Raw genomic sequence first — 70626 nt, forward strand, 5'->3', positions numbered from 1 at the left:
ATACATCAGAGTGACTGGTAATTTGTAGCCTGTAGTGGATGGAATGTAAAACACCTACCTCAGGCTTATGTTTCAAATGGTTGGCCACCAGTTGGCAGGGTTCTTTCAGATGGTTGTGAAGACTTTATTGAGTCGGGCCCAGACAGAAGAAGTAGGTCATAGGGGCAGGTTTTTGAGGGACTATCATTCCTGACCATTTTCTGCCTGAACTTTGCTCTCTGTTCCACATGAAGCTAATAGCTCTCTGACACATTCGCTTGCTACAGCAATGTTCTGCACAAACACGTGGGGTCACTTGGCCAAGACCAAGTGATGCCATCTAGGATGGCATCTCTGAAATGGTAAGCCATGATAGCCATCCTCTTTTAAGTTGCTTCAGTCAGGTATTTGTCACCAAAATGCAAAAGTAACTAAGACACACAGCAAAGCCTTAAAATTGCCCCCATAAAGGCCCCACATACAATAACATTCTGGGGACTGGGGATTGGAATTGGGACTTCAGCATCTGAATTTTAGGGGTATGCACAACACAACCCATGAAACCAGGTTTCTTCACCTAGATACTTTTAATTTATATTAAAGACTATAATCGAGTGTTACTTATGTGGTAGCTAACCTCCAAGATGACTGCCAGGAAGCCACACTTCCTGGTTTTCACATCACTTCATAGACTAATACAACAAACACAATGTTGTCTCAGTGATACTGTGACTCCAGGGCTACACAATGAAAGATATGTCTGCCTGTGACATCTTTCTTTCTTTCTTTCTTTCTTTCTTTCTTTCTTCCTTCCTTCCTTCCTTCCTTCCTTTCTTTCTCTTTTATTTAAATTAGAAACAAGCTTGTTTTACATGTCAATCTCAGTTCTTTCTCCCCTCCTCCCCTGCTCCCCACCGACCCCCTATCCCATCCCCTTTATGCTCCCCAGGGAGGGTGAGGCCTTCCCCGGGGAATTTTCAAAGTCTGTCATATCATTTGGAACAGGGCCTAGACCCTCCCCCATGTGTCTAGGCTGAGAGAGTATCCTTCTATGTGGAGTGGGTTCCCAAAGTCCATTCATGTACTAGGGATACATACTGATCCACTACCAGAGGCCGAATAGATCGCCCAGACCTCCAAACTGACATTCACGTTCAGGGGGTCTGGAAGAGTCCTATGCTGGTTTCCCAGCTATCATTCTGGGGTCCATGATCTCCACCTTGTTCAGATCAGCTGTTTCTGTGGGTCTCTCCATCCTGGTCTTGACCCCTTTGCTCATCACTTCTCCCTCTCTGCAACTGGATTCCAGGAGCTCCTCAGCTCAGTGTTTAGCTGTAGGTGTCTCTTTCTGCTTCCATCATCTACTGGATGAAGGCTCTAGGATGGCATCTAAGGTAGTCATCAATTTCATTATCGGAGAAGGGCATTTAAGGTAGCCTCTCCATTATTGCTTAGATTGTTAGTTGGGGTCATCCATGACATCTCTTAAATCATTTACCCTGAGGTAAGCTAACCAACATATTGGAAAGACATGCAAACAGCTCTGTGTAAAGAGAGGCACCTACCAATGCACACATGTCTATGAGCTGTGCTGGATTGGATTTTCCCCTACCCAGAGTCCCAATCCCAATGTTGTAGCCTTGATTGGTAACCCTGACTAATATTATGGCTGGCCATCCTGGAGCTCGCTCTGTAGTCCAGGCTGGCCTTGAACTCAGAGATTTGTCTGCCTCTGCCTCCCAAGTGCTGGGATTAAAGGCATATGCCACCACCGCCTGGCATTCTGGTGGAAGTTTTTTTTTATTTTTATTTAATATTTTTCAAGTCAGGGTTTCTCTGGGTAGCTTTGTAGACCAGGCTGGCCTGGAACTCACAAAGATCTACCTGCCTCTGCCTCTGCCTCTGCCTCTGCCTCCCAAGTACTGGATCAAATGTATGCACCAACTACCGCCCAGCTTCTGGCAGAAGTGTAACAACCAATTCCATTATGAATGTATCCCACCAAAAGGGATTATGTATGGAGAGCTTGGTTCTCAATGCAAGACACAGTCTCATCTGGAACTTTGGATAATTGACTAGATCTAAGGGTGCTGACTTAATCAATGAATTAACCACTTCTTTGTTTTGCACGTGAGAACATTCATACATGTGAATGTGGGTATACATGTGTCACAATTCATCTGTGGAGGTCACAGGACTACTCCAGGTTTTGGTCCTCACCTTCTATCTTAATTTGAGACAGGATTGCTCTGTTGTTTTTCTACTGAGTATTCCAGACTAGCTGGGCTAAGAACCCTCCCATCCACACCTCCCATCTTACCACGGGAGTGCTGGGATTACAGATGCTTGTTCTGTCCATCTGGCTTTTACATGGGTCCAAAGGATTCCAACTCAGGGCCTCATGCTTGCACAGTGCTTTTACCCACTGAACCATCTCTCCATCCAATGGATTCATTATGGAGTCATAATATGATAGGATCATCAGGAGGTAGCAGACAGTGGCAGGTGGGGTCCAGCTGGAGGAAGTAGGTCACTGGGGACATGGGACGCAGTTTGAGTAAGGAAATTTGCTTAATAAAAAAGTAAAGCAGGTTGGGTGTAATGGTGCACACCTTTAACCCCATCCCTTGGTAGGCAGAGGCCAGTCTGTCTACATAGAAAGTTCCAGGCTACACAGTCAGACCCTGAAGAAGGGAGTCAGCCTGGGTCACATAGTGAGACCCTGTCTCAAAAAAGAAGTAAAAGTTTAGAGTCTCACCTTCCTCTTTCTGCCATCTTGGTGACTGTGGAAGCCTTCAGAAGCCTGCTGGGAACAAGACTTCTAAAAGGCAAATATGTCTAGAAGGCTGTGGAAACCAAAGACAACGCATGGCTCTTCTTAACATTGAAGATGTTTATGCCCAAGATAAAACTGAAATTTACTTAGGCAAGAGATATGCTCGTGTGTATAAAGCAAAATAACAATACAGTTAAAGTGGGGCACAATTAATGCATACCTCAAAGGAGTCAGACCAAGTTTGACGAACAGATGTTTTAATAGGAAAGTACTCGGGCAACAAGTCAGTCCTCTAAACCAGGCAAACCATGGAACCAAGAGAGCCTCCTGCCTGCGACCCTCATATGTAAGGTCTTGCTATGTCACTGACCATGCCCTAGTGTGCATGGTATGCATCACCTGTGCCAGCCCCCAAGAGGGCATAGCTAACATTTCCCCTACAATTCCCTTTTTAGTCTAAAAGAGGATTAAAACTTAACAGTGTAAATTATCTATCACTAACAATCATAAGGGTGAATTACACAAGTGACTCCTGAAGTCAAACAAACAAAATGAGAGTGATCTAGGGAAAGGCTACTTGGGCCCATGGAAACAGTAGCATGGTTTACACCAAATTCTAAGCAACCTTCCTGCACATGCCATTGGACACACAGCATCCATGTGACGCTGTACCCTTCCCAGACTTTGAAGGGACCAGCTCCCCATTTCAGCAGCCATAACAGCCTAACACGTGCTTTTCTGACCTTGTCTTGGTCACTAGGAGGTCAGATGCCTGCCTCGTGGCAAGGAACCAATCAGAAGTTAGCTGGTGGTGCTATGCTTTACGGCTCTGGGTATGCTTTACGGACAAGTGCACAGCAATGACTCACAGAGCATAGCAACCACCCTGGGAGGGCCTATGGGCCATAACAACCAGTTGGCCAGTCAATACAGGGCAAGTCCTCCAAGCCTGGAGGCACACCAATCCTGAGCCTGTGCGTACCCCTAGACATTCCCCTTATGCTGCCCTATAAGATCTCCGTCCTGTGGCTTCTCAGGGCCTTTTCCCAGCCATCCGCCATGGTGGATGGATGAAAGGCCCAAGCTAACATGGGGTTAGCTCATTAAACAACTGCAATAAAGCCTCTTGCTGTTTGCATCAAGCTTTCGCCTCTGCCTGGTGATTGGGGTGGCTGCGGTCCTGGGCCGAGATCCTGGGGGCATGAGCCACCGGGGTCTTTCAACTTAAACTAATGAAATGTAAATCAGTCAAAGTGGATTTGTGCCCTGGAAAAATAATTAATGAAAACAAACAAATAAATAAATAGAAAGAATTTAAGAATTTAATTTTTAAAATAAAATTTAAAAACAAGATAGCAATTGAGGAAGATACCTGGTGTTGACCTCTGACCTCCACTCACAAACAAGTGCCTGTGCACCTGCACACATATGTGTGCATTCACCTAAGAACATGTACATCACATACACATATACACACATGCACACATATACACACAGGCACCATACACATACACACAGGAAGTGGAGTTTGAGATGCCATCTTTGGCCAGTAGGTGGAGGCAGATTCCTGGGACTGTCAGGCAAAGGATTTACTGAGCCCAAAGATAAGTATCAGGTTAGGCTCTGTCCCCAAAGGATGGACTTTGCAGAAATGAAGAGAATGGGCTCCTGGTTAGAACAGTGATAATGGAGAACAGGTGTCAGCAGGCACGTTTCAATTAATAATCAGGTGCTTCCTGTCACCGGCAACCCTTAGGGCAGCACAGTTACAAAGATGAGCAAGGCAACCTCTGCAGCTAAGGTGGTGGCTCTCCAGACAAGGGCACCTGCTGCACCAATGTGAGAACCAGAGTTCAAATCCCCATGTAAAAAGCCAGGCATGGACACACATACACCAGTAACCCCAGCAAAGTGGGGACCAGAGACAGAAGAATCAGTAGGATTTATTAGCTTCTAGCCTAGCTCCAGGCTCATTGACAGGCCTTGTCTCAAAGGAATAATAAGGAAAGTGACAGAATAGGACACCTGGCATCCTCCTCTGTCCCCTGCATGCACACATAGGCACATGCACTCACACATACATATACAATCCACATATATAAATTGTGTAACTGTCAGCTAATGCTGTAATAATGTAACAAGCATTCAGAGACCTACACTAAAGAATTGTTATTGCCTGCATGTTGGCAGGTGATCTGACTGGGAGGGGTTGGATTCAAATCTGCTCTACCTGCCTCCACATTCCCAGAAATACTCTTACCAGGAACCTGATTTTCTCTTGAAAGATAAGGGAAGTGCAGGAGTTCAGACCATACCACAGGAGCTGACATAAAGAATCTGTCGCCAGCTCCAACAATACATACCTATGACACCTGCTGCACTCGGGAGGCTGAAGAAGGGACTGACTCAGCCTGGGCCACAGCGTGAGACCCTGTCTCAAAAAAATAAATAACAATGCTGTATGAGATTGGCCCATCCATGTTCCATTCACAGACAGGGGAGTAGTTCATGAGGTCACACCCCTTCCTGAGAAGCTATCAGGGTAGGAGAGCACTGTCACGGGTAAATTGCCTATGCACCTTAATTGACACCTGACTGGAGAGAGGGTTGAAAGAGGACAATGGTAATGAATACCATCAAAATACCCCTTATACATGTATTAATTTGTCAAAAATCAAATAATATTTTTAGCCAAGCATGGTGGTGTACACCTTTAATCCAGCAGAGGAAGATAGACCCTGTGGATTCAAGTCAGCCTGGTCTACACAGTGAGTTCCAGTCCATCCAGAGCTATGCAGTGAGACCCTGCCTATATTTGTGTATATACATACATACATACATACATACATACATACATACGAATATATATGTATATATATGTAGAAAGGGGTGGGGATGCAGAGAAATTGGGACCTTTACATGTAGCTGGTGGGAACACAGGGTGACATGACGTATTCATCCTTGTTTGATTGTTGTGACAAAGTATTTGGAAAAAACAACTTGAGAAAGGCAGGGTTCATTTCAGCTCACAGTTTGAGGGTACAGTCATCATGACAGGGAAGGCTTGGTGTCAGTAGTGTGAGGCAGCTGGTCACATTGTGTTCCCATACAGGAAGCAGAGAGAGATGGATGCCGGTGCTCAGCTCACTTTCTCCTTTGTATTCAGTCCAGGACCACAGATACCATGGGATGGTATCACCTATGTTCTAATTAACCTATTCTAGAAATGCCCTTGAAGACACCCCAGAGGCTTATCTCCTAGGTGAGTCTAGATCTAGTGATGTCAACTATCAATAGTAACTATCCAGAGACTTAGGAAAATTCATAGTGTCTCAAATTATAATAGCTGTCCCCAATGCTCTAGGAACTCTCAGGAGAAACAGAGATACAGTTCTACACAAAAACTTTCTTACGGGGTCTGGAGAGAAGACTTAGCACTTAAGAGCACTTGCTGCTCTTGCAGAAGACCCAAGTTTGGTTCCCAGCATCCACATCTAGAGCCTCATAATCTTTTTTTTTTAAGATTTATTTATTTATTATGTGTACAATGTTCGGCACCAAATCTCATTACAGATGGTTGTGAGCCACCATGTGGTTGCTGGGAATTGAACTCAGATCCTTTGGAAGAGCAGGCAGTGCTCTTAACCGCTAAGCCATCTCTCCAGCCCGAGCCTCACAATCTTCTGTAACTTCAGCACCAAGCAACCCGGCAGCCTCTTCTGGCCACTTTGGGCATCGGGATACATGTGCCTCCCCGTGTGGGGTGTGTGTGTGTGTGAGAGAGAGAGAGAGAGAGACAGAAAGACAGAGAGACAGAGACAGAGACAGAGACAGAGACAGAGAGACAGAGACAGAGAGACAGACAGAGACAGAGACAGAGATAGATAAATAAAGTGAATCCAAAAAATGTGTGTGCAAATGTTTGCGGTAGTAAAAGGCTTATTATATTTACCACATATTCACACAATTGATATGTCTATCACTTAGCAAATGGACAGATACAAATGCTATTGGGGAATACTCAGCCGTAAAAAAATAGTGAAGATCTGGTAGGATGGCTTGAGGAGTGAAAGTGCTTGACTCACAATCCTGATAACCTAAATTCAATCCCAGAATCCACTGTGGGAGGTGAGAACTGATTCCCACAACTTGTCCTCTGACCTCCACACAGTGCTGTGCCATTCACATGTCTGAACTCACAGACACATAGTAATAATAATAATAGCCATCATTATTTTTATTTTTATCAATGTAGCAACAAAGTACATGCTACAATAGAGATGAACCCTGGAAGTATTATATTGATATAAGCCAGGTGCAAAGGGACAAATATATGATTCCTCTTAGGTGACACTAGTGTCATGATTTAGCTATGAAGTGCCCCCCACCAAAGGTTCATGTGATCCCTGATCAGGAGAGTTCAGAGTTGGAGGGCTTGAACGGTGACTACATTGTGAGGGTGCTGATTTCATCAGTTAAGTAATCCTCGGGTCAATTCACAGCTGAATGGGATGTTAAGTGGTGGAGGCTGCCTGGAGGAAGAGTTACCATGGATAACAGGAAGATAGATCACTTGTTCTCTCGCTCTCCATTCCCCAACATCCACCACCCCATGACGCTCTGCTTCGTCAAAAGCCATGAGCCAAGTGACCATGGATGATACCTCTGAGACAATGAGCCCAAATAAATCTCGCCTTCTTTAACTCGACTTTGACAAGTGTTCTGTAACATCAATGGAAAGCTAACATGTTTAAAAAGGATGAGTCTACAAATTAGAGCAGAGGCAGGCTAAAGAGGGTGATATGCCACAAAGCTTGGTGATCCGAGTTCCAAATCTGAGGATCCACATGTGTGTCATCACACACACACACACACACACACACACACACACACACACACACACACACACACACACACACACACTACAAAGAGAAAATTGCCTGGACAAGGGGAGGGGCTCATGTGGAGAGAGCTGCCACAGCCAATGGTGGCACACCTGATCTCTCCCCATTTGCCCCTGAATAAACACCTCCCTGTGTCCAAACCCACATCTTCTGTTCTTCTTTTTAAATTATTGTTATTTATTCATTTGGGGGGGTATGTATATGTTCATGTGTGTGCACACAGGTGAGCACATGTGAGGGCAAGGCAGAGGTCAATGTCAGGCACCTTCTCCAACAACTCCCCAGCTTATCTTTTTCAATCACATTTTTATTCATATTGGGGGTGGGAGATTGAGCCAAGACTCATATATGAGGACAGGAGACAAATTTTCAGATATCTTGGGGAAAGGGGTAGGTTCTTCCATTCTGTAGGTCCCAGGGATCAAACTCAGATCATCTTTGGCATTAAGAGCCTTGACAGGTCTATCTTGTAGCCTCCCCACATTTTTTTGTTTGCTTGTTTGTTTTTTTGTTTTTGAGACAAGGTCTCTCACTGAAGCTGGAACTCACCAGTTTAGCCAGACTGGCCAGCCAGTGAGCTCCAAGGATTCACCTGTCTCTGTTTCCCCATCACTAGGCTCGTGTGAAGCTCTAAAGGAAAGCCTGCACTGTTTGTCTGCAGACTTAGAAAGAGAGCTGGGAAATGAGGCTGTGTCTGAGCTGGTAGAGGGCTTGCTTGGCAAGCACAGAACCCTGGGTTGCCACCCCAGCACAGAATAAATGGTTTATAATCCCAGCCCCTGGATGTAGAGGCAGGAGGATCAGGAGTTCGAGGTTATTCTTGGCTCTGTGAGAAGAAAACAAAAAGCTGGGTGTGGTGGAGCATTCCTGTTACACGAAAAGTAAAAGATCCAGAGACTGATATTGGGATTCAAGCTTCATGCTGAAGATCAGAAAAGCAAAGCAGATGGTCACTGGCTCTTACCTCTACCTCAGACTGAAAGGCGAACCTGGATCCACCAAACCTCAGACTGAAGCCTCTCCTCAGCATGGCTGGAGAATCCTGAGACATCAATGTCTTCCTCCCCTCAATGTGGCTGGAGAATGAATGCCTGATACTGACTGCTGAAGACTCTGCTCCTATCTTTTATACCCACTAGTGCTGGGATTAAAGGTGTGTGTGATCCCAGGTGCTGAGATCACCTTTGTGTGAGCTGTTTCTCCTTTAGACTGATTCACTCTTGTGTAGATCTGGGTGGCCTTAGACTCACAGAGATCCATCTACTTCTGAATCCTGAGTCCTAGGATTAAAGGTATGTATCACCACTGTCTGATCTCCATAGTTTGAGACTGACTTTGCTTTCTGAATCCTCAGACAAGCTTTAATAAATCATAAATAATATATTACCACACATTCCTTTAATCCCGAAGGTGGATCTCTGTGAGTTCAAAGCCAATCTTGGCTATATAGTGAGTTCCAGGACAGTATTACACAGAGAAACCCTGTCTTGGGGGAGGAGGTAGGAAAAAAGGAATGAAGGAAGGAAAAGAAAAAAACAAAAGGAAAAGGAAAAGAAAGGGGATAAAGAGAGAAATGGGGAGGGGAGAACAGCACAGAACTGGGCAGGCAGGAAAGGCAGGGCTGAGGGTTCCCTGCAAGTTCCTACCCTCACTCATCACACCGTGCACAGGGCCCAGCCTCAACGAAGGCAGCTTTAGACAAGGAGACCCAGGTCTGCTTGCGGTTCCAAGCACTGCTTCTTCTTTCTGTCACCCAGGGCTCCCCTCCTACGCTTCCTCACAAGAGAGCCACCCAGTCTTGCTCACACTTCCATTCCAGCTCCGGTCTGGGAGTGACACAAATCCCTCCAGTCCTGGACTGTTCCAAGGCCTCCAAGGAAGCTTCCCAGCTGTGCACAGCTGGGAGACCCAGTGCTATTGTCTCCATGACGCTTTGGGGCAGGACAATAGCAAAGTGCTGGCATCTTAGGTTCCAGCATACTCTCTGCCCCCAGACTCCTGGCACATCACCCAGGATGCTCTTGGGACAGAACCGGAGGCACTGACCCATGGGAATATCTTTTCCTGCTCTGTTGCTCTGGTGATAGATGGAATGGATCCTGCGAGGCCCTCTTTCCTGAATGATGTTAAATGCTGGGCAGTGTGTCTTGAATTGAAGCAAGGGAAGGAAGAGTGGCCAAGGCCTTTCAGGATGCTCCCGAGTGTTATCTATAGTTGAAATTACACCATTAGTGTTCCATTCCTTGGGCTAGAACTCCAGCACAGGCACCGTCTTTATCACAGCTCACTTTCCACATGGACATTAACATAACTTATCAGGACACAGGCTGGTGCTGCATTTTAAATGATCTCTCTCTCTCTCTCTCTCTCTCTCTCTCTCTCTCTCTCTCTCTCTCTCTCTGTGTGTGTGTGTGTGTGTGTGTGTGTGTGTGTGTGTGTGTAGGACAGAGGACAGCTTACAGAAGTCCAGTCTCTCCTACCTATGGTCCCTGGGAACTGAACTCAGGTCATCAGGATTAGCAGCAAGCACCTTTACCTTCTGAGCCATCTCACCGGTCCCATTGGTTATCTATTATCCTATCCCATTCTTCATGCAGCCCTTTTTATATTTAAGTTTTGCCTACTTGTATGTCTGTGTACCACATGCATACCTGGTAACTGTAGGGTCCAGAAGAGGGCATCAGATCTCCTGAAGTGGGAATTAGAGATGGTTGTGAGCTGCCATGTGGGTGCTGGGAATCAAACCCAGGTCCTCTAGAAGAGCAGCCAGTGCTCTTAACTGACGAGCCATCTTTCCAACCCCCTATAAGGTGCTGTCATACTTACTTTGTTTTATAGCTGGGGACACCTGCCACAGAGAGCATGGGATTGACATAAGCCCTTGCCAATGGGGAAAGCCAGATTTGATGACAAGCCCAGCAAGACAGTCCTGCCTTCCAGGAGCAGCTTAAATAACTGAGTGCAGATAGACAGGTCTCTGAACTGGGGTGCAGAGGATAGCCCCAGAGTCACACAAAACCTGCAAGCTCCTCAATGTGTATTTGGGCTTTGAAGGATGAGTTGGAGTTGGGTAGAAGAGAACAGCATGTGGGGTAGCTGTCTAGGGCCAATTCAAATCAAATTCTCAGCCGAGAGGCTCAAAGGGATGGAGCTGTTCAACTCAAGAGCTCAGCAGGGGGCATGTGGTCATTTTGAAGTGCCAAGTCGGTGTTCTAGGCATCCATCACTGTTCCTGGGAACCCCCTGGTTCCCATTAGCATCCTAGTGACATATTTTTCTCTACACCTGGGAAGTTCCCACACAGCATTCCCTATGCCCCACTCCTGTACCCACAGCCTCAGGCCCCGGGGACGCCAGTCATGAGGATCCCAGTCCCAATTTGCAGTCAGCTCTCTGCATTGTGGTCCTCTTTTCTCAACCCTGACCTCCAGTGGGAGGAAACATGGGGGAGAACCATGGGACAGGGTTATCTGAGATGGTTTCCAGGGGCTGGAAGTCCTGTTCTCTCTCTCTCTCTCTCTCTCTCTCTCTCTCTCTCTCTCTCTCTCTCTCTCTCTCTCTCTCTCTCTCTCACACACACACACACACACACACACACACACACACACACTCACACACACATGTTCATACATGCATATGGCACTCATACGCACAGGAAGGCTAGACAAAACCAATCCGAAAGCTCACGGGCTCCAAAACCATCTTTCTGAGGAATGCATAAACTTGATTTAATACTGGCTTTGACATATGGGATTCCAGGTGCTGAAGCCCTGAAATACCTTGGAATGTGCTAGAACAAAGTATAAGGCACCCTGTCTTGGCCCACCCTCGCCCACACCCATTTGGCTGGCAGCCATTGAATAAGACCTTGGATTTCCAGTAGCTTCTTTCAGAGAGTCTGAGGTGTCAGTTCCAGTCAGGAGCCAGGCCCGCAGCTCCAACACTCAGCCAGTGTCCAGGTGGGGTCTTATGATGAGGCTAGCCCAGGAGTAGAAGTGGTTGAGGACAGGCCCCTGGCAGCCGTGTTCTTAGCTGACATGTCACTTCAGAGGTTTGGGATGCAGACTTCCATACACTCTGATAGATGAAGACCCTACCCTGGGCCCACCAGAGGGGCCTCGGAGAGCCATCTTAGGATACCAAGAAAAAACTGGTGAACGCAGCTTCATAGTTTCCCTGGATTCTGTGAGATGAGAAGAAATGGCCAAGTAGCAGCATCCTCATTCCAGCTCTCAGCTCCTCTAACACCATGGACCAGCCATGGTGGAGCAGAGGGTGAGCAGCTGCTGGGAATGTATGCCTTAGTTTTCCCACACTGCCTCCAAACATCCCACACCATGAACTTCATTGAAAGTGAACAAGAGGGAATAGAAGGTAATGGTGTCTGGAGATAAGCATGCTCCTCCATACAATGACTTCTAATGGCTCAGCTGTGATCTTGTCTCTCAACACTCCAGGACAGCCAAGAAGTTCCATCATGAGCACAGAATCAATTAGTAATGTCTGCATGTGGCACTTTGTTGAATTCTACCACTATGCAAATGCTGCAATTGATTGGTGATGTCTGCAATGGTCAGGGATAGTCCCCATCCATCATCTACAATGCTAGGCAGCTTTCCCCTGCAGCAGAAAGGGAAGTTCTCAGGACCTTAAAAATTACCTCTTGGATGATCATTCCCTATTTTGCCCTTTTCTGAGGATGTTAATATTGGTTATAGTAAAAAAAAAAAGTCATTTGTCTAAAGTAAAAACACAGTACTGAATTAATTTCTTCTCCATGGAGATGACTAAATGTTTTCTTCCTTGCTGGAGACTCAAAAGGTGGCCTGACTGTCACTGAAAAGGACCTTAGACCCTTTAAGAATCCCATCCAGGAAAAGGCAGATAGACCTTGGCACTATGCTCTGGGTTAGAGTTCACAGTTCACTTCCCATGATGTTTTGATCCCAAAGTCTAAATGACCCATGGAGTCTGGGTCACTTCATTTGGACACCTTGGTCTGCAGTGTGCTGGGCAGGTAGAGGTACCTCCAGATGGCATAGTAGTGGGTACCAGCACCAAATGCCACAAAGAGGTGCCAGATGGCATGGGCAAAGGGAATCCTCCCGTCGCTCTTGAAGAACACCATGCCCAAGCAGTAGAAGACCCCTCCTGTCATCAGCTCCCAGATGCCCTCCGTGTTGGGCTGTTGGAAGAAAAGGATTGGACACAAGTCAGAGGAAGAGCTAGTCATTCCCTGCCACCCAAACGAAAAGTACAAGTGATGAACAAGCCCGGAGTCCCCTAGGAAGTCTCAACTCTGTAACATCAAATTTTCCTATATTAATTTTCCAGATCTATAATTGGTTGATGACAGTGAACTCAAACCTCAGAGGTCCAGCAATTGGGAGAAGGCAATTGCAGCAGGATTAGAAATACAAGGTCATGCCAGGTTATACAAGGCTCTGCCTCAACAAAGCAAAACCAAAATAAAATTTAAAAAAAGAATGCAAGCTAAATACTGAGACCTGAAAGAAAGAGGGGGACTGGAGATGGAGATGTGTCTGAATAGCAGAGCACTGGCCTAAAATGTTCAACGCCCTGGGTTCAATCCTCAGCACTGCACACATGCACACAGAGTCAGGTAGTACACCCATATCACGGAATGTTATTTGTTACTTAGCCTTTAAAAACTGACTATTCTGACACAAGCCGCAGTGTGGAGGAGCTCCAAGGACACAACGCTAAGTGAAATAAGCCAGGCACGAAAGGACAGCTACCATAAAACGTGATTGTCCCAAAGTAGCCAAATCCACAGAGACAGACAGTAGAAGGGGAATGCCATGGCCTGGATGGAGGGATGTTGCACAGAGCTATCCTCCAAGCCAAATTGCTGCCATCTTCAGGAGTTTGATCTGGACCTGCTTGCCAAAGATCATCACAGCTGGGCTTGTTGAATGCTGACATTCTCTCTTGGAAAGAGGGGGCAAAGAGGGTCATGGTAGCCTCCTTGAGTAGCCAGCCATTCCTCCCAATCTGTCCCTAATTGTACATGGTCTTGGAGTCTCTGAGAAGGGTTAGAGGATATAGGTGAGAATGTGGGAGGGGACCCCATCTACATAGCCATGGGGAGTCATCAAGCATGATGGATGCAAACTTTCCAGTGTGACTGCTTTAAAGACACCCGTGCTTCTGCCCATAACCCCTCACACAGTGCCCTGCAGGTGAGCCTAGACTTGACTTTGGTGGACTCAAGGAGGGGTAATGTTGTTTACATCTTCTCGGGGGAAGGAATTTTAGTAATGGGGAGAAAAGGGATTCTCTCTCTCTCTCCCTCTCTCTCTCTCTCTCTCTCTCTCTCTCTCTCTCTCTCTCTCTCTCTCTCTCCCGTGTGTGTGTGTGTGTGTGTGTGTTGTGTGTGTGTGTGTGTGTGTGTGTGTTGATGTGTGCATGCATGTGGAAGTCAGAAGTCCACCTCGGACATTGCTCCTCAGGACACCATCCACCTTGGGTTTTGTTTTTTTTGTTGTTTGTTTTTTTTTTTTTTTTTTTTTGTTTTTTGTTTTTTGTTTTTTTTTTCCGAGACAGGGTTTCTCTATGTAGCCCTAGCTGTCCTGGAACTCACTTTGTAGACCAAGTTGGCATCAAACTTGAAGATCTGCCTGCCTCTGTCTCTAGAATGCTGGGATTAAAGCATATGCCACCAACACCTGGCCATCCATCTTGTTTTTATGAGACAGGGTCTCTCACTAGCCTGGAGCTTACCAGTAAGGCTATACTGGCTGGCCAGCAAGCTCAGAAATCCTTCCCAGTGCTGGGATTACAAGTGCATGCATGCCCAACTTTTTTTTTTTTAAAAAAAGTTTCTTTATTTTTAAAAGTTATTTATTTTTGTATATACCATATGTGTGTGGATGCCCAAGGAGGCCAGAAGAGGGTACTAGATTCCCTGAGCTGGAGTTACAGGTGTTTGTGGGCCACCGAATGTGGCTTGTGGCCTTCATCTGAAACTGTACTGACACACAGGATCATCTTTAGGTCAGTCGGGTTCCACCATCCTGTCTTTCAACAACTTGAACAGCCATAAAATAAAGTCTCTTGGAGACTGAGAAGGTGGCACCTGCCTGCAACTCTAGCACTCAGCAGACAGAGGAAGAAGGGGTTTGAGGCCAGCCTGAGCTACAGAGCAAACAACACAGATCAAAACAGAAAAAAAAAAAGAATTGGACATGAGAAATGTTATTCAGCCTTTTAAAAGCAACACTACATAATGAGTTTGATTCTGGCCTGGGCTACAGAAGACCCTCTCTCTCAAAAAAAAAAATCTCAGAGATCTTAAAGCACCTATGTGGTGCTTGGTTTAACTGCCAACTCAACACAGTCTAGAATTGCCTTAGAAGAATAGAGTCATGGGGAAATGTCTAGATCAGGTTGTTGGGTGGGTTATGTCTGTAGGGGATTTATAACGGATATGTGAAGACTCAGCCTAAAAAAGAGCAGCACAATTGTCTAGATTTGAGTCCTGGACTGTCTGACAGTAGAGGCAGTAAGCTGAACAGGAGGCATGCATTCATTTCTGTCTGCTCTTGATTATAAAAGTCACTAGTTGCTTCAAGTTCCTGCCGTGGCTTCCCCTCAAGGATGGACTGGAACTTGGAATCATGATCCAAATTAACCCTTTATTTTCTAAACTGCTTTCATTTTTAGTTTCATGTATGTATATGGGAGGGGGTATATGCACCATTTGTGTGCAGTGAGTATAGAGGCCAGAAGGGGCATCAGATCACCTGGATTGGAGTTAAAAGTGTTTGTGAGCCACCTGATGTGGGTGCTGGGAACCAAACTCGGGTCCTCTGCAAGAGCAACAAGTGCTCTTGACCACCAAGCCATCTCTCCAGCCCAGTCCTCTAAGTTGCTTTTTTTTTTTTTTTGTCACAGAAACAAAAGTGAATCTAAAACATTTTGGGTGGTATTGTGAATATCTCTAAGGTATCTCAACACACACACACACACACACACACACACACACACACACACACACACACACACACACACGTATTCCCCAGGCCTCAAGAGTATTGTTGCTGAACATGAACCACACAGTAGTCAAAACACCCAGTGTTTCTTAGCAGCACTATGTGCCAGGCACCATGGTCAGTGCCTTGCCTGCACTGCGCGGTCACCTTCATAGTATATGGAGACCCAACCTCATACTCAGGCACAAGGAATGCCTCACCTCCCAGGTGAGATAGCCATGTTTTCTGTCCCTTTAGGCAAGCGCACAGATCCACTCAGCCTCTGTTTCCCCTGCTGACAGGGGGAGGGATTGATTGATAGTCTCAAGAGGCAGGTCCAGCTCAGGTATGAGTTCCCTCCAGAAGATTGGAGTCCTCACTCTGGGCAAGTGGGACTTACCATAGAGAGGATGACCAGGGCGGGGAAAAAGCCCATCACCACATAGCAGAGCAGTTCCACAAGCTTGTACCTGGGGAAACAGATCATGTGATCTCAGGACAAGCTTCCAATGAGGGACAAAGAACACAACTCCCTGATGCTGAAGACCAGCACAGTGAGAAGAGAATTTATCTGTATGGAACTCTTCGGCTCCTATGCTGGCCAGCAACCTCAACGGGTAATCGGAGTTGTGTGACCTTGGGAAAATCGTATGACAAGCCCCCTTTCTTCTCTGAGCCTACTTCTGAGCTTCTAACATGTATACTGTAGGTAAAACATGGGTTGCAAGTTTAAGCATAGCAAGCACATTCGTATTGCCAATGTGCGGCCTATGGCAGACATTACTAATTAATCCCACCATCTTCTCCCACAGGACCCAAGCAGCCATTCCTAATTGTGCTGACTTGCTAGATGAACCAAACCCTATGGCATTCTGGATTGTTTGTCTCCTGGAGGACCTGTGGGCTCTGCAGTTGCAGGATTTTGTTATTTTCTGTTGCTTTTCTGGCTTCTCTCTCCTCCACGCTTAATGACTATCATTCCAGTCCCATATCAGCAGGAAAAAAGAGTTTTCCTGTGGGAGCTGGAGAAATGGCTCAGAGGTTAAGAGCACTGGCTGCTCTTCCAGAGGTCCTGAGTTCAATTCCCAGCAACCACATGGTGGCTCACAACCATCTGTAATGAGATCTGGTGCCCTCTTCTGGCATGCAGGCATACATGCAGACAGAACATTGTATACACAATAAATAAATAAATCTAAAAAAAAAAAAAGTTTTCCAGGTACATGACCCCTTAAAGACTTTCCCCATTATGTGATAATACAGTTTAGGGAAGGCAGGTGGCAGGTGACAAGTGACCTAGTTCACTGAGTGGCTCAAGTAACCTATGATGTCATAAAAAAAGAATCAGGAGAGGAAGGTGTGCTGGATCAATGGCTCAGCAGTTAGGAGCACATGTAGTTCAAATCTCAGCGCCCACAATGAGTAGCTCATGACTACCCACAGCTCTAGGGGATTTGACACCCTCTTCTGGCCTCCTTGGGCATCTACATACAAGTGGGTATCTACATACATGCACACAGACACACATAAATGAAGTACAACTTTTTGATATGTGTGTGTTCATGAGTGTACAGATGCACATATTGTGAGGTGTGAGCACAAATGTGTGGAAGAAAAACAGTAGCATCAAGTGTCATTCCCCAGGTACCGTCCACCTTGAGAAAGGGTCTCTCACTGATGTGGACCTTGCCAAGTAGAGTAAAGGGTCTGAGCAGCAAGCCCCAGGGATCCTCCTATTTCTGCTTCCTCAGCAATGGGATGATGGGTACAATACTGTGCCCAGACAATAAAGTGTGTTCCGGGGGTCAAATTCAATATTTCATGCTTGAACAACAGGAACTTCACCACCAGAGTCATCTCCATAACACCCACTATGATTTTTTTTTTTTTTTGAAAACACTCAGGGTCCAGTGAGATGGTTTCATTGGCAAGGAATTTTCTGTGCAAGCATGAGGACCTATATCCCTGCACCCACATAAAAGCCAGGCATGATCACACACATCTGTAACCTCATCTCTGAGGGGGGAGAGACATGAGAGTCTCTAGGGCTCACTGGCCAGCATTAAACTCTGGCACACACACACACACACACACACACACACACACACACACACAGCTTTAGATCTGTCCCTCTGGGCCATGGGACCTGATATACAACCATGAGCCTCAGAGGGTAGGATTTAGGCAAGGCCTTTTCCTCACATTTTGGGGGTCATCCTGGGGGCTCACCTGCTTGAGGCTGCTGAGAGGTGGTGCTGGAGAATGAAGGGACACCTCACCAATATGAGATCCCCCAGCCCTGACTTACCGTTCATGGAAGAAAAAGACATAGATAGTACCAGTGGAGGCCATGACCCAGACCAGCCAGCGCATGTGGGAGGCCCAGGGGCCCAGCTCCCGAAGGTTCAGCCTGGGAGAGAGAAAGCCAAGGGCAGAGCCTCAGGGGGCCACCAAGGCCAAGCACTACATAGCCAGTCTGTCACAGGAAACTGACCCCAGAGCAGCCCAGTCCCCAGTGGCTACCCAGGCAGGACAAGGACTCTCACCATGGAGGGGCAGAATGCTGTACAAACTGAACTGGCAACACTGGAGTGGTAGCGCACGTCTGTCATCCCAGCACTCAGGAGGCTGAGGCAGGAGAGTAACCAGTTCCAGGCCAATATGAGCTACACACATGACAAAAGACCCAGACAAAAGCTCGCCTCACAGCTAGGAGTCGGTAAAGTGCCAGTCACTCGAGTGTGAGAACATGAGTTCAAGTCCCCACAACCCACATAACTCCCAGTGACGGGGAGGCAGAGACAGGAGGATCCCTGTGGTTCAGTCAGCCATTAGCCTAGCTGAATAGTGAGTGACAGGTTCAATAAGGAACCCTGTCTCAAAAAATAAGGTGGAGATCAAACAAAAGAGATGTCTGACTGTCACAAGATCCCTGAGTGTATGTACACGTGTTCACACACGTTCACAAGAACATGTATATACATATACACCACACACACACTCACACGCAAGCATACCCTTTTTATAATATACATATTTTCCACTGGTTCTTTCTCTAATGAACCCTAATGTACACTGCCATGTCCAACTCTTGTAATTGTATACAATATTTTGAGTAAATTTGAATTTTTTAACGTGTGTGTGTGTGTGTGTGTGTGTGTGTGTGTGTGTGTGTGTGTGTGTGTGCTCATGTGCCATAGTGCATGTGTGGAAGTCAGAAGACAATTGTTTCTCTTCTTCTTCTATGTGGTTTCCAGGACAAGAACTCAGATTTGTCTACACAAATCAGGGCTGTCTGCAGGCACATTGTTTTTTAAGTCTGCTAAGTCATCTCTTTTGGTTTTTTTGATTTTTGTTTGTTTGTTTGTTTGAGACAGGGTCTTTCTAGGTAACTCTGGCTATCCTAGAACTCATTCTGTAGACAAGGCTGGCATCGAACTCAGAGATCTACCTGCCTCTGCCTTCTAAGTGCTGGGATTAAAGACATGAGCTCCTGCTCCAGACTAAGTCATCTTAAAGGCCCTGATCACAGTCATTTTAAAAATAGGCAGATAGACTGGATCAACATGGTGAAATCCCCGGAAACTATTAGCAGATGTCAGAGCGGGGAGATCAGTCAAGAATAGCTTGAGTGTGGACAGTTACAAGTATTTGCTGTGCCAGGCATGGTGGCAACACCTTTAATCCCAACATTGGTGAGGCAGACACAGAGAGAATCCAGCCTGGTCTACATAGAGAGTTCCAGGCCATCCAGGGCTGCATAGTGAGACCCATCTTCAGAGGTGGGGGAGGAGAGACAGAGACAGAGAGATTTGTTGTTCTTGGAGAGAACCTAGGTGCGATTCCAAGCCCCCACATCAGCCACCTGTAACTCCAGTTCCAAGGAACCTGACTTTCCTCTGGCCTCCGCAGGTCCCTGCATGCATGTGGTGCACATGCACGCAATGTCTCACACAGGCTCATAATTGAGAATAAGTAAATGCCTGTGCAACCATGTGCATGTGTCTGTGAGCAAACGTGCATGTGGGTGCAGCTCCGCATGGTGAGAAGAACACAGCTGAAAATCAGGAGAGGAGAAAGAACCGGGTGCAGTTGTGAGGTATAAAAGAGGAGAGGACAACCTCCTGAGCAAATTGGGAGCTTGGAGGAAGAGGAGGGGGAGCTGGGAGAATGAGAAGGGGAGAAGAGGAGGGGTGAGGAGGACGTAAGGGTGCAGGAAGGTTGTGTAGGGGGAAGAATAGAGGAGAGCAAGATAAGAGGTACCATCAGAGAGGGAGTCAGTATAGGTTTAAAGAGAAATCAGGCACTAGGGAAATGTCCAGAGATCTACATGGACGACACCAACTAATCATCTAAGCAACAGTGAAGAGGCTACCTTAAATGCCCTCCCTTGATAATGAGCTTGATGACTAACTTATATGCCACCCTAGAGCCTTCGTTCAGCAGCTGATGGAAGTAGAAGCAGAAACCCACAGCTAAACACTGAACTGAACTGGAATCCAGTTTCAGAGAAGGAGGAGTGATGAGCAAAGGGGTTAAGACCACGCTGGTGAAACCCACAGAAACAGCTGACCTGAACAAGAAGGAGTTCTTGGACCCCAGACTGATAGCTGGGATACCAGGATGGGACTGATCCAGATCCCATAAATGTGGGTGTCAGTGAGGAGGCCTCGGAAATCTATGGGGCCTCTTTTAGTAGATCAGTATTTATCCCTAGCGTAGGAATGGACTTTGGGATCCCATTTCACATAGAGGGATACTCCCTCAGCCTAGACACACGGGGGAAGGCCTAGGCCCTATCACAAAAGATATGACAGCCTCTGAAGACCCCCATGGAAGACCTCACTCTCCCTGGGAAGCAGAATTGGTATTGGATAGGTTAGGGTGTTACTGGGGGGCAGGGGAGGAGGAGAGGGAGAGGGAACGGGGATTGACATGTAAAACAATCTTGTTTCTAATTTAAATAAAAAATTAAAAAATAAAATAAAATAAAAGAGGAGAGAAAGCTGATAGGTTTCCTGGTTCTAATTCTATCATAGATTTTTTGTTTGGGGTGATGCATACATGCATAAAAATATATTTGATAATTAAAGTGTGAACTCCAAATGAAGCGCCAAAGCTTCCATTCCAAGATGGCTACTCTAACTGTCCAAGTCATTGAGATAAATAGACTTGGGATGCGGCTAATTCTGACATGAGCTTTTATTTTTGCAAGTTTCCATAATAAAGCTTATAAAATTTAAAATAAAAATAAATAAGTATTTTTAAAAAGAGAATAGTAGGGCCGGAGAGATGGCTCAGCAGTTACCCATTGCCTACCCTTCCAGAGGACCTGAGTTCAGTTCCCAGCACCCACATGGTGGCTTAGAGCTGCCTACGACTCTAGTTCTAGGGGATTTGACACACTAACAGACATGTGAGGGTGTCTTGCATGCAAAACACCAATGCACACAAAATAAAAATAAATAAATTTTTAGAAAGAATAACAAATGTGGTAGTTAGTGCTGTCAACTTGATGAGTTCTAAGAATCACCTAGAAGGGCCTCCGGGGACAGCTGTGAGTGGTGATCTATCTTAATTATGTTCAACGATGTATGGAGACCCTTCCAGTATGGGTGGCACCAGTGTTCTTCCAGTTCCTGCCATGAAGGGCTGCACTCCTGAGCTTTCTCCCCTAAGCTGTTTAATCAGGGTATCTTATCACAGTCTGAGGTGGGGGCAAGACAGCAGGATCATATACTTTGCACACAAGATGAATTACATGTAGGAGCAGGGAGAGAACTGAGCCCCTTCCCAAGCAGTTTAGAAAAGACAATAAGGTGCTAAAAGCCAGGCTGTGGAGGCACACGCCCTTAATCCCAGCACTCTGGAGGCAGAAGCTGGTGGATCTCTGTGAGTTCAAGGCCAGCCTAGTCTACAAAGCTACACAGAGAAACCCTGTCTGGAAAAAAAAAAAAAAGGAGCTGAGGATGAAGATCCCTTAACTCTTCTCTGGAATTAATTTCTTAGGTGAGAAAGCTTTTCAATTTTTAAAAAATTTATATGAGATGTGCACTTGAGTGCAGGTGCCAATGGAGGTCATAAAAGGGCTTCGGATTCCTTAGAACTGGAGTTAGAAGTGGTTGTGAGCTTTCCAGCATTGGTGCTGAACTCCAGTTCTCTCCAAGAGTAGCCAGTGCTCTCAGCCACTGAAAGAAAAGAGGGGGAAAAGAAGAAAGAGCAGGAGGACGAGGGGGAGTGGGGAGCCCTCTATTCAGTATCTACTTGCCATGATAGGAGGCAGAGGAAGATGGATCTCTATGAGTTCAAGGCCAGCCAGGTCTACAGCATAATTTCCAGTACAGCAAGGGCTGTTACACCGGGAAACCCTGTCTTTGGCGGGGGAAGACCTTTAGTAGCTAAGCATGCTGGCACGAATCGCCATCTCAGGAAAAGTGTGGGAGGGAGAATGTTGCCTAGCACCTGTGGAAGAAAGCCTGAGCTCTGCCCACATTACAGTAGCTCTGCTTTCTGTGTGAGAGAACTGTGGTCATCCAAATTCCGTATCTGTCTCAATGAACAAGGTGAAGAATGATGGAGGATGATTCCAGACATCGACACACATACAATACGTACACACACATGTACACCACACACACGTACACCAAACACACACATTCACACAGGAAAAGGAAATAGGCAGAAGGTAAAACTAGATAGTGGGGTTTTATTTTGTTTTCAAGACAGGGGCTCACTGTATGGCCAGAGCTGGCCTCAAACTCTGCCTCAGCCTCCCAAAGTCTGGGGTTGTAAGTACATGCCACACACTTGTCTAAACATACACTTTATAATGTACAATATACACACGAAATATAGAGGGAAGTGTGGCTCAGTGATAGAGGACTGGTTTGATTCCCAGAACCACAGGGGAAAAAGATTTTTAAAATGTCTTAAAAATGAGTAATTTTTGGGCTGGAGAGATGGCTCAGAGGTTAAGAGCACTGGCTGCTCTTCCAGAGGTCCTGAGTTCAATTCCCAGCAACCATGTGATGGCTCATAACCATCTGTAATAAGATGCGGTACCCTCTTCTGTCATGCAAGCAAGCATACAGACAGAACACTATGTACATACATAATAAATAAACATTTTTTAAAAAATTAGTAATTTTTTTTATACGGGACCTCACTATGTAGCCCTGCTAACCTCAAACTCTACCTGCCTCTGCTTCCCAAGTGCTGGGATTAAAGGCATGCACCACCACACCCAGTAAAAAGCAATGCTTTTAACACACACACACATAAACCAGACACCATGGTACACACTTGTAATCTCAGCACTGGAAAAGTGGAGGCAGAAGGATCAGGAATCCAAGGCCAGCCACAGCTACATAGAGAGTTCAAGTCTAGCCTGGGTAACGTGAGACTGTGTCTCACACACACACACACACACACACACACACACACACACACACACACACACACGTAAAAAAATAATGACCAAAAAACCCCAAAACACATGCATACAAGTGTGTCTATACATCTATATATACAGCCATTGGCATCTATTTATATCTGTAAATATATGTTAAAATATGTTAATGTATACACAAGTATTTTCAGACACACAGACATACACATTTGCTCTTTTTTGCCTACAACAACCCTGGTTGTTGTATCAGGACACTGGTCATAGTAGGTATTTCTTGGCACAAGGATAAGGATAAGCATGTCTTCTCACCTACTTCCCCATCTGTGTGGTCACCAATCACCCACCCAAAGGTAGACAGAAATTCAAGCAGAAGAAAGGAAGCAGAGGTGGGTACTGGCACTCACCAAGGAGCATAGGAGGCCGCAATGAAGAAGTAAATGACCATCCGGTCAATCATGTGCAGGCAGTGTTCTACCATCCTAGGGCAGGTAGAGAAGATGCAGGTCATAGCCTCTGTGTAGCAGGGAAGCATAGGAGCACCCACAGCACTGCCTAGGGACAGTCTTGCCTTCCCCAGTGGGAGAGACTGAGAGACAGAGATGCTCACCCCATCCTGTAGACACCCCCCTCCAGCCTCAGTCTCTCCACCTGCAAGGGACCAGAACAACAGTTTTCCAGGCTGCCTGCCATTCTGGGGCTTTATGGAGCTGCCTCAGGACTCCCATTAAGGTGAATGCTGGCACACCTCTGACTATGTGTGTGTGTATAGAATGTACGCCCATGTGCCCTTCTGTGGGTGGGTGGGGTACCTGAGATGGCTCTTCTTCCAGGAGACTGTGTGGAAAATGGTGGATACCACAAAGAGGCCACAGAGGCCAAGGCCGTAGATCCAGGCAGATATGGTCTCCCAGTCATCGTCAGACAGGAAGTAGAGGTTGGAGCTGCCAAGGATGCTGGGGATGATCCAAAACTAAAGCGAGAGAAGACAGAACAAGTCCAGCCTTTTTAAAAATATATATATTTCCTAAAGATTTGTTCTATCTTTAATTTTGTGTATGTGTGTAGGGTGGTGTGAGAGTTATGCACATGAATGCAGGAGTTGGTAAAAGCCAGAAGAAGACATTGGATCCCCAGGAGCTGGACTTTTAGATGGTTTTAAGATATCTGTCTGTCTTAAACAGGACCCATGTCTGGGGTGCTGGGAAACAAACTCAGGTCCTCTGCAAGAGCAGTGCATGTTCTAAACTGCTGAACCATCTCTCCATGCCCACACACCAACCTTTTGGGCATGGGATGGGGGGAGTATGATGTGGAGCATAGCAGGCTTTTTATGTGACTTATTATGGCCCTCAGTTACACTTCACTGCACATGCAGTGAAAGTCAAAGTCAACCTCAGGCATCATTCCTCAGGCACTGTTCACCTCAGTTACACTTCACTGCACATGCAGTGAAAGTCAAAGGTCAACCTCAGGCATCATTCCTCAGGCACTGTTCACCCAATTGTTTATTTGTTTGAAATATTTTTGTTAATTTTGTGTGTATGTGTATGCGTGTATTGTGTATGTGTTTGTGTGTGTATGCGTGTGTGTGTGTGTGTGTGTGTGTGTGTGTGTGTGTGTGTGTGTATGTGTGTGTATGTGTGTATGTGTGTGTATGTGTGTGTGTGTGTGTGTGTGTGTGTGTGTGTGTGTGTGTGTGTGTGTGTGTGAGCCAGAGTGCACTAGTGGACATCATAGATAGCCAATTCTCTCCTACCATGTAGGCCTTGGGGATTGAACTCAAGTCCTCATGCTCATGTAGAAAGCATTTTACTGAGCCATCTTTACAGACTCAGACTTTTGAACAATGCCCAGGGGAGTACAGAGCCCCAAAATCTTTGCCCTGACTCACCTTCTCTAGATCACATTGCCCCACACCTAGACAATACAGTTTCCACCAAGCACGTGAAGGCTAACAGTGCCCCTAAACGAAGTGGGAACAGGTTCCATTTTCATTTTTCAAAAACTTTAACTGACACATAAGACATAAAAACTGTACCTATTGGGGGCTGATGAGACAGCTCAGTGGTTAAGAGCACTGGCCATTCTTCCAAAGGACCCAGGTTCAATTCCAGCACCCATACAGTAGCTCAGAACTGTCTATAACTCCAGCTCTAGGGAATATGTTCCCATCTTCTGGACTCTGTGAACATCAGGCATGCACACAGTGAATAGACATACATCTAGGCAAAATACCCATAGACACAAAATTACAATTACAAATTAAAACTACCCATAATGGATTGGGTAGATTGCTCAATGGGTAAGGCACTTGCCATGCAAGTGTGAGGAAATGAGCTCAGATCCTGAGAATCCAATAAATGGTTGTTGGGAGCTGGGCCAATTCAAGGCTTTCCTGAGGCCCTGATGTATGGAGAAGGAGCATAGTTCCCCGTCTAAAGCCACGAACATGCTTGGTAGAGGCAGTAATGGCCTAGGGGCTGAGTCTTGGGGGAGCTGCAACTTCAGATCCTGGGAATCTAACTCTTCCCCAATAATGGGCTGTTCTTATCAGTTCCAAGGCCACTCAGTCTGTGACACACTTGAGATACCCTGTGTCTCTTTTGTGCAGCATTGCTTGGTTATCTTCTTGTTGATTTTGTCCCACTGTGTGATAGGCTTCTGTTGACTCTGTTTCATTTACCCAAGGGAAATAGTATATAAAATGTGGTGATGGCACACACTTTTAATTCCAGAATTTGAGAGACAGAGGCAGGTAGATCTCTGAGTTCGAGGCCAGCCTGGTCTAAAGAATGAGTTCCAAGACAGTCAGAGCTACACAGAGAAACCATGTCTTGGGAAAAGATAGAGAGAGGCAGGAAAGGAGGAAGGAAAGGAGGGAGGGAGGGAGGGAGGGAGGGAGGGAGGGAGGGAGGAAGGAAGGAAGGAAGGAAGGAAGGAAGGAAGGAAGGAAGGAAGGAAGGAAGGAAGGAAGGAAGGAAGGCAAGCTCATGCAGACCTCCTGGTCTCAGCTTTCTGTCTTCTTTATTTTCTCATCCATGGTCCTCCTCCTCCTCAACACCTCGCTGCTTTGAATTCTTATTCCTGTGGTTTGGGTCACACAGTAGCACATGTCTATAATCCCAGCATGTCTACAGTGAGATGGAAGAATTCCCAGAAGCCCATGGTCCAGCTAGCCTGGCCTACACCTGTCCAACAAAGACCATCTCAAACAAGGTGGGAGGTGAGAAATGACATGTGAAATTGTCCTCTGTCCTCCACACCTGCATCATGGCACATGTACACTCACACTCTTACATACAAACAGGTGCACACATGTCACACAATCAAAGATTTTTAAAAGTTGTACATGTTAATGTGGTACTATGAAATTTCTGTTTGAGGCAGGATCTCATAGCAGGCTGGCCTCAATGTTATAACTATCTCCTGCCTCAGCCTCCCAAAGGCTAGAGTCACAGGCCTGTACCACCACACCAGGCTCCATGCAGAGCTTTATCATCATCATCATCATCATCATCAAAGTATTAATTTTTAATTATATTTGTGGAGGGATGCTTTGAGTGCAGGTGCTAATGGAGGCCAGGAGAGGGCATTAGAATCCCTGAGGATGGAGTTACAGGCTGTTGTGAGCAGTCTGCTATGGGTGCAGGGAACTGAACTCAGGTCAAAGGCAGCTATCTCTGAAAACATTTATCATTGCTTTAGGATAAAAGCTTGCAAATGCTTTTAGGTGTATTTGCTTGCTTGTTTGCCATGCTAGAGGTGGTTCCCAGGGCCCTCTCATACTTCGGAAGAACTCTACCAAACTGCGCTACATCCCCAACCCTCTTTCAAGCTTTTTGAAATGCACAGCTCCATAGTTGTGTTGTAGAAGCCTTGTGTATCATTCCAAAAGCCCTGGGTTCCATCCCCACCACCACATAAAGCAGGCATGGTAGGGAGAACCGAATTCAAGTTCATCCTTAGCTTCATAATGAGTTTAAGACTAGCGTGGGCTACCTGAGACCCCATTTCAAGAGGAGACAGTGCAGGGGGAGAGATAGTTTTAGAGAATGAACCCCTGAAATCATTTACCTTTACAAATCTGTGACCTACCTCAACCAAACCTTCCATCTTTTCCTCATGAGAGCACCGGGAACTGTCCAATAACTGGGTGATGGATAGGTCATTCTAGTGTGGCTAATGTCATGGAATCATCTTTTTGTACACTGTGAAGATGTGTCATTTTTATTGGTTTAACAAACAGCTGAATGGTCATTAGCTGGGCAGGAGGTATAGGTGGGACAGCCAGACACAGAGGATGCTAGGAAGAAGGGCAGAGTCACCAACAGATGCAGAGGGAGCAAGACATGCTGGAGGACAGGCAAAAGCCTCAAGCTGTGTGTCAACACTAGGTAGATAGAAATGAGTTAATTTAAGTTGTAAGAGCTAGTTAGCAACAAGCCTAAGCTACCAGCCAAACTCTTACAATCAATAATAAGTCTCCATGTCATCATTAGGGCACCGGCTGGCAGAACAGAAAAAGCCAACTGCAGTTCTCCAGTCCATTGTGCTTCCTTTAAAACCATACTGTTGGGGCCCTGAGAGATTAGAGGAACAGGTCACATGGGGTGGTTTGAGGACTGAGGAGATATCTCCATCAGCAACGTGCTCGCTGTGCAAGCATGAGGACCTGAGTTCAGACCCCCAGCACCCCATCAAGAGCTGAGTCCCATGCTTGGAATCCTGGTATTGGGAAGCAGAAACTGGCAGATTCCTGGGATCATTGCACTGGGTCAGTCAGCCTAGTTCCAGGTCCCAATGAGAGACAGCATCCAGAAAACAAGATGGACTCCTAAGTTTGATTTCTGAGTGCCACAGTGCAAGTGGAGAACTGACTCTGAAAGTTGTCCTCTGACTCCCACATGTGCACACCCACTCTCACACAAAAATAAAAAAAAAAACAAATAATTTTAATGAAGCAAAAGCTGACTTAGCAGTTAAAAGCAATCAATGATTTTTTTTTAATGCAGGATCTCTGCCTCTGCCTTTGGAGTGCTGAGACTAAAGGTGTGCACCATTACATACAGTTTTCAGTACTCTTTTAGAAGACCTGGGTTCAATCCCAGTACCTGCACTGAGCAGCTCACAACTGCCTGTTTAACTCCAGCTCCAGGGGATCTGATGCTCTCTTCTGGCCTCTCTAGGGACCTGCACTCACCTGCACATACACACAGACAATATACACACAATAGATTGAGAAGAGTGCCTTCCTTACCCCCACCCTGAATGGTCCCCATGTCAGTACCCCATAAGTCAACTCACAGCATGGGTGGCACAGTTAGCAGCGTGTTCATACTCTGTGGGCTGGTACCTCTTGTGTGCCGGGACTCGGTCATTCATAAACCTGCAATGAGAGGCAAAAAGACAGGATGAGGAATCCAGAGTCCAGATTCTCACCTACACACCTTCCCTCCTTCTCTCTCTCTCCTTCCATCTCCATTTCTAAGCATTTTACAGATTTGATTGCATGTATGTGTTTGTATGGTGCATGCATACATACACATAGGCTGGTAGCCAACATCAACTATCTGCCTCAACCAGACTCCTCCCCTTTTTTTCAGACAGGGTCACTCACTGGACCCAGAGCTTGCCATTTCAGAGCTGGCTGGCCAGTGAGCCTCTAAGATCTGCCTGTGTCAGCCCTTCCCCACGCCTTCCCCACTGCAAGTCCTGTCATTATGTGTACCTGCCTCTTACACAGGTTCTGAGGTTTGAACTCAGGCCCTCATGCTAGTGCGGCAGGTGCTTTACCTAATGAGCCATCCGCCTCAGCCCTAAGTAATAAACATGTTTTATCACTAAGGGTTTCGTGTCTAGTCCTCAGTTTGGAGGATAGGGAGACAACTCGGTTGGTTGAGTGCTTCCCTAGCATGTGCAAAGTTCTGAGTACTCCCACCCCAGCACCTCATAAACTAGTATAATTGGTTCATGTGTATAATCCCCTACTGGGTGTAGTAGAGGCAGGAGGACCCTGAGTTCTGGGATTACACACATACAATACACCACCATGCCTGACTCCTGCAACCCTGGGGATAGAACCCAGGACTTCATGCAAATTATGCAAGCCCTCCACCAACTAGGCCACATCCCCAGACTTAAATTTCTTTTAAAAATAAGAATTCCTGAAGCTAGAGATGGCTCAGGTGGTTAAGAGCTCTTAACTGCTCTCACAGAGGACCCGAGTTCAGATCCCAACACCCACGTCACGCAGCCCACAAACCCTGGAACCCCAGGAGATCTGATGCCCTCTTAGCCTCTTTGGACACCCAAACATATGTGTACACACACACACACACACACACACACACACACACACACACACACACACTAATAGACATTTGTGGCACATGCCTTTAATCCCAGCTCTTAAGAGGCAGAGCAGGTGGATCTCTGTGAGTTCAGGGCCAGCCTGATCTACACAGAGAGCCCCAGGTTAGCCAGGTCCACATATTGAAACCCTGTCTCATGAATAAATAAATATTTTTTTAAAATAACAATAATTCCTTGTGCATTGGTGTCTGGAACCTTCAAAATGTCTTTGCCTCCACTCTATCCTCACACAGCACAGTTTGGAGCAGAGAAGTGACATAACCAAGTGGCACAAGACATGGTCCCAGCCCAGCTGGCTTCTGAGCCTGGTTCGACCACATCATGAGAATGAAGTGCACTTCAGTTAGCCTGGTTGACACTTAAGAGTCAGTGGAGCCAGGAAGAGGTGCCCCAGATCTATGGATGGAAACACCTGTACACACTTGGCTCTCAGCCCAAAAGACGGAACCATCGACCATTCTCTGCACACAGGTTCTCATTTCCCTCGGAGCTTGAGCTTACCTACATCTACCACCAGAGGGAGGCAGATGCCACCCAAAAACATCGAGATCATTCCCTCAAGATCCCAAGTTATTCAGGCTGAGGAAATGCTCCGTGGGTAAAAGTGCTTGCAGCACAACACAAGGAACCGAGTTTGAATCCCAAGCACTCATGTAAAAAAGTTGGGTGAGGCTATACACTCCTATCATGTCAGCCCTGGTGAGGAAGTGGAGGGGACATACACAGACAGGTCCTGACATCTCACTGGCCATTATATCTGAGCTTCTGGTTTCAGACACAGACCCTGTCTTGAGGTAACAAAACAGAGGGTGTTAGAGAAAAACACCCGGGATCGTCTTTGCATGTTTATACACACATACACACACACACACACACACACACACACACACACACACACACACACACTTAATTACTGTGCATTCCCCCCAACAGATGGCTCAGAACAGAGACCTTTGTGCATCGTGATTCTTTGAGGTTTTATTGAGTACCTGCTGGATCAATGTGAGGTCCCTGGAACAATCATTCAGTGCCTTCTTTTGCTAGCCCCCTCCTGATACAGTAGATAGAGTATTTCTGGAATGCCTTCTCTATGTTGTCTCCGTATCAGGGACTGTTTAGTGAACACTTTCATACACTGGATTCGTGTTGGCAAATACACTGGAGCTTTGATGGGGAGCTTTTTATGAGCTTGCTCTCTGCTACTATAGTCCACAAAGCATTTATTAGGTGTCTTCTGTAGGCTAGCTTCTGGAATGCTGGTGTGGTAAGACAGAGACAAAGGCTGGAGGCAGGTTGTCAGGTGCTGGTCCCATGGCTTGTTCTGGTGCTCCTGTGTCTGATTTATGATAACACCAGAGACCATGTCAGCTCCCCCCACCCACTGCTCTGACCACTGCTCTTCCACCCCTGGCTGCACAGTCCTGGTCACATAATCCCACAGTCACATGGACAGGGTAACACTGAGCTCATCAGACAGGTGAGAAAACTACGATACCAGGCTGAAAGTCCCAGGGCTTCTGTCTAGGCCATAACAACCAACTCCCAGTGTTTTCCATCCCAGGATCTGGGCACCTCTGCAAATCTGCCTCTGGCAGATTGCATACCAGACATGCGGAAGCTGGAGAGTTAGTTCAGCAGTTAAGAGCACTGGCTGCTCTTCCAAAGGGCCCAGGTTCAATTCCCAGCACCCATATGGCAGCTCACAGCTATCTATAGGTCCAGTTCAAGGGATCTGAGACACCAACATGCAGGCAAAACACCCACAGACATAAAAAATTAAATTAAAAAAAAAGAAAGAAAACCGGCATGCATCCAGTGCTGATGGCACAGGCCTATTATTACCCACGCTACTTGGGAAACAGACAGGAGAGTCACAAGTTTGAGAGATGCTGGATATATAAAGTGAGGCTAAGACTAATCCTGGGCAACTTAGTGGGGTCCTGACTCAAAGCACAAAGAGTTTTGGAGATGTGATTCAATGGTAGAGCTCCCGCCTAGAATTCCCCAGTGAAGGACTAGGGCATGGCTCAGCATATGCAACACCTTAAGTTCAAACTCCAGTACCACAAATAAATTTTGCAGAAGGCCAAGAACAATATAGAGAAGGGTGTCATATAAGACAGTTGCAGGGTAAAGATGGCCTCATGTCACAGAGGCAGAGATGTAAGCAACATGTCTCCAAACCACCAAAGGTTTCAGAACCTAGAAGAGGAGACCTCAGAACTAGAAAGGACAAATTCTGCCCACACCTCAATCCTGGAAGTCAGTCCTCCAAGAAGTATGAGAGAATTATGTGTGCCCAAGCACTGAGTATCGGCACTCCATTCCTGCAGGCAAATGACACTGGCTCATGTCTCAGCAGGCATGTTAATTAGCTCTACCAAAGCCCCCAAGAAGCAATGACAATTGATGCTGCCACCAGCTGGTCTGAAGGTGGGTAGACGACTGGTAAAGAGACCCACAGGTGGACAAGCTCATCACCCTCTGCAAGGAGGAGGTCATTCACCTGTCACCAGGAGCCACCCTCTCCTCTCCTGTGCCTTTAACTCCAGGCAAGCCACCCATGGTGCCAGCCATGCTGGTCCAGGGTGATGTCACTGTTGCTGTGGCGACCTGGGGCAGGCCATTATTTATTTATTTCTGTCTTCTACAAAACTCCCCTTGTCTCTCCTTTAGGCTGTAGCTATTGAATGGAGGGTGATGGAGGGGGAAAGGAGAGGCTGGAAGGTGGGGGAGCATACCTTGGCAAAGACCCAAGAAACCATTCCCACCACCCCGAAGACCCATGTAATTTTCTTTTAACTCCTTGTGACCCAGTGTTTTTCTTTAAAAAGCCCTAGACAGGCTTTTTAAAGGGCAACAAATTCACCTTTTGTGTTTTAATTTGTATACAGTAGAAATGTCTCCCCACCTTATAACATGGTTTTAGAAGTTTGAAGGATTTTTTTGATCATGGACTCACCATCACACTTAAATACTGCATGTCTGTAACCCCAGGTCATAATCAGGACAGGATCTTAAGGGCAGTCCAAGCTACACGGGGAATTTAAGGCTAACCTGAGCTACTCAAGACCCTGGTTCATAAAATCAATAGATGAATCAAGACAAAGCACACTCTTAGGTGGAAGGGAGCTGTGCTTTGAATAGCTAACAGTCCATACAAATGAGTCAGAGGAGCTTGGACCCTGCTGAAGGAAACCTTAGGGCTGAGGATGCAGCTCAGTGCTATTGCACTTGTCTAGATAACTGCAGTGAGGGGGTGTGGGTGGGGTCAGTGGTAGAGCACCTGCCTAGAATCCTCCAGTGAGGGGCTGGGGTGTGGCTCAGTGGTAGAGCACCTGCCTAGAATCCCCCAGTGAGGGGCTGGGGTGTGGCGCAGTGGTAGAGCACCTGCCTAGAATCCTCCAGTGAGGGGCTGGGGTGTGGTTTGGCAGTAGACCACATACCTAGTATGTACCAGACCTTGATTTCTAGTCCCAACATTGAAAAATATCCTTGTTAAAGATTGTGTTGTTGATAAATCACAATTCTTTGTCTCCTTTCTCCATTACACAGCCTTTAAGTCAGTTGTTTTTTTTTTTTTTTTTTTTTTTTTGAGACAGGGTTTCTCTGTGTAGCTTTGGTGCCTATCTTGGCACTCACTCTGGAGACCAGGCTGGCCTCGAACTCACAGCAATCCGCCTGCCTCTGCCTCCCGAGTGCTGGGATTAAAGGTATGCGCCACCAAGGCCCAGCTAAGTCAGGTTTTAACATTTAGTATAATGCAATTGAGATTCACCTGTGTTGTTCTATGCTCTTTCCTTATTTTTTGAGAGAGAGAAAGAGAGAGAGAGAGAGAGAGAGAGAGAGAGAGAGAGAGAGAGCTTGAATCAAGGTGTCCACATGTCCACATGAAGGTGAGCAAACGACTTAATAGAGCTGGTTCTCTCCTTCTACCTTGCAGGTTGCAGGTTCCAGGACTCAAACTCAAGCAGCCATGCTTGGCAGCAAGCTCCTTTCACTGAAGAGCCATTTCATTGGTTCAGTGTGTTGTTTTATGAAGTGCTTTATTTATTTATTTTGTGTGTACACTTCCACATGTATGTAGAGGTTGATATCATACCAAGTTTCTTTGTGGGGGGCTGAGGACTGAACTCTGGTCCTTATGTTGGCATTGGATACACCAAGTGAGCCATCTCCATAGCCCCTTTCCTTTTCATTTCTATATAATTCATTTCATTTTGCAATGCTAGAGAAGGACCCCAAGTCCTTGTGCATGCTAGGTGTGATAGTTAGTGTCAACTGGTAACCCGACAGAATATAGAATCACCCGAGAGTCAGGCCTCCAGCAATACTTGTGGCATTATCTTGACTTTATTAACTGAGGTAGGAAGACCCTTTAGTTGCAGCCCTCCTGGAGGCAGGCACTTTTCCAGGAGTTGCGAGCCAGCCTGGGCTATATAGAGAATTTCAGGTCGGCCAGATGTACATAGTGAGAACCTGTCTCAAAAGTGGAATAGGCTGAGTGAGCATCAGATACAGTTGTCTCTCTCCATTCTCCTGAGCATGGGCAACGGTGTGATCAGCTGCCCCAAGCCCCTGCTGCCTTGACTTGCCTGCTGTGATGGACAGGACCCTTGAAATTGAGCTGGAGCAAATCCTTTCACCCTTATGTTGTCCTTGTCAGGATATTTCATTACAGCAACAGGAAAAGAAGCCAAGACACCAAGCAAGTATTCCCCCACAAGCCACTCGCCAGCCCCTTCCTCTTCAGTGCTGAGAAGTATTCCAGTGGATGAATGTATAGGTTCCCTGCAGAAGATCAAGACAGTGTGTGTGTGTGTGTGTGTGTGTGTGTGTGTGTGTGTGTGTGTGTCTGTGTGTGTGTCTGTGTGTGTGTCTGTGTGTGTGTGTCTGTGTGTGTGTGTGTCTGTGTGTCTATCTATCTGTCTCTGTGTGTGTCTGTCTGTGTGTATGTATGTCTGTGTCTGTCTGTCTGTGTGTCTGCTTGTCAGTCTCTCTCTCTCTCTCTCTCTCTCTCTCTCTCTGTGTGTGTGTGTGTGTGTGTGTGTGAGAGAGAGAGAGAGAGAGAGAGAGAGAGAGGCTCATGTGAGCACCTATGTGAGCTGGGTGCCCGTAGAGGCAGAGTTTGACACAGTCACTCTCCACCTTCTTTTCTGAGATCTTAGAATTTCTTGCTGAAACCAAAGCTCACCAATTTGGCTCAATTGGTTGCTAGTGAGGTCTACGTATGCACATTCTCTGCCTCCCCAGGGCTGGGGTTACAAACATACACTGCCATGCCTGGCTTTTAACACATTTTAACACTTGACCTCCCAAGCCACCCTCCCTCCCAGCCCCAGAGCTTTGATGTTAACAAACTAGATCAAGTGTAGCTGCTTCAGAACCAAGCCGGCAATCAAAGAAGCAACCCCAAGACTGCAAGAATCTGAGTGTGCTCATCCCAACACTGGGCAGGCAGCAGCAGCATACTCAGGGGTTCAGGGTCAACCTTGGCTACACAACAAAGACCTTGTTTGAAACTAACAAACCAAAAAAAAGATAGCTAGAAATTTCCAGTGAGATAGCCAACACTCTGCACAGGCCTTCGATAGGCAAAGTAAAGGCGGAGGCTGAGCACTTGTTCCCAATCTCTGGAGAACAGACTTCCCATTCTGTGGCCAACCTTGAAGCACCAATGGCCATGTGGCTGCAGCCCCTTGGCAGGCTCCCAAACTGAACCAGAATCCAAGGCCTAACACTGGCAGATGAGTACAGAATGCTGAATCCCCCTAGCCAGTCTAGCTGACTCGCCAAGCTCCCGGTTCAGTGAGAGACAATCAGAAAAAACAAGATGGAGGGCAACTGACGAAGACACCTAGAGTCGATCTCAATCAGCACATGTGCACAAGTACAGTCACACTGCACACGCATAGATGAGTGTATACACACAACATTAAAAAGAGATGGGGGCAGCGAGATGGCTCAGCAACTAAAGGTACTTGCTGTTAGGATAAAAAATGAAAAGTGGGTACCTCTTGATGGGTCGTGCCAAGGTATGCCTCTAAGCAAACATGCCACAGGTAGCGGAATTAATGAAAGGGGTTTATTGGGGCAGGTGAGTGAAAGAGAGGTAGGCCATGTTGGAGTGGGGACATGAGAGAGGCAGGCAGACAGACAAACAGAGAAAGCAGGAAAGAGATGAGAGGAAGAAGAGAGGCAAGCGAGGAAAGAAGAGGCAAGAGAACGAGCTGGCAGGCACTTTTAATGGGTTCATACGCTGCATAAGTGACAGTGGAAAGGCTCCTGGCAACAGGTGATGATGTAACTGCTTCAGCAGCAGAGGCAGGCTACTGCTGTGGCAGAAACTAGCACCTGCGCTGGGCGTTGGTGGCGCACACCTTTAATCCCAGGACTTGGGAGGCAGAGGCAGGCGGATCTCCGTGAGTTCAAAGCCAGCCTGGTCTACAGAGGGAGTTCCAGAACAGGCTCTAAAGCTACAGAGAAACTGTGTCTCAAAAAAAGAAAGAAGGAAAGGAAGGAAGGAAGGAAGGAAGGAAAGAAGGAAGGAAGGAAGGAAGGAAAAAAGAAACTAACACTTGCTACCAAACCTGATGACTTGAGTTCAATTCCTGGTTCCCACATGGTAGATGGAGAGAACCAACTCCCCCAAGCTGTCCTCTGCCTTCCACACCGCTTCCATAGCATGTGTGTACCCCCACATACAAACAAATACAATAAGTAAAATAAAAGGAAGAGAACTATGGACTGTTAAAGTCTACAGCTCAGGAGAACCTCAAAACACTATGCTAGGGACAGGAGGCACAGCCCACTGAGTGCTTGCCTAGCATGCACAAGACCCTGAGTTCAATCTCCAGCTCTCTCCCCAAAAGCTATGCTAAATTAAAGAAACCAACCCAAAAGGCCACAAAGGAAATGAAATACACATTGCGTCACAGCAGCCAGACCCGCAATGACAGCTTGATCATAAGAATTATCTGAATCGAGGGACAACATGATGAGTAACCGAGTATTAGGTCCCAGTATTGAACAATGGGTCATGTTTGGTTTGAGGAGAGAGGAGGGTGTTCCAGGCATTTAGTGTGTGTGTGTGTGTGTAGACACCTCCATCATTGGTCTTTGCCTTCCACCTTGCTTGAGGCAGACTCTCTTCATTGTTTGAGATGGTGTTAGCCATGATAGCTGGCCTGGAAGCTATTCTCTGGGCCTCCCATACTGCCACAGAAGCAGCACGATTACAGATAACACACTACTGTGTCCAGTTCTACATGGATTTAGGCATTCTGAACTCAAATCCTCATCCATCAAGCACTTTACCCTCTGGCCATCTCCATGACCCTACTTTGTTTATGAGATGGGGTCTCTCATTATCCTGAAACTCCCCAAGTTGTCCAGGGAGGCTGACTAGTGAGCCCCAAGAATTCTCTGCCTCCCCAAAACTGGGATTACAACACACACACACTACGGAACCTGGCTTATTTTTAAATGTAGTTTTTGCTGCTGGAAGTCAAGTCCTGATGCTTGTACAGCAAGCACATTACCAGATGACAAACTCCACAGTCCCAACTGTGGACAATAGTGTCCTTACAGACACATCTGAGAAGTCTATTCATCAAGGTGGGGACAAGTGAAGCCACAATCTATATGCCTTGCTTTTAAATAGGATGGCACTATGTAGCCCAGGCTAGCCATGATGTTCAGGCCTCCTGCTTCTGCCTCTCCAGTGCTAGGATGACAGATGCTTGCCTGGCTAGTCACACAATCTTTAAATGGCGAGACCACTCTGCTGACATGAAAAAGCAGGAACTATGAGGGAAAGCCAGCCAGACCTCACTGTCAGCTACACCAGGAAAAGATCAGATGCAAAGGGGATAAGAGATATACTGGTGTTTTAGAGATAGCCCAGGTTGGCCTTGAAATCATAGCAATCCTCTAGTGTCTGCCACCCAGATAGGGATTATGGGTATATACCACCACACCTAGTTAATGCAATGATGGACATCAAATCCGGGGCTTCAGGCATGCTTGGCAGGCACTCTACCAGCTGAGCCACATCCCAGCCCTATTGACTGACTGATAGATTGATAGTGATTGATTGATTGTGGTACTTTGGGTAGATCCTCATGCTAACTACCGCTGAGCCACACCCACAGTACTTTAATGAGATTTTAAAAATAAATTCTAGCTGGGCAGTGTTGGCACACACCTTTAATCCCAGCACTCAGAAAGCAGAGGCAGGCGGATCTCTGTGAGTTTTAGGCCAGCATGGTCTACAGAGCAAGTTCAAATTCCAGGACAGCCAGAGCTGTTACACAGAGAAACCCTGTCTCAAAAACCATAATGATTAATAACAGCAATGATAATAATAATAATTTTAAAAAGAAAGGAAGGAAGAAAGAGAAAAAGAAAAATATCTAATAAGCCAGACACATTTTAATTACTAAAATCCAGGTTTTAAATCAATGCTCAAGGACAGACAGAGAAAAAACATACAAATAGGGAGGGGGTGGGGTGACTAAAAGTAAAGTAGGTAAAGTGCTTTCAGAAAAACCTGATGACCTGAGTTCGGTCCCCAGGATCCACATGGTGGAAGGAGAAAACTGAATCCCAAAAGTTGTCCTTTGACTTTCATTTGTTAGCTGTGTATGCTCCAGCACCCTGAAATAAAATGTCTCACTTCCAGTGGCAGTGAGACACACACACACACACACACACACACACACACACACACACACACACACGGATATAAATAACTTTAAAAAAACTCTGGGGGGACCCAGCGGTGGTGGCACACGCCTTTAATCCCAGCACTCGGGAGGCAGAGGCAGGTGGATATCTTGTGAGTTCGAGACCAGCCTGGTCTACAAGAGCTAGTTCCAGGACAGGCTCCAAGCCACAGAGAAACCCTGTCTCGAAAAACCAAAATAAATAAATAAATAAATAAATAAATAAATAAATACAAACAAAACCTCGGTTGGGTGGGCTCAAAGCTGCTAAAAATCACTGTCAGAAACCCCTTGGATGCCCATCCACAGGAGAAGGGGAGCAAAAGATGGGAAATACTCATCAGGACCGTCCAGTCCACATCTGGAAAGAAAAAGGGCTGAACATAGAAATACGGTGAGCAGTGGCCAGGCTGAATGGTCTGCACACAGCGCAGTGAGTTCTCATCAACTTCAACAGCAGAATACATGAGTCTGCAGACAAAATTGGCAAAATTGGGAGCCTGACTATGCTGAACAGGGTCAGAACTGATGTTGGGAGGCCCTGCCCCTCTCTCTCTCTCTCTCTCTCTCTCTCTCTCTCTCTCTCTCTCTCTCTCTCTCTCTCTATCATTACAGTGTGGAGGTCTGTACCCCCAGAGAGAAGGAGAAAGTTGCTACAGTCATTGCCCCTCCCCCGCTGGGCTGGTGCCTGCCAGTGGCGACCCTGAGTCCCTTGGACAAGAGACTAAAGAGGTTTGCCCAGACTCCTGGACAAAGGGAGTTCTGTCTGTGGGTCCCAAAGAGGCCAAGGACAGCCAGGAACAAGTGGGCCCCCGGGAGGCAGTGCTCCCTCTCTTTAGAGCCCCAGGCAGTTTCTTTGTGTCCATTCATAGATTCAGGGCTCCTCCCACAAGGCTCACAGTGACCTGGCTCAGTCTCTGGGAAAGAGACCTTGGGCTTGAGCCACCTGAGACTCCTCATGGCATCAAAACTGCCAGGCAAGCCAGACCTAGAGCTGCAGGCAGGCCTGTAACCCCAACTACTTGGGAGGCTGAGGCAGGAGTATAGCAAATTCCAGGTCTGCCTGAGCTACAGAGTGAGTTCAAGATCAGCTTAGAGAACTTAATGAGATCCTGTCTCAGAATAAAAAGTAAAAAGGGGCCAGGTGTTGGTGGCACACACCTTTAATCCCAGCACTTGGGAGGCAGAGGCAGGTGGATCTCTGTGAGTTTGGAGCCAGCCTGGTCTACAGAGCGAGTGTCAGGATAGGCTCCAAAGCTACACAGAGAAACCCTGTCTCAAAAAACGAAAAACAAAAACAAACAAACAAACAAACAAAAAGTAAAAAGGGCTGGGGACACTAGAGCACCTGCCTAGAATCCCCCAATGAGGGGGCAGGGTGTGGCTCAGTGGTAGAGCACCTGCCTAGAATCCCCCAGTGAGGGGCTGGAGGCCTGAATTAGCAGTGGGTGTTTGTCTAGCTTGCAAACTAGTTTGCAAGTTTAAGCTCCAGTCCTGGGGATGGAACTCCCACTGCTGAGCTCTTCCAAGGAACATGTCGCAGGCAGCCCCTTCACTGGGAGGATAACATGGTGCTACCATTCTACAGACAGAAACACAGAGGTGCACACAGAACAGCAAGTTCACTCTACTCATCTGCCCCGCTAGCCATTAGCAAGCATTGTGTGTGCCCTACCACAAACATAGCTCTGTTGGTTTAATGGGACACCTGGGGAGTTTTCTTTAGGGGAAGGTTTAGGTCCCAAGCCAGTCCTGCTCCCTAGCCCCCACACACCAGCAGCCTCACCCCCAGCTCCAAAGAGATAGTCCACCCTAGTTGGCCTTTGCACTCTGCTCTTAAGACCCCAAGTCCAACTCCCTAGAGTTCAGTCCAGCAAAGAAAAACCCTGACACCACACCACAGCACAAGTTCTCAAGCCACAGCTCCAAAATATCATGTCAGCACAGCCTGAGATGTGTATGAGGTGTGTACACAAAGGGCCAGGGATGTGGCTAAGAGGGCAGAGTCCTCACCAAACATGCTTGAGGGCCACGGATTTAGCCCACCACAACTGCATAAAACTAGGCATGGTGGTGCATGCCTGTAATCCTAGCGCTAGGGAGAGAAAGTCAGGAGGATTAGGAGTTCAGGGTTATCATCAGCTCCATAGCTAGTCTGAGACTGGTTGGGATACATGAGACCTTGTATCGTGTATCCTTGTCTAGAAGGAAAGAAGGAGGGAGGAAGGAACGGCAGGGGGAGGGAGGGAGGGAGGGAGGAGGGAGGGAGGGAGGGAGGGAGGGAGCTAAGTAGGTTAGTTAACAGAACATGCATCGACTCGTGCCTGTGATCACAGCACTCAAGAACCTGATGCAGGAAGGTCACTAGTTGGAGGCCAGCCTGAGCTACATAGTGAGACCCTTCATCAAATAATAAAAATCCAGAAGCCAGTGAGATGGCTCCATGGGTAAAGGAACTTGCCTCCAAGCCTAACTACTTGAGTTCAGTCCTGGCACCCACATGGTGGAAAGCAAGAACCAATTCTGGAGAGTTGTCCTCTGAGCTCTACACATATTGCTGCACCCCTACACACACACACACACACACACACACACACACACACACACACACACACACACACGCAAATAGGTAGTAAAGTTTTTAAAATTCCAGAACCAGAGGGTTTTCTGATACATGGTGCAGCTTGTTTGCAGTCCAATTCCATCCCACACACACAGAATTCAGGCATTGGCTTTCAAGTAAGGTAGCCAAAGACGACAGATTCCCTGGGAGACTGACACATTCTAGAGCAAACTGCTCTCTCTTTCTCTCTCTCTCTCTCTGTCTCTCTCTCTCTGTCTCTCTCTCTCTCTCTCATCCCTCCCATGGGTTCACAGAGTTGTAGCACCCCACATCTAAGGGTATCCATGTTCCAAATGCATTCAAATCGATTTGTTTCCCTCTGAGATCTTTCTTCTAAATACAGTCTTGACTTTACCTTGGATTCAACCATTTTGAAATACTCAATGAAAGGACTTTAGGTAAAGGAAGTAGCAGCTGGGGAAGCAGGCAGGCTCCTCTTTATTAAAAGAAAATAGTGCAAGGGATAATCAGGAAACTGCAACACCCTAATGACTGAAAGAATTGATTCTGATCTTGATAACTAATGGTCAGAGGGACCAGTGGATGTGAGGTTGCTGGGCAACAAGATATTCAAAGAGAGCTGACCATTATCTCCAACGATCAATGTATCGTAGCTGGAAGCATCAATGTTTGTCTCCTGTTGAGCTGTACATGGAATGCATCATGCACTTTGCATTTCTTTTCAAAAATGTCAATTGTGAATATCATTAAGCCCTGGGTAGTACATCTGTGCTGCTATGGAGCCACCAGCCACAGAGCTAATTAAATATGAATTCATTAAAAGTATGAAGTTGGGTGTCCTGATGCCCGCCTGTAATCTCAACCCTCTGGAGACCAAGCTAGAAGAATCAGCAGTCATTCTCAGCTAAATTCTCTTTATTATGTAGCAAACCCAAGCATGCTGGTAGCTGTGATTGATAGATAGATAGATAGATAGATAGATAGATAGATAGATAGATAGACAGACAGACAGACAGATGACTATAGTAGTACATATCTATAAATAATCCCAGCCTGGGCCGCATGAGTCTCTGTCTGAAAGAGGTGGACTAGAAAGATGGTGTGGATGGTAAGTGCTTGCCACACAAGCATGAATATCTGAATTTAAATCCTCCAACACCCATGTTAAAGCTTAGTGTGGCAGGGCATACCTGTAACCGTAGCATAGTTAGGGGACGGGGCATAGAGACAGGGAGATCCCTGAAGCTTGCTGGCCAGCCAGTCCAACCAAATCAGTGCTCTCCAAGTTCAGTGAGAGATCCTGCCTCAAAAATAAGGTGGAGAGCAACTGAAGAAGACACAAAACATTGGCCTCCAGCTGGTGTACACTCATGCTCACATGAATACACACACACACACACACACACACACACACACACACACACACACACACAGGGGAGAGAGAGAGAGAGAGAGAGAGAGAGAGAGAGAGAGAGAACAGCTTTGTTGGAATCCAGAGAAACTACTCTATGATTCTAAATGAGGAGGGTGCTTACAAAGCAACTGGCCCAAGTGTTCCCCAATACCCTTCAGGGCTACAGGGAGGGGTGTTGAGGAGGAGTTCTGAGCAAAGAGAGGTCAATGGGCGAACAATGCCTGCTTGTAGACAAGATCCTGGGTCCAAGCAACCCTCCTGGAAGAGACAGCTGGCGAGATGGCCTTTGGGTCAAATGGTAGAATTTGGTGAGCCCCAGCACTGTGAACTGAATGTTCATGCCCTATTTGTCAAATTCATATGGTACAAGCCAGATATGATGGCATCGGGAGAAAGGGTTCTAAGACAAAGAGTTCAGGAGTGTGAACCTCATCAATGGAGCTCATGGCCTCCTTAGAGGACAGCAGAGCTCTCCTTAGCCCTCTTGGTACTATGCGAGGGTGCAAGGAACATTTGAACATCAGAAATCTGCAACACACAGACCCTGCTGGGAGTTTGATCTCAAATTCAAAGTTCCTGGAACTTCAAGGGAATTTCTGATTGATTCTGATTGTTGCTGATTTTCACTTGGGGGTTTGAGGCAGGGTCCAGCGTATCCCAAAATGGTTTTGAACCTACATAGCCAAGGGTGGCCTTGAATTCCTGATCCACCTCATGATACAAACGCCTGTGTCCACATCCTGAGTGCTGGTATTGCAGGTATGCGACACCATCTATGACCTAAATTTCTGTTAAAAACTTGGCCCTCAAGCAAACAGCCACTACCTTCCTCAGACCATCTATGTCGCTTGCACCAGTTCATCACGATTGGGTCCATTGGCTGACATCGCCTCATCTAAGGGTCATTGGACACTCGCCTGAGCTTTCAGCTGCTCCTCACAGCCATTTGTATACCATCCTTTCCTAACTACAAGTGGCTTCTGTGTCCTAGAGGTGCTATGGCACACCGGCTGGGAGGATAGCTGAAGGGACTCGATCTGTGCAGCCAAGGAAAAGCCACCATCCATGCTGGCAAAGACAGACGGTCCAGTGTGGGTGATTTGGGGTACCCCACATCCCTGTAAGCAACCTCACCCGTGTATCGTAAGCAAGCCCAATAATCTCATTGATTTCTCCAGAGAGAACTCATGGAATCATGCTTTGGCTTGTCACTGGGACCTTATGAGGAAGGGGTGGGCACTGCTCACATTTCCCCAGGGAAGAAATTCTACAAACAGATGTTCGTTAACTGTTCAGTCTTGGGCATTTCGGAATAGCTTCTCAAACAGCCTGAGACAATTTAAAGATAATATTGCATTATACAAACTCCATTATGAATTGAATATGATTTGTCCCCACAGGCTCATGTGTTGAATGTGTTTTCTCCAGATGGCCTGCTATTCTGAGAGATGATGGACAGTTTGGGAGGTGGGATCTAGCTGGAAAAAGTAGGTCACTGGAGTGGGTCCTTCAGAGTATATTATTCCTGGTCACTTCCTGTCTCCCTCTCTCTACTTCCTGCGAATAGCTCTCCTCCACATGCTCCAACCACAGGACGTTCTGTCCAAACACATGAGGCCAAATGACCTGTCTCAAGAAACAAAAAGCCAAGACCAGCCTGGCTTAGAAGTGAGTTCTAGGCAGCCTGGGCTACAGTGTAAGATCATGTCTTTAAAAAATAAAAAATGAGGCAGGCCAGTAGTGGCACACACATTGAATTCCAGCACTTGTGAGGCAGAGGCAGGCAGATCTCTATGAGTTCAAGGCCAGCCTGATCTACAAATCGAGTTCCAGGTCAGCCAGAGCTGTTACTCAGAGAAACCCTGTCTTGAAAACCAAAACAAAAATATAAAAAACAAGAATGGGGCTGGGTTGATCAGTGGTTAAGAGTGTGTTTGGGTTCCAGCACCCATTTCAGGCAGTTTGAAACCATCCATAACTGCAGCTCCAGGGGATCCGATACCTCTGGTCTTCATAGGCACCAGCTCTCACATACAACTTGCACACGTGGACATATACACACATATACATAACTTTAAAATAAAGATACTTTTCAAAGGAGGGCTGGGGAGACAGATTGGTGAAGTGCTTGCCTTTCAAACACAGGGACCCAAGTTCAGTTCTCTGAACCCGTGTAAAGAAAAGCCAGGAGTGGTGGTGCACACCCGTGACACGGCACCGAGGAGGCAAGAACAGGCAGATCCTTGGGGGCTCACTGGCCAGCCAGACTAGTCTATGCGGCAAGTTCTGGGCCAGTGAGAGATTCCGTCACAAAATAAAGGTGAGGAAAGGCACCAGAAGTTCACATCTGGCCTCCACACACATGTGCACACGCGCATGCGCGCGCACACACACACACACACACACACACACACACACACACACACACACACAAAGGGAAAAGAGAAAGACTAGGCATGGAGGTATAAGCCTATCATCACAACATTCCAGGAGCTGAAGCAGAAGGATCGTGAAGCTGAGGTCTTCCTGGGCTACACGGAGAGTTGAAAACCAGCTTGAGCTATGAGGTGATTCCGAGCTACATAATAAGACCCTATCTTGGAAACAGAACGGCCAGGAAGGAGGGAGGTGAGGGCACACTATGACTAGTGCTGAAATGACAGCTCCATTAGCATTGGACAGCTACCCTCTAAACCAGTCTGCCACTAGTCAGCACCTACTGTATACCACTTCTACCTTCCCTCACATCCCCCTACAGCCCATGAAGTCATCACAGTCCACACTCTACCACACCCACACCTCCCTACCCTCTCCTGACCACACTTCTCGGCTCTGTTAGCCACACATAAATGCTAATGTGTGGGAGGGCAGGGAATTGAATTGGCTGGTCCTTGTATCCCAGCACTCGGAACAGAGCCTGCTGGCTCACAGGCACCATAGGGCGATCGCTTTGTTCTGTGTTCCTTTGGGTTGGTTGACCCGGGTTCAACATATACAGCCATGATCTGACAAACATTACCTTCCTGCCTCCACTTCCTGTGGAGCACACTCAGCAACTGCTGATGTCATGAGTGCATGAGATACGGAGGTGGCTCACGCCACCCTCAGAAGGCAGAAGCAGGAGAATGGCTGTGAGTTGAAGGAGAGCCTGGGATATATAATGAATTCTAGGCAAGTATGGGCTACAGGGTAAGATCTCATCTCAACAATGACAAAAAGGAACTGGAGAGACTGCTCCGTGGTTAGGGGCACTTACTACTCTTCCACCAGAGAACCTGAGTTCCATTCACAACACCCACATCGAATGGCTCATGACTGCCTGGAACTCCAGCTCCAGAAGATCCAACACCATTCTAGCTTCTACAGATATTGCACTCATGTGGACACACACACAAAATGAAAAGTAAAAAAAAAAAATCTTAAGTGGGCTTGATGGTGCACATCTTCAATCTCAGCACTCAGGAGGCAGAGGCAGGTGGATCTGTGAGTTTGCGGCCAGCCTGGTCTACATGGTAAGTTCCAGAACAGCCAGAGCTACATAGTGAGACCCTGTCTCAAAAATAAATATAGCAAATAAGTAAATAAATAAATATTTTAAAATTTAGATTTAAAATTGGTAGACCTAATTGTTTAGAAAGAAAATGGTGAGTGCTCTGTGTGTATGTGTGTGTGGTGCACTTGAGTGTGCTGACACGCGTGTGTATGCATGTGTGTAAGCAGGATGTGAACCTCTGGTCTTGCTCCTCAGGAGCTGTCTGTCTTGCTTTTTTGAGACAGGGCCTCCCTCTGACTGGGGCTCCCCTGAGTAGGCTAGCCTGGTTGGCCAGGGAACTCCAGGGACCTATCTGCTCCACCTTGCCAACACTGGGGTTATAAGCACATGCTGCCATGTCCAGATTTGTATGCAGGTGCTAAGGATGAAACTCGGTTCTCAAGCTTCCAAGGCAAGTGCTTTACCAACTATACAGTTTAGTTTTTGTCCACTTGACAGAAGCTAGAGACACCTGAGGAGACAGGATAAGGAACTGCCTCCATCAGATTGGCCCGTGGCCGTGTCTGTGAGGCATTTTCTAAACTTGGAGTTGACGGGGGAGGATCAGCTCCCTGTGGGCAACGCCAGACCTGGGCAGAGGGGAGAAGGGACTGCATAAGGAAGGAGGCTGACCATGAGCCTGGAAGCAAGCCAGTAAGCAGTGTCCCTGCACCATCTCCACTTTCCGGTTCTTGCCTTGAGCTTTTGCCTTGGTATCCTTCAATGGTGGAGTGTAACCTGTCCAAATGTGTGGTGTGTGCATGCATACATGTTTATATATGAGTGCTCACTCATGTGTGCTGTGGACCCTAGAGACTGGCATCACATGTCTCCCTCCATTATGCTCCACCTTATTTTTGGAGGCAGGGTCTCTCACTGAAGTTGCAGCTCTCTCTAACTCTCTCTAGCTCTCAGCTAGACTGGCTGGCCAGCAAGCTCCCAGAAACCTCCTGTCTCTGTGTCTATTCCCACCCCAGTGTGGTAGCTACAGACATGTGTCACGCCTGGCTTTTACGTGGTTGCTGGGGATCTGAACTCGGGTTATCATGCACAGCCATCACTTTACCATCGAACCATTTCCCAGCCCCATGAAAATGTGCTTTTTTAATTTATATTTGGTTTTTTGAGACAGGGTTTCTCTGTGAAACTCATTCTGTGGACCAGGCTGGCCTGGAACTCAGAGATCCACCTGCCTCTGCCACCGCCTAGCTCTAAAGTTTTTATTATATCTATTTTCTTATTTATTTGCATAGGGGCTACATGTGTGCCTTGGCATGTGTGTAGAAGTCAGAGGACAACTTTCACGAGTTGGCTATCTCTTTCCATCATGTGAATACCAGCGATTGAACCAGGGTCATTAGGCTTGGCAGCAAGTGCATTTGCCTGCTAAGTCATCTCACTAGCCCCATGGATGCCATCATCATCATCATCATCATTATTACTGTTATTATTAAACTATATGCATATTGGGGGCAAATGGACATGAGTGAAGGTGTCCCCAGAATCTAGAAGAGGGTATCAGATCGCCCTGAGCTGGAATTATTGGCTGCCTTATGAGGATGCTGGGGACTGAGCTCGGGTCCCTTGTAATAGCAGTAAGCACTCCTAACCACTGCCCCACCTCTGTAGCCCCCCATGAGTATCTCCTTAGTGCTGTTCCTCCAGGTCAGACAACTCACAATGTGACCCAACCTCTCTCCCCTTCCGTTCTTGCACCAACACTAGCTACAGACATCAACTGAAGCCGTAGTTATTGGTAATTATTAACATCCAGACTGCAGAATCTCCACAGGCCTTGACCTCCCCATCTGTCCTCTTGCCCCATGGTGCCTGGTGGAATTTGTCCCCCTGACAGAGTCCCAGGGCTGCAGAGGTCTGACCCTTAGCCTGGGAACATGGCAGTTTGGGCTTAGGATCTATCTGCAATACGGTGGACAGAAAAGGGTTACCTTGACTCCACAGGGGTAGAGGCCCCTCAGCTTGGGAACCCATTCCGACTGTTCATTTGTACACCATTACAATAAATGGTAAAATGTGAATGTGGGCCAGCAAGATGGTTCAGTAGATAAAGGTGTTTGCTGCCAAGCCTGACAACCTGAGTTTGATCCCTGGCTCCTACAGGTGGAAGAACCGATTCTTGAAAATTGTCCTTTGACCTCCACACGAAGGCCATGGCACTTATGTACACACCACACCACACCCACACCCACACCCACCCCCCCACATACACACTAAATATGAGTAAAGTGGCTCCCTGTTCTAGGATCCCCAAATCTGTAGCCACATGTGCCATAATTTATGGACCAGCTACTGGAGATCAACAACCAAAATGGGCACAGTCTATGGGACCCAGTCTTTAGCTTTTGGGGTCTGTGCTAAGGCTTGGGAGTCGCTGTTATAAATGGATCAAGGAAGGCTGGGGAGGTGGCTCAGTGGGGAAAGCATTTGCTGTGCAAGCATGAGGACTGAGTTCGGATCCCTAGCACTCATATAAAGACTGACTCCAAGCTGGATACAGTGATGCATACATCTGCAACCCAGCATTCCTATGGTGAGATGAGAAGCTAGAAACCTCTGCCAGAAACAGACGGAAGCAGATGCAGAAATCCACAACTAACCAATGGGCCAAGCTCCTGGAGTACAATCGAAGTGAGCGAGGAGTGAAAATATGAACAAAGGAGTCAAGACCATGATGGGGAAACCCACAGAATCAGCTGACCTGAGCTAGTCTCAGGTCTGACAAATGGGGAACCTGCATAAGACTGAACTGGACTCCCTTAATATAAGTGACAATGATGTGACTGGGACAATATATGAGGCCACTGGCAGTGGGTCCATGATCTAACACTAATGCACACACTGAATTAGTGGAGCCCATTCTGTATGGAGAGATACCATGCCCAGCCCAGACACAGGGGCTGTTGGGAGTGGAGAGGTGCCTTAGTCCTGCCTCAACGAGATGATGAGACAGACTTAGTAGACTTACTAAGAGGAGAGGCCTTACCCTCTCCAAGGAGCAGATGAGAGGTGGGAGGGAATGAGGGAAGCAGGAGGAGAGGAGGGAGGGGGGAACTGGGATTGGAATGTAAAAAAAATAAATTAATAAAAACAAGAACTAAAAAAATTAATAAAATTTGTAAAGAAAAAAGATGGAGTGGGGGAGATGGAAAGAGAATGATGGGAACTAGGGGCTGAGGTGAGGAGTGGAGACTTAGCATTGAATGACTACAGAGTTTCATGTCAGGGAATATAGAAATTTCTGGAAGCAGGTGGTAGCACAATGTGCTTGATGTCACTGAACTTCGAGGTTAAAAATGATTAAGGTAGAGCTGGTGAGATGGTTCAGAGGGTAAAAGTACTTGCTGTGTAAGCCTGATCACCCGAGTTTGATCCCTAGAACCCACCCTTAAAAAACAAACAAACAAAAATATATGTGGTATTTCAAATATATATATTCCCGTCACTCCTGTGGTGAGATGGAAGGCAGAGACAGGAGGACTGTCAAGTAGGCCGTGGGGGCCAGATAGCCTGCATACTCACTGACAAAAAAATAAAGACATGGTAGAGAGAATCACCTTCTCTCTTGCTCTCTCTGTCTCTGTCTCTATCTGTGTCTGTGTCTCTGTCTCTCTCACACACACACTTTTTGAAATTGTTAAGATGGCCCATTTGGGGGGAGGATCAGGGAGTAAGCTGTTGGTTGTGCAAGCATGAGGACCTGAGTTTGAATCCCCTGCCATCACAGAAAAAGCTGTCTGAAGTCTCACATGCCTGTAATACCAAATGGGGAAGGAAGTAGCAGGCAGACCCTGGGACTCACTGGTCAGTGTAGCAAAATCAGCGAGCCTCAGGTTCAGTGAGAGACCCTTCTCAAAAATCAAGGTGGAGAGTAATTGAGGAGGACAAAACATTGACCTCAGGTCACACACACATACGTGTGCACCTGTGTACAAACAAACACAAGCACATAGACACACGTGCACTGAAAAGAAGACAGACTAACTTCTGTGACGACTCTTATCCTGGATGCCATGAGCGTCCTAGGCTGCTGCCTAAGAATGTGTCATGTTCCAGGAGTCCCGAGGATGGAGACCCTGCTCTTCTTGCTCTCTCAGCCTGAGTCATGTCCAAAAGGAGCGCACACGGAGCCTGTGACTGATGTAGTATTCACAGATCACTTCTGATCTAACACGAGCACCAGAGAACCACTCCCCCTCTTCACACCAGCAACTAAAAAGACACAGAACTCTGGGTAGAGTTGTTTCGTTCCCTAAGATCCAATCCCTCTATCAAAGAAAAACAAATCATCTTTATTTAAATACTTTTGATACTGGCTTGAAAATAGAGCTCATTGGTAGAGCATTTGTCTAATAGGCAAGAGGCCATCCCTTCCTTTTTCAGGCAAGGTCTCACTGTGCAGCCCAAGCTGACCTCCAATGGGCAATCCTCCTGCCTCAGGTACCCAGGTGCAAACTACCACAATGAGCTTCACATTGTACATTTTAATGCTGTAGGCCCTTTCTCACCAACAGAAGTGACTGGAATGTTCCAGATCTCTGTTATGCAGAATAGAATCCACACAGCCACAAGCATCCTGTGCCCTGGAAATGTGGCCAAGGTAGCTGAAACACAGCCTTGTTCATTTTAGTTAATTCAATGATTTCTATTTAAAATAAAGTAGCCACAGGTGGCTCATGTTACTTTATGTGACATCAGAGCTTCAGGTCTGAGCTGTTAACAACTCAAATTTAAGAGAAATTGTGTATATAAATAGAATAATTTTGGCACAGTGACATCAAGGAACAAAGGTTAATTAGCAGGCCACAGTAGTGCAGAGCTGTCATCCCAGCTTCTCCAGAGGCTCAAGTAAGTAGATGGAGACATCCACGTCAGCCTGGGCTGCATAGCAAGATGCTTCCTCAAAAGAATAAAACAAAATACCAGAGCATATGGTATGTGGGTCCCCATTTGTATACTTGCTGCACCCTACAAATGTCTGGCCAGTAGAAGAGTGAACAAATGAAGGATGTGACCTGCAGATGCCAAGCAGTGAATGAATACAAGAGATAGCAGAAGATGCCAGAAAATTTGAATTAATGAAGGAGGTGACCCGAAGACTGCATATTCTGAGAGCTTCGCTAATTCCCACCCAAGCATAGGTAGCAAGGGCAGCTCCAAACCTGATTCTGAACCCCTGTGTCTCATGGAGAATGGGGTTGGGAGGTGCACATGCTCTGCTATGGAGACTATTCTCTGTGGTTGGCACTGGCATTGTCGTTGGTTGGCGTGGGTGTGATGTGCGGGGGAAGCAGAAAATCAAAGCAGCTGCTTAGGCAAACCAAATGGGGGATTTCAAAAATACACCAAGGCTTGGAAGATTGCTCAGTGGGTAAAGCACCTGCCTTGCAAACATGAAGACCTGGGTTCAGATCCCCAGAATCCAGCTAAAGCTGGATGCTGCAGTCCACATCTGAAATACCAGCAACCCTATGGCGAGATGGGAGACCAAAACAGAGGACTCTGCAGAAGCCTGGGAGCAGCTAGTGTTCTCAGTGGTAAATGAGATCCTGTCTCAAACAAGGCTAAAGTCAATGATCCAACACCTAAGGTTATCGCCTGGCCTGCACATGTGTGCTTTGGTACACGTGTGTACACATGAACACACAAACAAGTATACACACACACACACACAGAAAGAGAGAGAGAGAGAGAGGAAAGCAATGTAGCAATGTGCCCAGCAGCAGCTGGCTGGCTAGCAAGATTAGATGGGCTGAAGTTGACAAGTGATGGATAGAGTGCCTCTCATCCAAATCCCAAGAAACCCTGTGCAGAGCCATCTGCCATAACATGGGAAAACAAGCAAATGACCTCTAGCTCCTGTTAGCCACTCTCCATACACACAGAAACCAGCCAAAGCCCCACAGACCTATTAAGAAGAATTTCTCAGACAGCCCCACTGACCTTGACAGAGTAACTTTCTACAAACTACATCAAAACCCCTCTGAAAATGAACAAATCATAAATAACGATGGCATAAACAGCCGACACTGGAAGAGCCCAGGAGCTCAGGTCTGTTCCTCAAGTCATGTTAGAGGCTGAAGCGGAAGAGTTGAATGTTTAAGGCCCATCTGGACCACAGAATGAGTTCTGGGTCAGCCTGGGCAACTTAGATAGGCCTTGTCTCAAACTCCAAGTTAAAAAGAGCAGGCAGGATGGCTCAGTAAGTAAAGGGCTTGCCTAACAAGTGTGAGGACTTAGGTTCAGATCCCCAGAACCCACATAAAAAGTCAGTAGCAGGGACAATGAGATGAGATGCAGAGATAGGAACTGGACCCCTGGAGGTTTGAGGACCAGGTTAGCCTGATCTACATGGCAGTTTCAGACCCATAGAGACCCTGTCTCAAATAAAAAGTAGAGGGCACCTGAGGGTCAGTGCCAGAGGTTGTCCTCTGACCTTCACACTTGAGATGTGAATACATGTATCTGGGCCACCACCCTTGACCCCAGGAATGCACAAACCAGAAAGGTAGCTGTGTGGTAGAGCACTTCTGGCCATAAACAAGGGCTGTGGTCTGTCCCCAGCACCACGAAATGAAATGAAAGATATAAAGAGTGTTTGCCTAGCAAGGCCCTTAGACTCAATGGCCAGTTCAATAAGAACACACAGAAAAAAGTATAACCAACACCTGGCAATACTGGTGTCCACATCAGACACCACAAAAGATGCCTCGCCCAACATCTCCCAGTCAAAACCTATTTTTAGAACTCACAGCTTTCCACAGTGCCACAATTCTGGCATTCTCCACCTCCCAAGTGCTGGGATTTGTGGCACGAACCATAAAACTTTGTATGTCGTGCTGTGGATGGAACCCAAGGCTTCATTCGTGCTAGGCAAGTACTCCACCAAGTGATCCACATGCCCCCACCCTGTCCATATCTTAGTGCCTTTGAGGACACCAAGGAGGCCTGAGCAGGGTGCAAAGAGGCTACCAACCTCATCTAGCAGCCCCACTGTCAGGCAGAACAACACAGTAAGTTCAGAGTTAAACACCAGCTCCAAGCCTTCCCATGGGCTCCTCTGTAGGGCAAGCTGGAACCCTATCTTTGTCTGTGTGGCCTTAGGAGGAATTCCAACTCCTGTTTAAGAACTCCACTGTGGGGCCATTTGACCCGGTCACTGCACACTGGGCTGCAGGCGGATATGACCTGGGACTTAGGAACCACATGACCTGCCTGCTCATTCCCAGAGCCAACAATTGCTAATGCAGGCCATAGAAGAACAATTCCCATGAACACCGCTGCACAGATGTGCCCAGCTGCAATTTCAGGAGTGGAAATTTCCAAATACCCCAAAGTGGGAAATAATGAAATGAATCATCATACAACCATGATATGGACTTTCAGACATGTGTTAAATCAGGGTTGGAAATAGTTGTTGTTTGGGGTTTCTTGTTGTTTTTGCTTTGTTTTGACCCAGGGGCTCATGACTGAGCTCAGGCAACCTTAAACTCACAATTCTCTTCCCTCAGTCTCTGAATCTGCAAGTAATTATTACAAATGAGAAAAATAGCAGTTCAAACTAGCTTGTTGGTGAGTTGGGTTTTTTTATTACATTTATTTGTGTGGGTGGGGGTAAGGGGTGCTTGTATGCCACTATGCCTGTGGGGAGGTCAGAGAGCAAATGGAAGGAATCCATTCTCTTCTTCCATCATCTGGGTCCTATGGGGCAAACTCAGGAGAATGGGGGCTGATTGCTCAAGCTCCCGCCTCGGTGCCTTCCATGCCATGATAGAGTATCCCTGCAAGCTATGGCTAAGAATGGATTCTCAAAGGCTAGACACAATGCCTTTCCTTTGCTTGACAAACACATTTGCACGCACGTGTGTGTCTGTAACCCAGTAAGCTTGGAATTTAAAGGAGAAGAGATCAAATAAGGTCAAAGTGTGAATGAGATGCCACACCCCATCGCTGGTTCCAGTCCTGCAGCCTCCCATGGTCATGCCTGAACTGAGACAACACAAAGGTGCATTGCTGCAGAAGGAGCCTTAGCCGTGTGGCCATGTGATGTAGACTTCTGTAAACATCTCCAAAGACACCCCTGTCCCAAGTGTAAGATGATTTAAAGCAGACTCTGTCTGGGGGAGAAGATTTTGTTGGTGACAGGAAGAACAAATGTGCTCACCTCAGGGCATGGTGGTGCAAGACCCTCATCTCAGCACTAGGAGACAGAATCAGGCAGATCTCTGTAAGTCCAGCGGTCCACATACAAAGACCTTCTCTCAAAAACAAAAGCAAGAAAGCTGGGCTGTAGTGGCACATGCCTTTAATCCCAGCACTCAGGAGGCAGAGGTAGATGGATCTTTGTGAGTTCAAGGCCAACCTGGTCTACAAAGCTATACAGAGAAACCCTGTCTCAAAAAACAAACAAAAAAAAACAAACAAACAAATAAAAAACCTAAGAACTATGTTTTGGGAAGCATCTCATTTTATGATGAATTTAAAATTGTATATCAAACAAAAGACAGGTTTTAGCATCTGTACAGACCATCAGACTGAAAAATCATCAAGGAAATGAAGCTTTGTCTGTCTGTCTTCACCATTAGACACTTGGGGCTCCAAATGGTAAAGGTGCCATTGCCAAGCCTAATGATCTGAGTTTAACCCCTGTAACCTCCATGGTAGAACAGACATCTCATGTTATTCTATGACCTCCACATGAATGCCATGGCACACCTATACACATAAATGTAATAAAATAATAATTTAAAAGAACCCAAATTTCTTTTCCTACCATCTCCAGATATCCAATACAAAAAGAAAGAAAGGCCAGACAGTGGTGGTGCACACCCTTAATCCCAGCACTTGGGAGGCAGAGGCAGGTGGATCTCTGTGAATTCGAGGTCAGCCTGGTCTACAAAGTGAGTTCCAAGACAGCTAGGACTGTTGCACAGAGAACCCTGTATCAAAAAATCAAAATAAAAAAAGAAAGAAAGAAAGGAAAGGAAAGAAAAGAAAGAGAAGAAAAGAGAAAAAAGAAGATAACTTTGGTAGACCTAAGAAACACCCAGTGTGCCTTCCCCAATCTTATCTAAGTCTGCCCATTATCTTTGTGTGTGGGGGCGTGTATGCATGGTCTTGGAGGGTAGTATACACACATGTGTGTGCACTTGCATGTGGAGGCCAGAGGATCAGTCCTTGTTTTTGAGACAGGGGTCTCTCACTCAACATGATTAGGCTTCACTGGATAGCCAGCAAGCTCCAGGGATTCACTTGTCTCCACCTCCCTGGCACAGGGATTTCAAGGGCGTCACCACATCTGGCTTTCTCTCTTGAGTGTTGGGGTTCAAACGCAGGCCCTCAATCTTGAATGCCAAGCACTTCACCAGCTGAGCTGTCTTCCCAGCCCCTAGGTCTGTTTTCTATTGCTGTAACAGAATACCTGAGACAGGCTAGCTAAAAGAATTAGAGGTTCTTGGGCTAGGGGGGTTGCTTAGTATGTTTGTTTGCCATGCACAAGACACTGGTTTTGTCCCCAGCATTGCATAAACTGGGTGTGGTGGTGTACATCTAACCCAGCACTCAGAGGATAGGGAATTTGAGGCCGTCCTCAGCTGTGAATTAGAGGCCAGCTTAGGATACAGACAGTAAAGGCTGGTGAGACTGGAACTCCCAAGTCCATTTGCTGGCCTCAGTTCAAGGCGGTTGGGGAGTAAATCTGCAGGTGTGTGCAGAAGGGGCAAGCCTGGTGGGGAAGCAGCCTTGCTTTGCAACAACCAGCTCTGGAGAGAGCTAATCCAGTGTCTGAGAGCGAGCACTCACTCCAGTGAAAGAGTTTTATTTCTTAAGACCTGATACCTTCTCAAAGGCCGACCTCTCTAGTCATCACAGGACTGATGTCTCCACATTCTCCAGGCATGCTGGCACACACTTGTAATACCAGCCTTCAGGAGACTGAGGCATGATAGCCACCTGTGCCAGGCTGACCTGAGCCACATGGCGACTTTCAAGGAAGCCTGGGCTACAGAATGAGACACTTTCTTTAAAAAAAGAAAAAGAAAAAGAAAGAAAAAGAAAAGAAAAAAGAAAAAGAAAAAAAAAGGAGGGCGTGACAAGATGGCTTCAGCAGTTCAAGGAGCTTGCATAGAAGCCTGAAGACCTGAGTTCAACCCCTGGAACTGATGCTAAGTTGGAAGGAGAAAACCAATTCCACAATGTTGCTTGGCCTCCACGTGTGTACTGTGGCACACAAGCCCACACACAATAAAAATCACAGATATAATATCAGTCTATCAAGGCAATCAAATCAAATCAAAATGCACGCCAGATATTGAAGACTTCAGATTTAAAAAAAACAACAACAACACAAAATGTCTCACAAATAGATGTGTTCAGAAATCATGTATACAAAGCATCAATTAAAATATACTCTTGTGAGGTGCAGGGAAACCCAGTCCTAATTCCAGCATTCAGGAAGCTGAGACTAGAGAATTGAGTTCAAGGCAAGCCTGGGGTACACAGCAAGTCAGTCTCAAAAAAAAAAAAAAAAAAAAAAAAAAAAAAAATGAAGAATGACCAGCGCTCCAGAGCCAGACAAATTTCTACGAGGTCAAAGAACACCCTGGTCTACAAAGAGGAGTCCAGGCCAGCCAGGGCTACCATAGTAAGACCTGTCTCAAACAAACCAAAACAGAAAAAGAAAAAAGAAAGGAAAAAAAAAAAAAAAAAAAAACAGGACTGAGAGGGACCACCCCAGAGACTTGGTTACACAGTCAGTTCCTCCTGAGTTCTGGGCCTCAGTTTCTCCACCGGAAAAGAGGCCTATCTATTCGTCTGCCTTGCCTTGAGAGTGGACAGCAGGTGCGTGCAAAACCCTTTTTAAATGTTCCCACGGAGCCCCACAGGGTTGGAGCAGTTCCCCCGCCCTGCTGGCATCGCAAAGTGCTTTCTAAGGATCATCTCATTTAATCCTCCCATGGTTCCTAATGGTGGGGACTCTCGCCTTTCACCGGGTCGCAAATGAGGAAACTGTGCTCTGGACCCACGAAGCGCCTCGCCCAGGGGAGAAAGGAAACGCGGAGAATCCGCTGCGCTGCGCGCAAAAGCGGCATGACAATTTTCACTCCATTATGAAGGCGATGCTGCCTGGTTCCCGGGTTGTTCTAACCCGTGGCAATGGGGTCTGTGCATCAAGCCCACTTATCCAGGCACGAAAGAGGGGCCTCAAGGCCCTGACCCTTGTCTACCAACCCCCAGCTCCGCTGCTCACCTTGCGTATTTGGTTTTCTGGAAATCCAGCAGCCTGACCAGAGTGAACATCGCCGCGGTTCCATCAGCGCCCGGCCCGAGGCTGGGACGCGGGAACGCAGGGAGCCGCTGCGGGAGGCGCAGCAGGTTGGAAGGGTTAAGGGCACCCCAGAGCCCTGAGCAGACCTGATCGGTTGCCTCCGGAGCCCCGAGCCCCCGAGCTTGGAGTCTTGGGATAGCAAATCCTGAGCAGATGGTGGCGGGGGCGGGGGGGCGGGATGGGGGGTGGGGGGGGACGACTCAGGCGCACTCTGCCAATCGCGCGGCTGGGAGGTCCCCTCCCTCCTGTTAGCATCTACCCGTGTCCCCTCCACCCTATCGCTTTTCCAGCCAGCAGAAGACAGCTTGGATTAGACTGAACCGCCTCTGTCACCGCTTGTCAGCCAGGCTGCAAGCCACAGGGGACGCTTGGGGACCGGACCAGGTGGCACCCTCAGTCTATTTGTTGCTGGCTCTTACCTTGTGCACCTCTGACAAGCCTGCCAATACTGAATCCTCACTACCACCCAGGACTCTGTAACTCTAGGAATCATCTGCCCCCCAACGCTCCGCCCCAAGATGGGGAAATTCCAGCACGTCCAGGATCTTCACCCCCAAGTCCATCCTCACATCTTCAAACTCCAGCTTTCTTTTTATTATTATTTTATTCCATTTTTAATATTTTAAAACGTTTATTTAATTTTGAATCCATGTGTGTATGTGTGCTTGGCTGTGTAGGGGTATGGGCAGTGCAAGTGCCTGGAAGTCCAAAGTGTGGGATCCCCTGGAGCTGGAGTTACTGGAGTTTGTGAAGTGGGTTCTAGGTATCGGAACTCCAACCCTCTGGACCAGCAGCAAGCACTTATTAACCTCTGGGCCATCTCTCCAGCCTCCTACATTTATAAATTTATCGTGCATGTGGAGGTCAGAGGACAACTTGCAGAAGTTCGTTTTGTCCTTACACCATGTACAACCTGGAACTAAAACTCAGGTCCTCAGGCTTGGTGGCAAGCACCTTTACCTGTTGAGCCAGCTCACCAGCCCCAAATTCAGCTTTCTGCTTTAGGGCACCTTGTTTGGAGGACTCGGGAATACAATCTGTCTGTGGAAATTTATAACACCACTGAGGGAGCTGTTGGAGGAAAGATGGTCTTTGATGTTTATGATAGCTACTGATTTCCACTTGATGGGATCTGGAATCACCAAAGACACGACGTCTGAGCATGTCTGTGAGGAATTATATTCCTTAGGTTGAGGTAGGAAGGACCACCCTAAATGTGGGCTGGACCTTTCCCTGGGCTAAGGGACAGCCTTGAATAAAAGAGAGAATTTGAACTTAGTGCCAGCATTCCTGTCTCTTGGCTTCTTTTTGTTGTTTTTGTTTTTCAAGAGACAGAGATTCTCCGTGTAACCCTGGCTGTCCTGAAACTCACTCTGTAGACCAGGCTGGCCTCCAACTCAGAGATCTGCCTGCCCGTGCCTCCCAAGTGCTGGGATCAAAGGTGTGCACCTCCATCGCCTGGCATCTCTCTGCTTCTTGACCAACTGTAGATGCAATGACTAGATGGGTCCCCAAGTTTATGGGAAGTCCTCCCCTCCCCCCTCCATTGCATGGCTTCTCCATCTGGGGTCCACAGCTTCCTGATCCTTTTAATTAATTATTTTTACCGATTACTAGAGAGTGAACACCGGCCTCAGCACACACCAGATGGACACTTTACAGCTAAGCTACAGCCCCAGTCCCTTTTGTACTTTTTATTTTGAGGCAGTCTGGCTAAATAGCTCAAGCTGGCCTTGAACTCACTCAGTAGCCCAGACTGACCTTCCACCTTCAGTCTCCCTAGCGGCCAGCATGTGCACACACCATCAGGCCTCGTTCTTCTTAGAACAATGTTTGTTTGCTGTCTTATCAGTTACTGAGAAAATGCCACCCACACCTCTGCATCAAGGGAGCTATAACAAGAAATAAACTGACAAAAGACTTCCTGAGTCACCTCTGCTTTCCAAATGCTGGGCCCAGAGTGGGCATACACAAGACCCTGGTGAGGCAAGACCGGAGGGTTACAGGTAGATGATGGGGAGGAGATCATGGCAGGAGTGCAGCAAGTGGAAACGGGGGAGGGGAGAATGAGAACGCTAGAGGAAGGGGCAAAAGGAAAGGCCCTGGGGTACTTAGGAAATAAGGCCAACCAGCCTCAGATGTTAGCTTAGAAGTTCAAGAAGATGTCTAATATAGTCATCCTAGCACTTGGGATACAAAGGCATGTGAGGCTCAAGTTCAAGGCCAGGCTGTACAATTTAGTGAGATCTTATCTCAAAGAAGAAGAAATCAAAAGAAGGCAGAGCATATTACTCCAGTAGAGCACCTGCCTTGAATCCCCCAGTGAGGGGCTGGGGTGTGGCTCAGTGGTAGAGCATCTGCCTAGAATCCCCCAGTGAGGGGCCAGGAGCCTGGCTGATCAATAGAGGGTCCACCTAGCCATGTGTGAGACCCTGAATTCAGTTCCTATCACAGAGAGAGAGAGAGAGAAAGAGAAAGAGAGAGAGAGAGAGAGAGAGAGAGAGAGAGAGAGAGAGAGAATTAACAAAAATACCACATTGAAACTCTTTGCTCTTTATGGTAACTTTAAAAACAATTTTTAAAATGAGGTGAAAGGATTGGCTGTAAGACCTTTGCACAGGTGAGGGGAAGGCATATTCAGATACATATTCATGTACCCTGGTTGGGATGAAGATGTGTGTCCATTTGCAACTCATAGTAACATTGAGTGACAAGGCCAGATATGGTAGTTAAAACCTGTAATCTCAGCATTTGGAAGGCTGAAGCAAGAGGGTCTTGCATTCAAGACTAGCCTGAACTGCATACTAAGACAAGGACAACCACAAAGGAAGAGCAGGGGGAACAAAAACCCAGAATAAGGGACTGGAGGGACAATCTAATGGGTTAAGTTCTTGCCATGCAAGCTTGAGGACCTGAGTTTGGATCCCCAGTACCCATATATAATCTGGTTACAATGACATGCATCTATGGCCCCAGTTCTGGAAATAGAGACACAGTGGGGCCCTGGGAGCTTTCTGGTCAGCCAACCTAGTCCAGTTGGTAAGCTCCAGATTTGATGAGAAACCTCATGTCAAAGAAATAGGTAGAAGGGCTGGAGATGGCTCAGTGATGAAGAGCATTTGCTGTTCTCGCAGAGGGCCTAGGTTGGTTCTCAGCATCCACATCATAGTTTACAACCACCCTTAACTCTAGGGGATCTGGCACCCTCTTCTGGACTCTGTGGAGTGCAAAACACACATACAGTGCACATATGTACATGCAGACAGCACACTCATATTCATAAAATGAAAATAATAAATTAGAAAGAAAAAAATTTTAAAAAGATATAAAGCAATAGAGCAGTGGTTCTCAACATTTGTGTCGTGACTCATTTGGGGCTTTAACAACCCTTTCACAGGGGTCACCCAAGACCACCTGTGTATCAATTCATAACAGTGGCAAAATTACAGTTATAAAGTAGCAAACGAGCATAAAGTATGAAGTAGCAGAGAAGATAACTTTATGGTTGGGGTCACCACAACATGAAGAACTATATTAAGGGGCCACAGTGTTAGGAAGGTTGAGAACCACTGCTTTAGAGGAGGACACCCAGTGTTGACTTGTGAACTCCACGTGAGCAAGTGTGAACACACGCATGCGCGCGCGCGCGCGCACACACACACACACACACACACAGAGAGAGAGAGAGAGAGAGAGAGAGAGAGACAGAGAGAGACAGAGAGAGACAGAGAGTGAGAGTGAGCATGAGCCAGAGTTATGTGGTCAGAGTGGTATGGTATGAATAGGGGATCCTGGAATACGGTGGGGGGGGGACGAAGCCACATGGAGACGTACCTAAGGGACACAGCTCTTGGGGATAGGCCGTATGCATTTGAATCTCATTCTCTACACCCTAAATTCACTGCCAAGCACAATTCCCAGAAGCTCTGGTAACTTCTACAGACCTCCAGGAGACACAACCCAACAGACACGGGGAGAGTTATGCCCCATGTTGCACAGCCCTGTGCTGACCCATTGACCCACGTCTCGACCAGTCACATTAACCCCTGTCTGTCTGCCAGCAGTATCTGCCCAGTGCTCCACCTCAACTCACAAGGTTTCTGCTGAACATGACCTGACCCTCCCTGGTCACCTTTCTCCCCCATAGAATCCAGGCCAGGTCCCAAGTGGCCACTGGTAGCCACAGCTCCTAGGAGACTGAGATCAGACCTCTCCAAGGCTGTGTCCTCCGCCTTGCCCTGGGCTGTTTGTCCACTCGTGCTGCTGTCCATCTTCAGGCAAGTCTTGGCAGTGGGCTCTGTGGAGACCAGCAGGAGACCCTGGGATAAAAAGCAAGTCTAGAAATGTATATTTCCCCCTCTATCAGCTAAAGAATAAAAAATAAGTTACTATTTTTACTGCTGGGATGTGGTTGTTATGGCAACAGAGGGCCTGACTCTTGCTCTTGCTCCAAGGTGGGGGCTATGTTTGAGGGAGAAGGGGAAGGAGGTGGTTGGTGGGGTGGTCGGCAGCAGGGAGAGAAGTCTGAGGACCACAGGCATGCCCTTTACACATCACAGGGACTCTTGGCCACCAAACCTACATCTTCATAGTTTGACACTCTGCTTCCTTCCTTCCTCCCTCCTTCCTTTTCTTCTTTCCCTCCTCCCTTCCTTTTCTTTTTCATTCTTTTGCAGTGCTGCCGACTGAACCCAGGACTTACAAGTGCTGCACAAGCACTTACTGACACAGGGAGGCTAGAGTACTGGAAGAGGAATTCTGGCTCAGTGATTGGTAGAGCACCTGCCTAGAATTCCCCAGTGAGGGGCTGGGGGCATGGCTCAGCGGTAGAGTGCTTGCCAATCATGCACCAGACCCTGGACTCCACCCTCAAAACTGCCAAACAAACACAGCCAGGTAAGAGACAAGGACTGAAGCTTACCAACTGAACCAATGAGCAAACTGTTACAATTGCCCTATGATCTTTATATTTTGCTTTTGAGTCAGGGTTTCCCTACACAACCTGGGCTGACCTCAAGTTGAATTGCCACTTTGGCCTGCTGAGTGCCAGAATTACAAGTACATGACCCCATGCCTGGTCCCCATCCTTTCCTTCTTCCTAGATCTATGTTATAGATGACCATCACTGCACCTCTTCCTGGCTGCCCACACCCATTTAGAGCCTGTGGGTTGTGAATTAAAGGCACCAGGAGGAAGAAGCAGCAGGGCACAGGGTATTGTGAAGTTCCAGGATGGCAGAGTCTGGCCTTCTGAGAACATGCAAAGGGCATGGCAGGGCCCCCAGAGGAAGGTTAGAAAGCCAGGGTGGCGGGGACCCCCTGATTCTCCACTTTACTTCCCTAAGCCAGAACAGTTGGTGAGGAATCGATGTTCATTCATTCATTCATTTATTGCGGTGCTGAGGATGGAAGCCAGGTCTTCAAGTATGCTACTGAACAGCACAGGTGGCTTTAGAATCAAAGAGACCTGGCAAAATAAGGAGGGGATTCTGGTGTAGCTCACCTCAGGGAGTCTGATTTCCTAATGACACCTTACAAGGAAGGTTTTGTTGGAAGGTTTGGGTATGAAACCCAAGGTATCCTGAATGTTTGGCGAGGGCTGTGTCACACAGTTGTACCCCAGCCTGACAGCAAGATTTGCCTCACAACATATGCTGTAACTGGGGCAATTACAGACTGGTTGTTCCTTGGTTCAGCCAATAAACTTAATCACCAGTCACTTATGTGGCTCCTATCTATTATTTTTAAGTATTTATTCATTCATTCATTCATTCATTCATTCATTCATTCATTCATTTATTGCGGTGCTGAGGATGGAAGCCAGGTCTTCAAGTATGCTACATACTACTGAACTACTTCCCCAGCTCCTCACTGGGCGATTCTAGGCAGGTGCTCTACCACTGAGCCACACCCCAGCCCCTCACTGGGGGATTCTAGGCAGGTGCTCTACCACTAAGCCACTCTCCAGCCCCTCACTGGGGGATTCTAGGCAGGTGCTCTACCACTAAGCCACTCTCCAGCCCCTCACTGGGGGATTCTAGGCAGGTGCTCTACCACTAAGCCACTCTCCAGCCCCTCACTGGGGGATTCTAAGCTGGTGCTCTAACAACCCCTCAAGTACTTGTCTGGCTGTCTATAGGCATTAGTTCATGTGTCATTTCATCAAACAATGATGTCATTGATCAATAAGCAAACCCAGCAGCTAATAACAATAAAGGAGAGCTGTGTCTCACCCCACGCTGACCTCCTACAGGCTCCAGACTCCTCTTCCAGTGCCTCAACCTCTCTATGCGGGCAAGGTTTCCATATGGGCACTGTTCCCTTGCTGCGGGACTCACGGGTGGATCAGAGAGTCAAAGATGGTAGGAGCCACCACCTAGGGGCACACACTGGTCTGAGGAGGGAAAGGGCATATCAAAGATAAACAAAACTGGTATGGTCAGCACAGATTTTAATCAGTGACAACTACTGCACCAGGCAAAGTCCAACAAGTTAAAAAAGCAGAACTGAACTCAATTTGGGTTTAGATAGAAGTATCTAGGAAGCTGTGAGTGTGTGTGTGTGTGTGTGTGTGTGTGTGTGTGTGTGTGTGTGTGTGTGTGTTCACTCACATATATGTGCATGTGTGCGCACACTTGTGGAGGCCATAGATCAATGTCAGAATCAATGCTTAGAATCTAAACCAGGCTAGCAAGCCAGAGTCCAGGTGTGAATGTCAGAGAACAACTTGTGGGAGATGATTCCCTCCTTCCATGGTTCGGGTTCCAGGTTCAAACTCAGATCATTAACCTTGACGGTAAGCACCTTTACCCATGGAGCCATCTTGCCCTATCTTCGTTTTCGAGTCAGGATTTCTCACTATCATGGAGTATGGTGATTCTTCTAGTCTGGCTGAGCAAGGAGTCCCAGATATCCTCCTGTCTCCGCCTTCATAGAGCTAGTGTTAGGAGTGTCGGCTACCACACTTTCTTTGTTTACACGGGGGCTTGAACTCAGGTCCACGCACTTGTGCAGCAGCACTTTGTGAACTGAGCCATCTTTCCAATCCCCTACCTTTTCTACTTATTTAGTTTTGCAGAGCTGAGAGTAAAACCAGGGCCTTTGACACCCTACTACCTACTTGTTCCTCTAGCCCTTGTTTTCCAAGACTCAGTCTTTCTTACTATGTACCCAGTCTTACTATGTAACCCAGGCTGCCCTGGTACTTAAACTCTTCCTCCCTCAGCCTCCAGAGTGCTGGGATCACAGGTGTGAGCTGCCATGCCCAGCTAGCTCTGGATGTTTTAAAGATGAGGAATAGGGGACTCCTGAGATCCCAGCACTTGGGAAGCAGAGGCAGGAGAATGAGAAGTTTAAGGCCAGCCTCGATGTTACAGTAAGTTTAAGGTTAATTTGTGGACTACATGAAATCTTGTCTTTTAAAAAAAAGTTGTTTTTAAAGAGGAATTGGAAAGACAAAAAAGTGGGCCACAGGGAAAGAGCTGAGAGGAGGCTCTATGGGATCAGGGAGGGAAACTGAGGCTGGAAGAGCTTTGGTCTCCATGAAGCCCTATTGGTCTGCTAAAGCCTTATCAGTATTGGTGGCTGCTGTCCCTATGGATCGAGATTCACTGGACTAAGATCAATATAGGTTGATATAATTTTATTCGTGGAGAAGGCACTTAAACAGGAAACAGATGACCGATGCAAGTTCCTGCTCCAAGGATCCACACAGACTGCTCTCTGTGACCTGACTGGAAGCAAGAGAGAGCCACCTGTGCCCCACCCCAGACCTAAAACCACTCTTGGTCACCTACACACCTGTGACCACGCCCAAATGGGCGTGGTCAGCACTACAGGTGTGGGTCGGGTGGATATCTCACTACAAGTCCCTGTGGGATGGAACAAAATAAATTCTTTGACAGCCTTGATCTCTCTCTGACAGGTCCTTTCAGAGTGCCTGGGTCATCACAGGAAGTGGCCAATGAGCTGGGCGTTTCTGTGAGACCCACACAGAGGCCAAGATGGGGAGAGGATTCATAGGAACCTGGCTGGGGTTCTGTCAAGGACTTTATTTGGTCAGGGGTTGGCCTGGGTGGTGAGAGATGAGAGGGAGTGAGGGAAGGAAGTAAAGGAGGAAGGAAGAATGAAGGAGGGAAGGAGGGAGGGGAGGAAGTGAAAGAGGAAGACGGAAAGAGGGAGAGGGGAGGAAGAAAGGAAGAAAAGAAGGAGGGAGGAATGCTGGATAGCAGGCAGGCTGGTGGGGTTCTCTGCCTAGTTTTGTAAGGAAGCTAGCCAGAGGCAGCAAGGTGAAGAAACAGGATAGGGGTGGGTGTGCTGAGTGGGCAGCGGGGGAAGACAGCCTGGGAGGAGGGGGAAAGTATTCAAGTGAGAAGGAAATATAGCGAGAGAGCAAAGTAGCTAGTTAAGAAGGGAGAAGTAGATTACTAATGTTTTGTTATGGACCTTACAAATATTCTGATTTTTTAAAAATTTATTTGCTTTTGGAGCCAAAGAAGCTGTGAGTAATGTGTGAGGAGAGGATGAAGTCCTGAGTGACTGAGTGAGGAGAGGATGGAGTCCTGAGTGAGTGTGTGAGGAGAGGATGGAGTCCTGAGTGAGTGTGTGAGGAGAGGATGGAGTCCTGAGTGAGTGTGTGAGGAGAGGATGGAGTCCTGAGTGAGTGTGTGAGGAGAGGATGGAGTCCTGAGTGAGTGTGTGAGGAGAGGATGGAGTCCTGAGTGGTGTGTGAGGAGAGGATGGAGTCCTGAGTGAGTGTGTGAGGAGAGGAAGGGAGCCCGAATGAATGTGTGAGGAGGGTTTGACATCCTGAGTGAATGGGTATTATTGACAAGGGCAGAGGACAGATTCCTTAGACCCATGGGAACTGCCAAAGTCTCCCTCTGGTCTGAATACTGATGTTGAGAGTGTGTGCGAAAACCAGCAGCTACAACTTCATTCTCTAGGATGTGCAACCTGAGGCTCTCCTACAGAGATCTACCCAGACTACTTCTCTCCTCCCCCTGGGCTGGACAAAATAAACCTGATGAGGCTCCAAGTTGTCCCAGTGGTGGTGGTGCTGCTCCACCAGAGCAAGTTCAGCCCACATGATCCCAGCGTGTGTGTGTGTGTGTGTGTGTGTGTGTGTGTGTGTGTGTGTATGTGTGTGTGTGTATGTGTGTATGTGTGTGTGTGTGAGTGTGTGTGAGTGTGTGTATGTGTGTATGTGTGTGAGTGTGTGTATGTGTGTATGTGTGTGTGAGTGTGTGTGTGTGTGTGAGTGTGTGTGTGTGTGTATGTGTATGTGTGTATATGTGTGTTTGTGTGTGTATATATGTGTGTTATGTGTTGTCTGTGTGTATTATGTGTGAGTTTGTGTGTGTGTATGTTTGTGTGTGTGTGAGTGTATATGTATGTGTGTATATGTGTGTTTATGTGTGTATATCTGTGTGTTATGTGTTGTCTGTGTGTGTGTTATGTGTGAGTCTGTGTGTGTGTGTGTGTGTGTGCACATGCGCGCGCGCATGTGTGTGTCCTTTCTTCCTTTCTACATTCCCTCACTGCCCCAGTCAGGTTTCCAGGACCAAGCTATGATGGACATATAATTTGCCTGTTTGAAAGTGTTTCGGCTTTTGGCTCGTAGGAGGATACGGTGCAACTATCATCAGTTATCCTGAATCCGGGTTCATCCGACACCAGCCACCTCCACCATGCCACCCAAGTTCGATCCCAATGAGATCAAAGTCATGTACTTGAGGTGCACCGAAGGTGAGGTCAGCATCACAAATTATTTTAACTTTTTATTACATTTAGTTATTTATTGGAGGTAGGGGTTGGAAGACAACTTGTAGGCACCTGTTATCTTCTTCCATGGTGTGGGTCCTGGAGACAGAACTTGTCATCTCAGCCAGTCCTGGTTTTGTTTTCTTTTTTTTTGAGATAGGGTCTCATGCAGCCCAGGATAGCCTCTAATTCTATAAGTGGCCAAGGATGACCTTGAACTCCTGATGTTCCTGCTTCCACCTCTAAAATACTGGGATTGCAGGTGTACATCACCATCACCCAGTTTTGCCTGACTGCATGAATACTAGCTAAGCATTCTACTAACCAAGCTACAGGCCCAGCCCATCTTTCTTTTTCTGAGACAGAGTGTCACTATGTAGCCCAGGCTGGCCTTGAACTGGAAAGCCTCCTGCCTCAGCTGCCCAAATGCCAGGATTATAACCTTGAGCCACCATGCCAGGCATACAGGTAGTTCCCCTGTCTTCCATTCTCCTCCTCTCCCCTTACTTCTCTTATTTAAAAGGGGGAGGGCTGTTTGTTTAATTTTTGAGTCTCACTATGTTGCTCAGACTGGCCTTGAACTCACTTTGCAGCCCAGCAGGTCCTGCCTCCACTTTCTGCCTTACCTGTGATCCTGGGCCTGTACCACGACTAAGCTCCTGCTGTGTTCCGTGCTGGAGCTGTGGCTTGTCACTTAAGAGCACTGGCTGCTCTTCCAGAGGACCTGGGTTTGTTTCCCACCACCCACATGTTGACTCTCAAACACCAAAAACTCCAGTTCCAGGGGATCTAACATCCTCTTCTGGTCTCCAAGAGCACCAGGCTCACACATAGTACACAGATATACATGCAGGCAAATAAAAATAAAAAAAAAATAAAATTTTAAATATTCAGTCCTTAAAATTCTGGGGACTGACCGTGAGACCCAACATCCATCCCTCCTCAGAGCGCCTGCCTGGGTGTGCTGAGTAAAGGGATTTGAGCCACTGTGTAGAATAAACCCTAGCCTAGGAGGAAAGCAACAGTTCAACAATATCCTGGACCATGGTGCCCTCTGGTGGCCAGTGCTAAAAAACTCACACTATGATTATAGAGACTAGGCCCATAGTTTATTTGGAGCAGTGTTTCTCAACCTGTGGGTGGTGAGACCCTTTCACAGGAGTCACATACCAGATATTTACATTATGAATCATAACAGTAGCAAAATTGCAGCTATGAAGTAGCAACAAGAATAGTTTTTTGGGGAGTGGGGGGTCACCACAACATAAGGAACTGTGTTAAAGGGTTGGAGTATCAAGGAGGTTGAGAACAACTGGCTTACAGCATCTGCAGGACTGTCACCTTCAGGAAGCATCCGCTAAAATGCATTAGATTAATTAATTTAATTATCATACCATCCAATAATTACATATTTCTTTATTAAGATGTTCTCAGATAGCCCCAGCTGGCCTTGAACTCCCTACTCATGACTTTAGGCTTCCCATGCCATGTGCTGGAATTACAGACCTGCCCTATCAGCCCCAGTTTATATGATGATGGGGATGGAACCTGGGGCTTTGTGTGTGTTAGGCAAATGTTCTGCCACCTGAGCTCTATTTCTATTAAAAATTCGCTACAAAGCAAGCCAGGGGCTCCACACAGCTAGACAAGCACTCTGTCACTGACACAAATTCTCAGTTCCCCTTTTTATTCCAGTTGTGGGGAGTCTGACTAGGTAGCCTAGGCTAGCCTAGAAATAACTATGTACTCAGACTGGCCTCAAACTCATGATGATCCACCTGCCTCATCTTCCTGAGCACTGGGATTGCACCCGGGCATCAATCACAAAGCCCACTTTAGGATGCCCAGGTTCTAACAGGCCATGCCCAGCTTCCCTGCTCCCACACCCTCCAAACAGCACTCACCTGAGCCCTCTCCATTTCCCAAAAGCTTTCCTATTCCACCGCCTGCCTAAGACTCTGCCAGGCACATTGGTAGTCCCTACAGCAAGCTTTGAGAAAATGACTATTGCTTGTGCTCACATCACATGCACATGTCAGGAGGTCAAACCCAGCCTGGGCTACATAGAGGAAAGGAAAGGAAAGGAAAGGAAAGGAAAGGAAAGGAAAGGAAAGGAAAGGAGAGGAGAGGAGAGGAGAGGAGAGGAGATGGGAGGGGAGGGAGGGGAGGGGAGAGGTGGGGAGGGGAGGGGAGGGGAGGGAAAAAGAAGGCTGTGCTAGAACGGCAAAGGAGTTGTGAGAGAACTCAAACACCTACTTTAGGGTTTTTTTTTTAAGTGGAGCTGCTATAGGTTTTTATTACTTTTAAATTCTTTTTTACAAATTTTATGACATTTACTTATGTATGTGTGTATGCCACAATGCACCGTGGAGGTCAGAGGACAACCTGCGGAGTCTGTTCTCTCCCTCCACTATGTGAATGCTGGGAAATGAACTCAGACCAGGCTAAAAGCAAGTGCCTTTACCGAGTCATCTCGCTGACCTGGCTGGGGTGGCGGGGAGACAGAGGGATGGAGGGACGGGAAGGGAGATGGTGGGGGGGGGGGTTGCCACAGCACACCTATGAAGAGCAGAGGACAATTTTGAGGAGTCAGTTCTCTCCTTCCACTTTTACAAAGGTCCAAGGGTCCAAACTCAGGCCTCTAGGCTCCAGTGGCAAGCTCCCATATCAGGTAAGGGAGGTCAGATTTGGGGTTTTCAACTTGGGAGAATGCCAGGTGGGACTCAAGTCGAGTGAACAGGTGGCTGAAACATTCTGCAGCTCGAGGGAGTCAAATGGACAGAAGGAAAACAAGTGGGAACCAAAAGCACCATGCTGGCGCCCAGGTGGCCCCTGAGTACTCATGTACTTAGGGGGGAAAGTTAGTATGTGTGTTTGTTTCTGTGTTTGTGTGGGAGTGCAGGGGTGGGTATGTGCACATGAGTGCAGGTACTCAAGGATGTCAGAAGAGGGCATCTGACCCTATGGAGCTGAAGTTAGAGGTATTTGTGAGCTACCTGACCTGGGTACTAGGAATGGAACTTGGAATGGAGTAACTTGTGTTCTTGTTTTGTTTTGGTTTTTCGAGACAGGGTTTCTCTGTGGCTTTGGAGGCTGTCCTGAACTAGCTCTTGTAGACCAGGCTGGTCTCGAACTCACAGAGATCCGCCTGCCTCTGCCTCCCGAGTACTGGGATTAAAGGCGTGAGCCACCAACGCCCAGCGTAACTTGTGTTCTTAATCCTAGAGCAGGAGCCATGTCTCCAGTGCTCCTGGCTGTGAATCTTGATTGAAAGAATCTTTCTCTCTGACCCATGCTACTCTTCCTTTTGAATAATGTTGGGGTACTTTGGGGTAATAAAGAGCAGAGATCGTATTTAAAGCCACAGGATCAAACTAGCTCCCTAGGGAATCAGTGGAGAGGAGGTGTGATGTCTGAACTGTGGGAAAATGGGCACTATAGAAGCTTATCCCCTGGGGAATGCTATTTGTAAACTCAGGAGTGTATCTGTATAGTGGAATAGCAGGCAAGAGATAGAAAGAATAGATTCAATAGGAAGTGGCTGTAGCTCACTGGTCCGGTATGCAGGAGCCCCTGAGTTCCCTCCTCAGAGCAGAATAAATAAGGCAGGGAGCCACACACTTGTAATCTCAGCATTGAGGGGGTGGAGGCAGGAAGATCAGAAGTTCAAGGCCAAGCACAGCACGGTGACACTCATCTTTAATTGCAGAATTCCAGAGGCTGAAGCAGGAGGATGGTGTGTTTGTGTGAGAGTGCATGGGTGGGCAAGTTTAAGGTGAGACTCGATGTACATGGCATACACCTGCAACCCCAGAGCTTTAGAGGTACAGAT

The 70626-nt window shown here is 47.1% G+C and overlaps 1 protein-coding gene across 1 annotated transcript; it reads right to left on the reverse strand.

The window, feature by feature from the left end:
• Positions 1–11455: 11455 nt before the first annotated feature.
• Positions 11456–32010, reverse strand: Mmd2 (monocyte to macrophage differentiation associated 2). The gene is made up of 7 exons (XM_035444150.1): positions 31940–32010; positions 28366–28447; positions 23871–24031; positions 23466–23540; positions 17962–18063; positions 16054–16123; positions 11456–12844 (listed from the first exon to the last, which is right to left on the reverse strand). The coding sequence occupies exons 1-7, from the start codon at positions 32008–32010 to the stop codon at positions 12641–12643; spliced, it is 765 nt and encodes a 254-aa protein (XP_035300041.1). The 3' UTR covers positions 11456–12640.
• Between the last annotated feature and the right edge of the window lie 38616 nt (positions 32011–70626).

Source organism: Cricetulus griseus, chromosome 4 (genome assembly GCF_003668045.3).
Source record: "Cricetulus griseus strain 17A/GY chromosome 4, alternate assembly CriGri-PICRH-1.0, whole genome shotgun sequence".
NCBI lineage: Eukaryota > Metazoa > Chordata > Mammalia > Rodentia > Cricetidae > Cricetulus > Cricetulus griseus.

Excerpts from the sequence above, each read along its gene's own strand:
- Mmd2 (XM_035444150.1), bottom strand. The coding sequence starts at position 32,010 with ATGGCTGGCACCATGGGTGGCTTGCCTGGAGTTAAAGGCACAGGAGAG. Across the intron at positions 24,032-28,365 it reads CTAACTGTGCCACCCATGCT|TTTTGGATCATCCCCAGCAT; the intron begins GTGAGTTGACTT and ends CTCTCGCTTTAG. Across the intron at positions 18,064-23,465 it reads GCGGCCTCCTATGCTCCTTG|GCTGAACCTTCGGGAGCTGG; the intron begins GTGAGTGCCAGT and ends TCTCTCTCCCAG.